Source organism: Euprymna scolopes, chromosome 17 (assembly GCF_053919585.1).
Source record: "Euprymna scolopes isolate OS-2025 chromosome 17, ASM5391958v1, whole genome shotgun sequence".
NCBI lineage: Eukaryota > Metazoa > Mollusca > Cephalopoda > Sepiida > Sepiolidae > Euprymna > Euprymna scolopes.
Window position 1 is genome coordinate 73,171,748 of NC_136498.1, and position 72,089 is coordinate 73,243,836.

A 72,089-nucleotide genomic window follows, 5' to 3' on the forward strand; every position below is an offset into this window, starting at 1 on the left:
TAACTCAGCGTTCACTAACAATTTAATAAAAGAAACACGTTCCGAGTGAACGCTGAGTTACGTCCGGTTATTTTAGAGTAAAAAAAATGGACCTTAAGTTCGTGTTTAATTTACTACAACGTTATAATAGAAAACTGAACAAGCCATGAAAAGTCATAAAAAATGATTTTAAAAAGTATTTTTTTTAATTATCTGATACAAAGTCTCTATTGGATGATATTAATAAGTAAAAAGTTTTAAAAAAGTGAAAATTGTAGAATTTATAAGGTAAGGCTCAGATTCCCAACGTCTGCCTATAATTTTAATAAAACAATCTTGTAATGAAAGCAACATTGAATTTTTATTTTTATAAAGTATAATTGTTTGCTTTTTTTTTTTCGAACAAATAAATAATTTAAATGCAACATTTTTCAAATTTGAAGGGTCAACAACAAATTAATAATGTAAATGAAACATTTTTCGAATTGAAGTAAAATGTGCCCTATTTTTTGACCCAGAAGTGCCACCTGGCGACAATTTAGTGAAACGCATAAAAAGGATGGCCGCCGTCCGCATACTACAGAAGTGCCGTAGTCGTATAATGATTTTTTTTTTTTCATTTAACATTCTTTCATTGTTTATTTAGCGTCCCAAATTATGCCTTGCAAAATATGCTTATTTTTGCTATGTTTATTCTGGTTATCTGCTCTACATCGGAGTTTTCGTTGCAAGAGGTTCAGATTTGATGGCTAAATGGCTATGTTTTGGTTGTAAAAATGAAAACTGTAGACGTTTACGAAAGTAATAGCTGCAATTATACAAATGAAACTCGAACCCAAATAATCATTAATATTTTTGATTTAAAATCAAATATGTGAATTATAAAGTCGAAGTGAACGTTAAAAACACATTTTCTTGCAGAAATATCCAAAAAAAGAATTACGAAACTGAAGAAGCTCCCTTCACGTCTTGCCATGAGCAACTATGGCGTCCAGAACGTGATATAACAGCTCGATCATTTTGTTTATTATTTTGGTATAGTTTTAACGAAAACAAATCAGTCATGTTTGGCTGTATCGGAAGGTTTTTCAAGCGGCACAACCGTAAAATGATATTCCTTGGAGTATTTGGTAGCGGTAAGTTGCAGAATATAGTTATTTCTCTAAACAAAACAAAACAATTATTTTTATTTACATAAAATCACCGATACCACACGTTAAAAAATATACACCGTTGGCCATTGGTATTTATGTAGAATACAGGCCGAGCTGAATTAATAGTGTTATTATTTAGAAAACCTTTAACATGGGGAGAAGAGGGCGTTTTGTTAACTATTACGTACTTTCATTTAACAATTTAGTAAACAAAACATGCCGTAAAAATTGAATTGAACTTGAAAATCCTATCTAAAAAGAAAAAAAAAAAAAAAAAACCAGCGCAGTTAGTTCGTATTTTGCCCTAAGTATCAAAATACTCAAATACCCGTTTGATCAAATTCAAGCAGCAAGCACATTGTTCATCTCTGAAGCCGAGTTGAAAAACGTGTTTAAATCGTTGCTATGCCATCTAGGAGGGGGTTGGCTTATTGCCGATCGTCTGAGGCGCCTCTAACGAGGAATGCCACCGGCAAACTTTGCACCCGCCTAAAGTACCCCCACTTCTCTTTTGGAAGGAGTATGAGGGGTTCCCTACTATAAACTAATTTGTTACAATATTATGCAGGTAAACGAATTGGGTTTATATTAAATCCACAGAGGTACGAAAAAGTGAGTAAAAAGTAAAAAATATAACAAATGGCAGATCTGTACGAGAGTGCACCCCCCCCCCTAAAAATGCGCGTTTTCACCTATTCTAATTTTTTTCTGATAGTTATCATAAATTACAGGCTTAATATCATATTAGCAGAAAAAAATTTGAAAAGCAAAAAAATGAATTTAATGACTTTTAAGAAAGAGAGAGATTCATTCACTTCCTCATTATAACGTTCTCCCTGGCTTATTGCCTATTTCTTTACCGACGTGTCACGTGACCGGTAAGGTTTCCTGGAATTCCCTTACAAGAAACGGTAAAAATAAATAAATAAATAAAACAAAAAATTTTGGCGTCAGGCAAATTATGGAAAATTTCAATTTCCCGTTCTTTGCAGTCATTTGGCCCCACTTCCTAAAACTAACAACTTTTAACATAAAAAGTGTTAAATAATTTTCAACCAATGAAAATATTTCTAAACCCCCAAAAGTTAACACATATATGTGAAAATAATAAGCTACTTCGAAGTTGAGAATTCGTATAAAGTGAGAAGAGACGGGTAGCTGAAATGATTCCGACTTTACTTACCCGTACTTTAACGAAGCCCTCACCCCACCCCCAGAGACTAACTCAACATCCAATCCTGACCTTTACTCCCCACCCCCTTCTCCTGGGATGGCAAGGTAAAAGGACCCAGTTACTCACTTACCCGCTTCATCTCCTGCACATATATATGTACTACAAGAACAAAGGTAACACGCACACACACACACAATGCTATACTGCCAAATACACAAATATACACATATTCACACGATGAACATTTTGACTTGTAACTTTGATTCACTTAAGTTTTTTTAGTTAAACACGCGTTGAACATGGACATTTTAACTATTGAATTGCTTAACTTTTCTATGCTTTTAGTTATATAAAATATATTGTTATCAACTTTCGTTTTTCTCAATTGCTCTTTCATAAAACTGTTTTAGGTAATGCTTGGTACTTGGTGACCCTTCTATTATTTCAATGTTTTATTTTATTATGCATGCCTGTTTGCATAAGTGATACACCATCCACTATGACTACGAAATTCTTACAGCTACATACCTAGAAAATGGGGCTATTTAAGCCTGACATAGTGATATGGGACAAGGAGAAAGTGGCAACCCTAGTTACAGTCAGCGTCCCTAATGATGCTGGCCTTAACAGAGCAGAGAGGGAGAAAATAACAAAATACCAAAGTCTTATGTACAACATGAAAAGAAACTGGAATCTTAAGAAGGTATCAATCAGACCAGTCATTATAGGAGCAACAGGGCTAATGAAAAGAATTTCAAAAACTATCCGGCGAATATACTTGGTGAACCAAGTGCAAGAGAAATACAAACAATAGCACTTAAAGGGACGGTTAGAATCTTAAAAAGATCTTTCGGTTGGAGTAACTAAACTAATGGGTGAATGTTTGGCATCCGGTACAATGTCTCATCCGTAGAAAAAACAAAGAGATAAGAAAAGTAAAACAATAGAGTGATATTTCTGCATTTACGAACCCACGATTTCCACAAAGTTACTCTGATGTGTCTGGCGGATGATGGGAATAACCGGAAACAGCTGACTAGTAGTTTTCTGGATATTAACACATTATTTTCCAATGTATTACTTTATGAATTCCAGTGGTCTTCACCATTCTTATACTGGGAAGGGTAAAGCAATTTGGGTTTTCTTTAATAAGGCTCGCCCGGCCGTTTCCGGTTATTCCCGTCATCTGCCGGGCACACCTAAGTAACTTTGTGGAAATCGCAGGTTCATAAATACAGAAGTATGAGGTGCCTTCAATAAGTTTCCAGACTTTTTCTCATATGAGCACTTTTATTGATAGTACACACATGAAACTCTAGTCCCTTTTGAAGTAATCTCCTCTGGCTGCAATGCACTTGTTGTACCGTTCCAACAACTTCTGGAAGATCCCATGGAAGTCCTCTTGTGTGAGCATGTCAGTGACTCTCATCACAGCCTCTTTCATCTAATCAATTGTCTCCTAACGACAATCTCTAAGGTTTTCCTTGAGCTTAGTCTTTTAATCAGTTCTATAAAAATTTATTTAAAACAAAACAAACTTTTTATAAAAATTTTTGTTTCAAGACATAATTCCTGTGTTTTCTCTTATAACTCATTAAAAGACATGTTTTTGTTCTTTTAATGCCACCTTGTTTCCATTCCTCATTTTTATTGATCATGCTGCCATATTTGAAATAAGCCGATGTACTAATTTAAAGTGTTGTTCCTTATTAATGTGCAATACTAAATTGATTTTAGTTACAATATATGCAACATATCATAATCTTTAAAAGAAATATACAATTTTTATTATTACATATTGCCTTTCCAAAAAACTAATGGTGGGTACCCGGCGTTGCCCGGGTGTTTGGAGGTGTGTGTGTGTGTTAAAAAAAGAACATTGGCCGGGTGTTTGGAGGTGTAAAAAAAAAAAAAAAAATTTTTAGTAGGAAGGTAGGATTGAACCCCGAAGCCTTGAAGCGAAGGTGGAAATGAAAGGGAAAAAAAGTCAGACACCTAACCATCTCGGCCACGAGGGAAGAGGAATTGATAAGCGTGTTAAAATAAGGTTTATAAAGTAAAATATACAGGTGCGAGGAAGTGGTGTGACGTTTGACCTAGTTTTGCGCTGCAAGCCTGTTACTGTTTCCCCCGCTTTTCACTTTTTGAAGACGCAGCAAGCTGGTAAAAGTCGGGCAAATTAAATAAGACAGGCGACCCCCGTTGTTAAGTTGTAGATATTATCATTTAGACGTGATATAACAAGTTTTAAGAATGAGCGACCCCCTCAAAAAGGCCGACGAAAAAAAGCTTTTGCAGGCATACACAAAAAGCGAACATACATGCATACATACACCCACACATTTTCGCTTTTATATTTATAGATGATCTGTTACCTACTCTTTACAAAAGAGTTACTTTTAATCCATTGTGACACTTCCTGTATATTGCAGGTTATCCAATAAATACAGGGACTGAAGAATCAAAAGTAAATGCAGATTTTCCGGTGCAGATGCATTTTGGAATTTTTTGCCATGTTCTCTCTATTGAGGTATCAGTTTGTCGATGATTACCATGGGAACTACAACTACCCATCATGTATTAAAGGAAATTTTTTATCACAGTTTGACTCCTCTATATCCGTCATGTTCTGTCTATAACCAAGTGCATTAACAAAGTTACCTCATGAAGAGTATGACTCTTCGCCATGCATCATCGAATTCAGGGCACTGTGAATTCTATGGGATGTTGGCTCAGCCCATCCTGGGTGAATACCGCTAAGTCATATATGGACAAGCATTCGTTACAGAGAGGATAACTACCTCTCTGTCTGGTTGAGTGATGCAAGCACAATCATGTTGACACACCGGTTCTTGCCAGATCACCGACGTTAAGCAACATTGAGCTTGGTCAGTTCCAGATGAGTGACCATTTGGGAAGGCAAGGCGCTGTATGTATCGTGAGGTAAAATACCAGGTTGAGAAACTGGTGCGGTCTATCCTTCTCTCTCGGGTAGATGGGCCTCTCTTAAGCCATGGTAGGTAACCCATCTAGTGATGGCATCACGATAAAGAATACCCTCGATAGCCCTGGTGAAGCATCAAGTATTCGGCTACGGACAAGATTTGAATTATACTGTAAACTCATGTAGTGAGTTCAATCTCGGCTGCAGCTGCATGCTATGTTTTTTACAGTGCAGGCATGTCGGTGGACAGCTGATTACCTGGACAATGACCATCAAGCAGGATTTGCTTAAACTCTCAAGTTCATAGGTGGTCAGTCTTTGGACAGTGAAATTATGATGGGCTAGCTGTCTTGTTTTATCTTGCTTAGTTTTGCATGGACCTCCATGATTGAAGATCTAGTGTAGGTTATGTAAGAAGCCAGCTCAACCTGACTAGGGCAAACACTGTCGCAACAACAACAACATTAGAATATAATGTTCCTGGCAGAGAAGATCAATAAAACGCCATTAAGATTGACAAGTGAAGTATCTGTCTGAACATGAAGTGTAATTAGGGTCGAAATATCTTGTACTCTCATATAGGCTGGTGGTGGGACACTTGATCGTCTTAGTCGTTAAATAAATCTATATGCTACTAAAACTGATGATTTCATCTTGTTCACTTGCTTGTCACTGCGTACACTTCATTCGTAGTATTTTAGATGGTAGGAGGAGGAGGAGTGAATGATGGGAATAAGGGACAAATAATAAGAAAAATTAGAAATTAATTAAATTAAAAACAAAGGGATTGGGAAGCAATTAAAATACAAACAAAAAAAAACAAATTATTGCAAAGAAAGAAATATATTTACCTTAAAATGGATGGTATCACAATCAATTTATTTTTTCCAAAATTATCGAAAGCTACTATTATTAGCCTGGGTGCCCGGCATTGCTCGGGTGTTTGGAGGTGTGTGTTGAGCAAAAAAAAAAAAAACAGTGGTAGTAGGCAGGCAGGCTCAAACCCATAACGCGAAGGCGGAAAAGAAAGTGAAAGAAAATCTAACCTCTTACCACTACTCCATGACTCGACTGGAAGTTCAGAACATTAACATTAGTCAGCAAAGTCAATCCAACCGATACAATGACTTGCAAAATGGTTCAGCAAAAATTCGGCTCCCTCCTTGTAGAAAACTGCTCAGTTGAGGGTGGAGGAATTAATGTTTTGGGACAATTTTTCGATATTTGTCGTCTGAGACGTCGAGCTTTAAAATGATACCGATCTTGTCAAAAGTTTTAGGCATACATACATACATATGTTTAAACAGACAAGTGAGATTTATATTATAGAAGATAGCAAAATCCTTTTTAAAGTAAATGGTTTCTTGTAAAAATTATGATTTCAAAATTAAGAAAATTTATATTTAATATATATAACAAATACTGACCCAATGGCTCATTTAGTCTATAATATAAATGATGTCCATATCTCTATCTATGGATGTAATTGAAAACAAAGCCCTATATCAAGATAGAAACAATTTTTTTTAATAAAATTTTATTTAATGGCAGTATTAATTTTGTACAACAGAATGTTACAATAATATTGTTTGATTTTCATTGGCACTGGGCATCCATTAATAGCAAACACAACATCTTAGTTTATTTTAGAAATTAAAACATAATAATAAAATGCTAATATGGGGTTCAGGGCTAGGAGGAAAGAGCTCATTTATTATCAGAGATGCATGTTAGTAGTTTTATAAACTGAAATGATGTATTACAAACTCATATTTTGTTTTATTGTTTTTTATCAAAAAAATAATTGAATATAATGAAAATGTTATTTGAAGCATAAAACTTTCATTTTCAAAATTCAACAATGTAAAGCCACGTGAAGCCATTCATGATGCAAATATTCTTTTTATTTAATCTTTTTTTTTACTTTGGTCTAAAATGTTTCTAGAATAAATCTCTTCTTCAGAGAGGGAGTGTTTCATATTAATAATACAAATATTATCATATTTTTAAGTGCAATCCTTTTTTTTTTTTTTTTTTTTTTTTTTTTTTTTTTTTTTACACTGGTTGTTGTCATGAAACGGTGTTATTTGAAACAGCACTTAATTGAGAACTTGAACAGCATATGCAGGGCTCTACAGACAAGCAAACAAGATACTTTTCATTCAGTTGTGAGCTTTGGAAGATTGTCGGTGATCGAAATACAATCGCCAAAAGATAAGCGTTCCATTATTTATAGTCTCCACTTTGAAAAATCACTCGCAAATGAGACTGTTTCATTCGCAATGTAGAGCCCTGATATGACGTACCAGGAGTGTGGTGAAAAAAAAAAAACTTTACTAAAAATGAAAATAATTTCAAAATATAGCTAGATATGCTCATAAAGGAGTTTTCATTTTTTAGAAACTTGATTGCATTTAGGGTGCTTGTTTCAGTTGTTCAATAATTTCTTTTATTATTTACTCACTAGGAGTTTTAACATAGGCCATCATAAAAAACTCTCTATGAAAACAAGTCTGGAGTCTGAGTGATAACAAGTCTCCCCAGATTTCCATTACTCACCACCTCTTTCAATAACCATTGCAAATTAGTTTGTATTATCGCACTAGCCATTTTTTACCATTGATTTCTTGTTAGTAGTAACCATAAGTCTTTACTGGAATTTGGGTGGCAATAAGCCTCCCAAAGGTCTCAGTCTTTTTTGCACTCCTCCAGTAGTATTTTCTCTCCTCAATCTTTCCATCTTCCTTGACCTTCCTCAATTATTTGATGTGGCATCAGTTTATGGTGACACATCTTTTTTTTTGGGGGGGGGAGGGGGCGCAAGGGGGGTTAACGTACGATTATACGATTTCAGTTTTCATGATTCTGTATGGTGTTTCTTTGTGTTTTACATCTGTAGCAGTTTTTATATGCCCAGCTTGCGCCTGTACCTCATGGTATGTCTCTGCATTCAAGCATTTTCCTTAATATTTCAGCCGTTTTTGTTATTGTTTTCCGTTGTATCTTCTCAGTCATCCCTCTAATTCCAATCTCTCCCATTCTCTTTTTCAAAGTTTTTCGGGATTGTTGCTATTATTATTATTTGTTATTTATTTTTTATGTTATTTTTAGGTGTGGTAATTGGGTATAAATATTTTCAAGCAAAAGTATCTGAAATCCAGGAAAAAGAAGCTGAAGCAAGCATTGTCTTTGCTCGGTAAGTATTTATCTACTCTATTTAGAAAATCTGATGCGTGAAATCGGCATATATAAGGCTCTTATTTTTTTTCTTTTTATTGAAAACCAGCATTGCACGCACGGAAGAAATGACTGCAAATTTGAAAGTTTGGACTAATTCATTATCATATATTTTCTTAGATTTCTGTTGTTTTTTTTTTAATTAATTTATTTTCAGGGTTCAGTGTAACTTTATCTTAAAATGTTTACATTTGATGATTTTCTCTTCTATAGTTAATGAACAATCTCTCCTTTATACAAGAGGCATCCTGAATGTAATGCCTCCTATTTTTTATTCCACCCAAATGGATCAGAGGGTGTTGCAAATTGCATTGTTATGATGACTGAACTTGTGCATTCATGACCTGAAAGTTCGTCTCTCTCTCTGTTGCAGATATTTAGGTAGTGAGACTCGAAAAAAAGCAACCCCTGTCATGGACATGTGTCAGAAGCAAAGATGCATCATTGAATTCCTGGTAAAAGTGCATTGAGAATGGAGGTTACTATGTAGGAAAAATGAATTCTAGAGCACAAAAGGTTGCTTGTTTTAATGGCACCACCCCCATCTTTGCAGCTCTTCAACTTTTTGAGTTAAAAAAAATAGGAGACTTTACTTTTGGAACTACTCTTGCATCTAGGCTTAATCTATATTTTTAATTTTATGAAACTAGTTGGCAAGAAGGTTTTTAGAAGCAGATAGATGTTGGTGAGACTTGTCGTCGTAGCTAACCTGCCAATGTAGAGAATTATTCCTATTAAATTTCACCTTCCTAGGTTTGAACACCTAGAAGTTGTTGATAGACCAACACCTCTAGAACTGAACTAACTCGATCCACTTCTAATTCTTGCAATCACACTAGCACCTGTTCCACCTTGTCCGTCAAAGATATCAAAGATGACAAAACATCTCGACAACCTCAGTAGCTTCAATATCCGGTTATACGAGGTGCCTTAAATACGTTTCCAGACTTTTTTCATATGAGCACTTTTATTGATAATATACTCATGAAACTTTAGTCCCCTTCGAAGTAATCTCCTCTGGCTGCAATGCTCTTGTTGTACCGTTCCAACAACTTCTGGAAGGTCCCATGGAAGTCCTCTTGTTTGAGCACGTCAATGACTCTTGTCACAGCCTCTTTCATCTCCTCAGTTGTCTCATAATGACAGCTTTAAGGTTTTACTTGAGCTTAAGGAATAACCAAAAGTCACAAGGAGCAAGGTCCGGACTATAGGAAGAGTGAGGAACTGTCTTGATGCCCATCTTGGTCAAGACAATGTCTTTGTGATCTTCTCTGAGCACTCTTGGGACAAACTTTGCACAAATCTTTCGCATCTTCAGTTCCTTGTGAATAATTGTGTATACAGCTCTCGCACTGACATCAAACTGTCTCTATAAACACATGACCGTACTTATCCATGAAATTCGTTATTTGGCCAATCAACTCTAATATTCTGACTTCCTTACTCCTTCCACCCCTCTCATCATCCCTCACAGACTCTCAGCGTGCCTTGAATCTCTTATGCCACACTGATGGGATATCTGCAAACTTTGAATGACTTTGCAAATTAACAAATATGTAATGTGAAAAATAAATATTTTTAAATGTCTTTTCTTGGTGCTTCTATATTATACAAACGAACATTATTATTGAATTTCAAGTGAAGCAAATGGTACCTATGTAATTGTCAGGTCTCAAATAGTAACATATCCAAAAATTACGTAAAACGATAAAGTAGAAAAATAATTATTAATGAAAAAAGAAATTTGTTACACTTACTAAAAAGAGATAGGATTACTTAATTCAAAATGTTGGACAAATTTTGTTCCCCATCTGGACTTTATCGAAAACTGTTTTTCATTAATAATTATTTTTCTACCTTATTGTTTTCCATAATTTTTGGATATGTTACTATTTGTGACATGACAATTACGTAGGTACCATTTGTTTAACTTGAAATTCAATATTTTTTTGTTATAATATAGAAGCACTGTCTTCTTTATTTAAAATTGTAATAAATTCTTTTTTTTTTTTTTTTTTTAACAAAAAATATTCTCCATTTTCTTACCATAAAAATAATTGTCAGTTAAATATTCGTTAAATCAATGCAATGAATGTCACTTTTTAAAGTGTATTCAAAATTGCACTGCTTCAGTTAATGGGATTGTCTAAGCTGATTTTGGCACTATTTGTCAATATAGACAATTGAACTTTTTATAGACCATTCTTTTATGGGCCTTTAGCAGGTGGAAATAGTTTTTTAAGGGCTCAAAAGTGGATCAAAATTGAAAAAATCGTTATGCATTTTGTACATTCATCATATTTTTTTTTTTAATTTTTAATCAGTTCATGTGCGTGTCATGTTGGTATAGTGGTAACGTCACCAGCTTTGAATGCTGCTGTTTTGCTTTTGGTTTTGATTCTAGCTGATGGCACCCAAAATACTTTTTGCTTTTGAAATCACAACTTTATAATAATATATACAAAATCCGAACAAATTAAAACATCATATTTAAGTGTATTTTACGCCTGGGCAAAGCCCCCCCCCCAAGTGTGTGTGTGTGTGTGTGTATATATATATATATATATATATAGTTTTAATCTTACTACTATATATTAGGTTCAATATAATAATCGATAGAGAACTATCTCTATAATAATAAATACGTAATCTGCATGAATTAACATATCATATTTAGGCGTATCTTATGACCAGGCAACGCCTAGCAGCCTGCTAGTATTATTACATATAAATAACCAATATTAAATAACAGCCCAAAACAAATAATATTAATAAAAGTTTATTATTTTTTGTGCTTATTTCATCTTTATTTCCTCTCTTTAGCATTTTGTCTGTTTTTATATCTTGTCTGCACGTTCTTTGAAAATTATTTTTTACCTTTTTTCCTTATAGAAAGCAACATCATTTTGACTGCAATCAACGTACATGCAATCGCACAGGTGAGTAACTTCAATGTACATGTATCTTCCCGAAAAATGTTTTAAAAATGAACAGGTAGCAATATCATAAGAAGCATACGATCCATATGCCAGTAAAGTAGTGTAGTGGTTACAGGGACAATCTGTGGGCATGACATGCCGGGTTCAAATTCTGTCGGAGCTATTACGTCACTTTTCTCTAACACCCTCATGAAAGGTATATTTATTACATTTCTCTTAGTCTACCTATTCCACCTTTTCTTGAAAACTACTGGGTCAATCTGGCTAAAATTTTGTACGGACCTTTATTATAAGGTGCAGTTATTATAAGTACTAGCATTTCAACCCGGCGTTGCCCGGGTGTTTGGAGGTGTATGTTGAGCAAAAAAAAAAAAAAAAGGGCGGTCAATTTTTAAAAATTTGCCCCCTATTATGACCCCTTAACATTTGTTTTGGGCTCAAATCAAGTTATTAAGTTAGATCCATGTCCAAGAAACCTATATCTAAAATTTCAAGCGTTTAGACCCAAAATTGTCAGAGGAGTGTGATAGAGTTCTCAAAGGTCAAATCGTTGAACTTTGACTCCCTTAACAGCCAAATTTCTGTCCGAAAACCGATCACAAAGATTTTCTCAAATCTCAGTACCCTGTATATCAAATTTTGAGTCTGTAGACTTAAAATTGACAGTTATTGTGTAGGGAAATGTACACAAACACACAGACACGTTCACTTTTATAGATATATAGATTATAATAGTATTTTAATTATTATAATATATATATATATATTATAATTATTATGTAATTATATTATTATATGTATTATAATCTCTATTCAACGTACAATTAGGAATAATAAAGATTAATAGGGATTAGTATTTAATGCAAAATTGAGTTCAAATTTAATCATATTCAAGCATCAATTTCGTACAAAGCACTTATTTTAAGTCAACGGGTTATAACTTTTGCACGCTTTTAACAGGCTGAAAAGTCTAGTGAATCCATGTATATCAAGCTATAGATTATATAGTAGGGTAAAATACACTCCCAAACCTTTGTTGTGCGATTATTTTAGAAGAAGAAAAACTCTGAAGTAACACTAGCCTGTCTTTATTTGTCATCCTAGATTTCTCGATGCAATTGGACTCTTGCAATGCCAGTTCAAGGGAGGTGAGGTTGGTGATTGTGTAATCCTTGCTTCAGTATGGATTTCTTACAAATACACTATTACAGAGGGTATCCATTGTCTCTTGAGACTAATAGATACCACTACCCATAAAATATAAAGGGATTATTTACATTAGTGTCATCTACTTAAAATTAAAATATAATTGCATCTTTGTCCATTTAGAATTGCAGTGCACTCAGTAAAACCTATTGAACATACATTTGTTTTTTTTGTTTTGTTTTTTTTTTTATTATTTTTTTTTATTACATTTTCATCCCAAACAAGGCACATTGCCACTTTGGTGTAGGGGGCTACTATCAGGGTCAGCAACTACTGGGGCACTATGTAGGGATTTGGGCAGCAAGATGTCGGTTCACGTTGCACTTGAACTTCTGCATGTCAGTACAGTTAGGGAAGCAGGATCCTGGAATGGAATTCCAGAGTCTAGCGGTTCTGGGGAAGAAACTACTGGAGTAGAAAGATCTTTTACATCTAGGGATCTCTACTGTGTGGGAGTGGGATTTAGCTGCCTGTCGGGTTTGTCGAGGGTGTCTGCATCGTGGGGGCACAAGTGTCTGCAGTTCGTCAGAGCATTCACCATTAAAATACTTGTAGAATAAACAGAGGGATGCAACGTTTCGTTGATGGGACAGAGGCTGAAGCTTAGATGCCAGTTCAGGGCCTATCAGATTGGCGACTCTCTTTTGAACCTTGTCTAGGAGCGAGAGACTAGTAGCAGACACACTAGCCCAGATGTGACAATAATACTCCATACATGGGCGAATGGTGGCCTTATAGAGATACAGAATACTTTCAGGTGTCAGTAGTTTTCTAGCACGGTAGAGAGAGCCTACCTTTTTCACAGTGGCCCTGGCAATGTTTTCAATATAATTGTTCCAGCTCATGTTTCCTGTGAACGTTAGGCCAAGCGGTTTGAAAGATGTACTCTCAGACAGGGAGTCACTGGCCATTGCTATTGGTGGTGGAGAAGGTTTCTTGTAGTTATTGAAGGAAACCAGTTTATTCTTGGCAGCATTGAATGTGACCATCCATTTATGTCCCCATTCCACTACAGATTGGAGGTCATCCTCTAGTGTTTTTGCCATTTCTTTAGATATGTGTTCATTTGTTTTCCTGTCATGCCTGTTATACCCATCTCAGAGGCAGTTTTGTCGGGGAGGTCATTAATAAATATCAGGAACAATAGAGGTCCAAGAATAGACCCCTGAGGTACTCCCGCATTTATATCACACTGTTTAGATGTTCGACCGTCGAGGACAACCTGGATTTTTCTCTTATCTAAGAAGGATTTAATGATGCTAAGTATTCTACCAATGATATCGTATGATTTAATTTTCCTGAGGAGACCCTTGTGCCATACCCTGTCAAAAGCCTTAGATATATCTAGAGCTATCGCTCTGCCCTCCCCCGCTTTGTCCAGTGAATGGTATATACGTTCAGAGATTACAGTATGTCAGCTGTGGAACGGGCTTGTCTAAATCCATATTGTTTGTCAGTCAGAAGTTTAGCATCTGTCTGTGTATATCTACAAATTACATATATCTATCATCTATATTGCATATATATTAGGTTGATGCAAAAATAATGTGTTTTTATATACGTCAAAAAATAATGTTTTTATATACGTCAAAAATAATGTGTTTTTATATACGTCAAAAAATAATGTGTTTTTATATACGTCAAAAAATAATGTGTTTTTATATACGTCAAAAATAATGTGTTTTTATATACGTCAAAAAATAATGTGTTTTTATATACGTCAAAAAATAATGTGTTTTTATATACGTCAAAAATAATGTGTTTTTATATACGTCAAAAAATAATGTGTTTTTATATACGTCAAAAAATAATGTGTTTTTATATACGTCAAAAAAACATTATTTTTGCACCAACCTAATATATAGGGTGGAACAATAAAATTGTCACCCTAGAAAAGACGACATGATTCCATTTCTGTTTGATGAAAACTGGTTTTCTTTTTTTGTTGCAGCCCATCTACTAGTTGGCCAGTATTGTACAAATACTAAGAGTGGTAGGAGCCTTCTATCATGTCTGAAAGTAACACAATGTTCGACGAGCGAGAATGGTCATGCGCCGCTGTACAACTCATGCTCTCTACCAATTGAACTTATGACAATAGGACCATTGCCAGCACCCTCAAAATGCGAATCTGGATGGTACAATGCTTGAGTGCACAGCTCAACAAAGTTTCCGGCCACGGTTATTGTCTTTAATGTGGTTTCAAGTGAGGGCCACATTATGCCACTTCGCATCTTCAAAATCGGCTTGAAAGTCAACACCAAAGTGTACCTGATTCCTTGGTGCAATCAGGTGGTCGCTGGCAGACCCTGGGTGTGAGAGGAGGACTCGGCGCTGGCCCACCATCCTAAAGAGAACTAAGCTTGTTTTTAGAAAGAGTGCTACAACTTTGTACCCTTCTCTTACTGCCCCCTTCCTCCCCCAAACTGAATTCACTGGACTACTTCGTTTGGTCATACGCCAAGAACATCACCAACATGACCTCCCACAACACCAAAGCCAGCCTGATCATCGCCATCCATCAGGTATTCACTGAGATCCTGCCAGTGCTTGTGAAAAAGGCATGCTCCCAGTTCTGGATCTGTATCGAGGCAGTGATTGAGGCTGAAGGCAGCTACATTGAATATATGTCAGTTCTACTACATAATCAAGTTACCTGAATTGATTTTTTCAATAAAAGTTTTAAAATAAAGCTTTAACGTTGTTTCCTTTATGGCTACTATTTTATCATTCCACCCTGTATGGATATGCATGTCTAGATATGAAAGGGGCCTTATCCATTTGTCCGTGTGCCAAACTGTCTCTATCAAATTACTATCAATTTTTGGTCTGTAGACTTGAAATTTGATATTTAGGGGATTTGGACGTGTGCAACAAATTCAGTTTGGTTTTTGGCTAGTACAAATAGCTGCTAAGGGTTCAAAATTGAAAAAACAAAAAAAGATCTTGGCAGGCATAAATCGATTAAATGTATTACTTCTATGCATGTGCAAATATACATTTATATGTTTGAGTTGGTTAATTTGATAAGCTTTAATATGCAAATCAGCTCTGCTCAGATCGTATCAAATAATATATTCTTCAAGTGTATCTTACTGAACTCAGGAATCTTTTTGGCAAACCTGGGAATCTGCATGGAATTTTGAATGAAATCCTTTATTTGATCTACAGGAGTAGCATGCTCTCATTCTCTCAGCCATGATCAGGTAGACATCTTATTTAATTTATAATTGTATCCTTAGTATCGTCTACACTGAAGATTAAACCTTCAACCTCCAGAAAAATATCACTTAGAACTGAATTTTAATTAGTACTTTATCTGTTACATCTAAGATCAGTAAGATACACCTGAAGAAGATCAGTTTACATTGGCTGAAACATTGTGAGAATAACAACCCAGATGAGAACAGTAGTTCAAATAAACCTAACAATAAAAATATAATGTACTTTTCGGTATAACATAAAAATTAAAGCATCCCCAATTAAGTATAAATTTAATGTTACTTAAGTTCCTAAAAAGTAGTTGAATTAGGCTTTGGTTGATTTTTTTTTTTTTTTTTTTTTTTTTTTTTTTTTTTTGCTGTTGGACGATCTCATTATTTAAAAATGGATGTGAAATGTGATGAAATACGTACAAATGAAAGCACACTGATATTATTATATTTTTTTTCAATTTTCTTTTTATTTTCAGCACTTTCTATGCTTCCCAATCTAAAGAGTGCAATCTTACAAACAATTGACACAGAAAGTCTCACACAACAATTGAAATCCAGGTAAGTTATCTTTATAACTAGCGGCGCTTCTTTGTTATGATAAAGTTTGAATATTGAATTTCAATTAAAAGCAATGGTACTCATTTATCATGTCACGATAATGAGCATATTCAAAAATAATGAAAAACGTTAAGATAGAAAATTAATTATTTATAAAAACAATTTTCGAAGACAATTGGCGAAAAGTGAGTTTTGTTAAATTGGCCTAAGATTTTCAAAGTTTTCAGAAAATAATTACCTCCCTTTTTATGATATCGCTGGTTTCTTTTTTTTTTTTTCTTTTTTTCTTTTTTTTTCTTTTTTTTTACGCAAATCTCAATTTTCGTTGTCTTTGAAAACTATTTTCATTAATAATTAATTTTCTACCTTGTTGTGTTTTGTAATTTTTGGATATGTTCATCAATTTTTGGATATGTTCATCAATCGGGAAAATCAGAAGATTTGGCAATCAGAAAAATTGATACCTATTTTCCGATGCCAAAACGATTCTTTTAATTGTCTTTTTATATTTGATTTTGTTTAAACCCAAATCTTCCATTGCTGGTAATAATGATAAAATAATAGATATTTATTGATTTTAAAATACCAGTAAAGCTAAAATCAATAGATCATCCTCCACAAGTGTATTTTGACATTTAGGAAAATATCTGCATATTTAACACGTTTTTACGAAAATCGGGGGAAATAACAATCTTATAGTTAAATAATTAGAGATTTATAAAGAATCGGAATCAGTAATTATATCGGAATCGGGAATTTAGCACAAAATCGGTAATTGTATCAGAATTGGTAAAAATATTGGAATCGTCCCATCACTAGTATTTTCATAAATACTGTGGTTGTTAATCAGCTGAAACTAGTATCCCCGTAGACACCTATCTCGTTCATGTGATCCTGCTTGTATGTGCCGATGTATAATGGTAACTTGAACAGGAGAAAGTTCATAGGCTTAATCAGATTTACCTACAGTATATCTGTAATAGCCTCCTCACCTTAATTTAAGAATTCTGGATTTTTTTCACTGCGTAAGAAAAAACAAAAAGTTACCCCTCCATTTGTAGGGTGAGTTGGAGCATAATGGGTCAACTCTCTAATTTTTATTTTCTCTCAACTCAAAATTCTTCCTATGTTTTCCTTCCTGTTGTTACCAACTTTGAAAAGTGTTACTTGCTCAATGTTTTTATAATAAAGTTGTAACAGGGCGCATATGTGTGCGTGTGAGAAAATATTAGCAGCAGCAACCATTAAAGCATGTATGCAAATTAGCAAGTGTGCGCGAGCTTGCGTCACACGAAAAGAATAAAAACGGACAGCATGTGGCTGAGGAGAGAGAAGTGAAGTCTATGTTGGGCAAAATGGACATGTGAAAACGAAGGTGAGAAAGTGCCGGCCAGGTTGGTGTGAAGTGGTGAGGAGACGGTCTTTTAAAAAGTGTGTGTGTGTGTGTGTGTGTGTGTGTGTGTGTGTGTGTGTGTGTGTGTGTGTGTGCAAAAAGACTATGAAAATATCATAAAATGCATTGTTTTGGAATAACTAAGAATGTAGCCATTTCAGTTGCACTAAAAAAAAGGTGCCAATTCGGATTTTTATTCCTTTCTTTTTTTATTATTTTTAGTGTCGACAGCATGTGGGTCTGAGAGGTTTGAACTGTAAGGACACAATTAAAAAGTAATGGCCAAGTTAAATTGTCTCTTCTCCTACTTGTGAAAAAAAAAGAACTTTAACTTGAAAATATGAACAAAAATTAAGATGAAACATTATTGATATAATTACCAAAAATCAATTACTTTCGAACTTGGTGTCTGCTGGTTCATCTTAAATTTTTATTGTTGAGGACACTGATTTGGCTCCGTATTGGCAAGAATAGTCAGTATTTAGAGGATATGGAATGCTAGGAAGGATTGTCTATGTGAAAGTATATGTTGCTTGAGAAAATGTGTGTTTCTGACATGATTGATATTCTATATTTCGTTGAGTTATTAATATAGTACAATGTTCTGTATTTGTCCTGTTAAAGTCTTATAGTTGTGGTAGCTGTAAATATAAAGCTCTCCAAGTACCTATTGTTTTTAATGTAGCATGATGAAACTTCATATCACCTTTTCTCTTGAGAAAATAGGTTTTTATCGACGATGCACAATAGTAACTCATTATGCTTCACCACCTAAAGAATACCTTATTTACATTTTAAATTATTTTCAAAGCAGAACAAAGAAGCTAAATTCGATGAGTAAAAAAAGCTATCCCCCCCTCCCTCCAAATAGTTTCTACAGCATTGTTATTATCATAGACCTGGTAGAATACTAGCAGTCATATTATCATAGACCTGGTAGAATACTAGCAGTCATATTATCATAGACCTGGTAGAATACTAGCAGTCATATTATCATAGACCTGGTAGAGTACTAGCAGTCATATTATCATAGACCTGGTAGAGTACTAGCAGTCATATTATCATAGACCTGGTAGAATACTAGCAGTCATATTATCATAGACCTGGTAGAATACTAGCAGTAATATAAATTTAGTCATTAGTTTTGGTTGTATGAAATAAAAACATTCCTTAAAAGTTATTAAATGATTTTCTGGTTGTTAAGGTACTACTACAGTTTACAGGCCATGTTGAAAGAAATCCATTTGGAGGGGGGGGGAGCTTTGTTAACTATTCTGTACTTGTGCTTATTGATTTAATAAACAAAAGATACCATAAATATTAACTTGAAAATCTTATCTAAAAAACATAGCATCGTCCGTAAACTGTAGAAGTACCAAAAAACAAAAACATTCTTTAAAATAAATTGTTTTTAGTAAAAAACTATTCTGGTTATGTTAAAGATTAGGTACTGAAATTTGATTACGATTGTTGCTTTGCAGACAGGAAGGTTGTATCAAGACAGAAAGATTCCCTTCTCATTATCTTCATCTCATATAGGCATACTAATTAAGAGAGGGACAAACATGATGTTATATAGATTTTTTTTCGATTTTTTAGGTTATTACAAAATATATATTTACCTTTTTTTTCCATTTCCAGTTCAAATAACAAACTTCAAATATGGGAAGAACTTAAATTATTGAGTAAGTATTTTTTTTTTTAATTTCATACTCATTTTGTCTTCCTGTGGAATTATTAAACAAAATAACTAGTTTAACAACATTTACCATATTTTCAAATACTTGACGTACACCACAATCTGAGACAACCAAAAGAAAACATTTGGGCTTGAGACGAGTTTCTTGTACTTCCAGATAAATTTATAAACAAAAGACACATGCACGCTTGCCTTTAGAGTTTTCTTACAAAACATTTTGTTTTTTCAAACTTTAAAGATTTATAAAAAAAAAAATAATTTAAAAAATTTGAATGTATTAAACAAAATGTATAAACAAATGGAACAAATTTTGTAAAAACCATATGCGAAGGTATATATATATATATATATATTATATTTCTTATAGTCTGTCCATTCAATTTTTTTCTCTGAAACTACTGAGCCGATCTGGCTAAAAGTTTGTATTTATCTTTGTTATGATATCTTTGTTGTTATGACAAGGTGCGACAAAATAAGTGTTATGATATCCATTTGATGCACAGTTAGGTATTAATAGGAATCAGTATTTAATGTAAAAATTAGCACAAATTGAATAATATTCAACCATCAATTTGGCATAAAGCATTCATTCTAGGTCAATGAGCTATAATTTTTGCCCGTTTTTAACTGGTAAAAAGTCTAGTGTTGTTTATAATTCAATAAGTTTTAAATAAATGAATTGTTCATAGATGTGAATTAAAGTAGAGAGAATAGAAAATGAAGTCTATGTATTTAAATATAATCCAATGGTAGAAGCTGCTCAGTGAAATACATAAATAAAACCAACACAATTACAAAAATTTATAAATAATTTCATTAAGGTCCGAATTCAAAAGAAACATTGAATTAAAACTTTTTAAAGCTTTCAAATTTATGCAAACTAGTAATTCTTTACTTTTAAGGATAAAAATGTATTTTATTACATTCTTGTTTTGAACATTTGAAGAAATAATGTAAATTTTATTTTACATCAGTTAATTTTTGTCTTGACAAACTATCTAGATATGCGAGCATTTAGTATGCTACAAAAATCTGGTCTTGCTTGTTACCATGCACACTGAATGATGTCACAAAAGGCAAATAACTTTAATAAATTCAAATATATTTATTTGAAACTGGATGACCTCACAAGATAAAGTTACCAAATCCTTCATTCTTTATAATGTCATCAGTTTTCAAGTAAGATACTTATAAAAACATGATTATAAACTGATATCAAAGTTGAGAAATTATATATCAAACTAGATGTCCTGACCCAGAGTTGCCCAGAATTATTTTTTTAATTGTTTGCTTTTGCATTACCTGTGAAAAATAAGTAAAAAAATTATTGTTTATAGGAAGTCTTTCTGACATTTTACAAAATGTTGAAAGTTGGATTATATTTTGAATGAATGTATTATATTTAACTCTAAAAAAGTTAATATTTTAGTCTGTGAAAAACATTTTTGAAGGAGTAAAACATGTTTATCTGTACACTCTTTTTCTCAGTAACAACTTGATAAAAATATAAAATAGCTTGCATATTAAAAAACTAGAAATTTATTGCAAAGAAAGGAAAGACATGCATATTTGTGCATATGTCATTCCAAAAAAGAAAAAAGTTGCAAAATACTCACAGTTCACAACTTTACAATAACAGATTTTCTTTTTTTCTTCTTTTTTTCGTTTTTTTTAGAAGAGGAAATTTTCTTGTGTGTGCTTTTGTTTAAGTTTACTCATAGGTTCTTTTTAATAGGTGATAATTTTTTGAAGAGTTTTTTTTTTTTTTGTTAACGATATTTCCAGACCAAAAACAAAACTTCTGTGAAAAAAATTCTTAATACTTGGACAAATATCGGGTTCTTGCAGACTTGGACAATATCGAGTTCATGCCTTTCTTCTCTCTTTTTTTTTTTTTTTTTTTTGTTCTTTTTTTCTCGGGTAATAATTACTTGAGACTCTGAAAATGAAAACTATTTATATCTTAACCTAATTCTAATAATATTATTTTTACATAATTTTTCCTCTCTTTTATTAGTATAGAAATAAGAATTTCTGGACTACAGATGTTAAATTAAATAGACAAAACTTATTAATTTCAATGACAATTAAATATTTAGTCATTCAGGCTAAAATAGAAAACATTTGGCATTATTCTCCAATATTTTAAATAAATTTTGGATATATTTGGATTCAGTTTTTCAAATATAACCTACGTTAAAACGATATTTTGCCAAAAGTTTTCTTCTCAATACAATAATTAATATCTGAGGCATCCAAATATAACTTTTAAACAATGATTTTTAGTCATACATCTTTTTTTAACTCTTGGATATTTTCCAAGGAATAAATTTAAAGAGTCTTCAACTTCTCAATAAATGTCTACAGCCCGTAAATAACTTAAAATTGATAAATTTACATATAACACTAAGGAATCGGTGTCTCAACTATTTCTCTATATTTTAAAAGTTAATTTTAAATAAAGTATATTTAAATTTCTTCTTGACATTCTTACTAGAAAAGAATAATTTTACATAGACACAATTTTCATAACAGAAGAAAACGATCTACGCAGATGAAAAATTAAAAGCCGAGAAATCGAATCCCATCTTTCATCTGAAGAAAAGTTGTTCAGTTGTTGTCTATCTGTTTGTTTACATTTTCAAACTATCATGTGACTCAAATCAACCAATTAAATAGTGACTCAAAGGTTCAAAAGTGAACAAAATAGACTGTTTGCCAATTATTTTGAAATTAAATTCAATAAAAATTTTAATCCATTAAAGAATAAATTTTACAAACTTTTACTTTATACTTAGTTTTATATTTTAAATAATTAAAAAATAAATTCTGAAACTTGATATATTAAAGTTTACTCATCTGCCAAGGTCCTAAATGTCATGAAGAAAAAAAATTACTGTTTGAATATGAAATTAACTTCTGTAGCAGTTAAATAACTGAGATTTATTTCCTTTTATACGTACATGTAATTTCTTGTGTAGTGATTGGTATGTGGTTTAGTTGGATAACACAGGCATATCCAAACTTGTGTAGTGATACACAATCAGAACAGCATTACACATGCCGAAACTTGTATAGTAATGCATTGGGAACCTAGCACACACGCTCACCCTTTCAGCTATTTCGCCCAGCTGTATTTGCCATGCATAAACAGTTTTAGAGAAGAAGCCAACTTGACAAGATGTTAGATTCCTCGCCTCTTGCCATGAATTTGTGTGCAGGTGATATCCAAATTTTTATTTGAGATTAAAGACATGGACTCTATTAATGCTGGCTGAATGTCTTGCTGTCTTATGCTTCAAAACAGTTGGTCTACTTTACAATGAACAGACAACTTTACATCACCTGATACTCACATGATTTATTTTACAGCCGCATCAAGTTGTGGATACAATGTGCTTTTAAAAATCTGATTTTATATTATTTGAATCATTTAAATTACTCGTCTGTTCTCATCTTGTGTGTTATTCGCACAATGTTTTGACTGATGTGACCTTTGACCTTCTTCAGGTGTATCTTATCAAAGTCAGAAATCTTTCTGTTGACTCTGAAATCTATACAGAATTCCAAACAGAACCATGGGGGTAGCATGTTCAGTCATGACCAGGTGAAAGTCTTAAGTAATTCACAATTGTATTCTTTGTATCACTCTGCACCGAGAATTGAACCTTCAGCTCCTAGAAAAATATCACAACCGAATCCATCAGTACTTTATCTGTTACACCACAGGTCATTGCGGACAATTCTTGTATGAAACATAAGTTTGATTTTCTTAATCTGTTTTTATCTTTAGGTCTGTGAAAGATTATTTAAATTTCTCACCCCCACCTCTTTTTTCTGTTTTTTTTTGGGGGGGGGGGGGATCACTCCAGACAAGGCACGAAACCATGAAACCACTTGATGTAAGAGCTAAAAAAAAATAGTACTTCAAGGTCAAAACTTGCCAGCGATAACTGTTAGATGGAATAGATTCTTATGTATTTCTTAGTAACACTTCCTTTGGACACTACTGTCTTCACTTTCCTTTTCATTATTTTTTATATGATGTTTTACTTTCTTTTGTTATCTTTGGTTAACTACACCTTGGATGTTACTCCCGGAATACAAAGGCATTTGACTGTTCTTTCCATAATTTTTTTGTTGTCTTTTTTGCAGGTTTCACACGTACTATATGCAGTGTATATATATGTAGTATGCTGGTACTGTTGTTAAGAGTTCAGTTAAATATTGTTGGTGCCTATATTTACAGAGACAAATTTTCACCTAAGGTTAATGGAATGGTAAGTTGAGATTTTTCCTTTTTTTTTTTTTTAAACTTAAACCTCATTTTCTCTCTCTTCCTCTCTTAGAAGCATGTATCCTGATATAACAAAGAACTATATATTTATGTTGGGTACAAATGTACCATCGTTTAGTCATTGCTGAGAAAATATAAAAGGATTGCATTATAAACAAAAAAAAAGTTTCTAAAAATTTCTAAAGGAATATTTGTTGCTTTCAAAAAAAATTATTTTTAATTGGAATATTTTTAAGCACACAGTTTTCAGATTATAACCAAAATTTATATATTTTATTAATTCAGTTTTCTATTTAAATTTAACGCAAAAGTCCCCTCCCCCGAATTTTCATCTTATCTTTACCCAAAAAATCCCCTCCCCCGAATTTTCATCTTATCTTTACCCAAAAAATCGTCTTTACAAACATCTTTTCAGAATTTCAATCATTGGGTTACATAGTAAAATGAATCTCAACCTAAAGTTTTAACAATTTGATTTAAAATAAAATATTTTTATTACATGAAACTTTCGTGTTTAATTAATAGTAGCCTAAATATTTAAATATTAAAAGAAAATAATAATAAAAGTTATAAAAATAATGATATAAAGATAAATAAAAAGGGGATATGAGGAATGTGTTGCTGATTATTTTAATAATGAAATTAATCAATGGTGATATGTAAAATAAAAAAAATATAAACTTTTGAGAAACTTATTTAATGCAGAAGAATAATGTCCAATAATCAGATGAAATATTTGGATGACTGTTCTCATCTTGGATGTTATTATCACATCATTTTGGACGATATAACTTCCAACCTTTTTCAGATGTTGTTGGGTTGCAAGTACCGCATGGCGTAACGGATAAAGTACTAAGTTATGTCTGATGAAACAAGAATATGCTACCCCAGTGGATTAAAGTATTCTGTTCAAAATTCTGTGCAGATTCCGGAGTTCAACAAAATATATCTGAAGACAATCTGAGATTATATCGGCTGAAACATTGTGGAAATAACATTCAAGATGAGAACAGTAGTTTGAATAATGCAAATAATACAAATGGTCGATTCGCATCTCAGAATTTCAGAAACATCAGATAAATTGTTTAGAAAAATGGGGAATAACATTTTGAAGTCAAAGTAGTTTCAGATAAGAAAAAAAAAAATTTAACTTATTTTTTTAATCTCTAAAGTTTACAAAATATAAATGAATAGCTTTAATTAAAAAAAAAAAAAGATGCTCTTTGCCTTAAAATCTGACCTTGTACCTTACTCCACTTTTGTGGAGAGACAAATAGGGACAAGATATCTGCAATGTTTTTTTAATTCTTAAAATAAATATGTAAATCAAAACAACACAGAATAGTTTTGAGTAATATCCATCTGCTTACAGGTTCAATATGTTCAATACAGCACAATCATTTGGCATATTCTCATTAGATTACTGAAGTTAAGCAACATTGAACCTGGTTAGTACCAGGTGAGTGACCATTTGGGAATATATGCAGTATGTAGGAGGATGTTGACACCTCTGCAAGAACTGCAAAAACCCAACATCATTATCTCCCCTGATCGTGATATGCATGCTACTGGGTACCATTTATGAATTTCACATTCCCATGACACTTTCTCCTTTAGAGAAAGTCTGTTCAACCCATCTAGGTTAAGAGCAACTGCTTACAGGTTCAATCATAAATAAAAGCAAATGAGTATCAACTCATATCCGTCCTTTTTGTATTTGCTCATTCTGAAGTGCCTGAAATCTAATCTGTTCAAATTGTTTAATGTAAATACCTTAAAAAATTTTAATACATGAACATTTACTTAAAAAATTTTAAAACTTGAAATGGTTTTCTATTGAACAGTTTAAATGCTTCCAACTTATTTTGTTCTCTTTTGTTTCAACTATGAACAAAGCATTAAAATGGCTAAATTGTTTACAAATAAACCAAAATGTATTTTGGTCGATTTAATTTCCTAATAAAATTATTTGTATAAATGTGATTTAAAAAAAATCATGTCAGTACTTTATGCTATTGTATTTTTAATAAATAATAAAATAAATAATAATAATAATGTGTAAGCTACTTAGCGGCAAGAAACACAATTGTAGCAGTAATATAAATAACTTATTTTCTCTTGTGAATCAATGTTCCTGCTAGCCAATTTGATCACACACTGACCAATCAGCTTGCATGGCACATTGATTCCATCTGTCTCCTGAAGGAACTACTTCAGTTTTTTGGGGAATCATGATTGGTTAGCAATGAGGAAAAATGTTTCCCTCTCTCTTCTGTCCCTGTCTACTGGACACTCAAGTATCAACTATCTTTGCCTGAAGATAACTGCTGAGAGACCTTCAACAACCTAAACATCTTCTTATCTTTCTTTTCTTCACTTGGATACTGTTCAACTTTCTTCAACCTATATCATAATTGAATAAATCTTTTTGTCGTTGTTATGAAATGGCTTTTTTTTTTCTTTTGTGTGATGATTTTCATTACATACGACTAATACATAGTAGTTTGTGAACTCAAACTGCCATAATTGTATATAATGATTTCAACAATTTATTTATGTTTGTAAGCTTTTATAGATAATTATTGCAAACATTCTAGAACAATTCTGGCTTTGTACTTAACTCTAACCACAATCTGACTGTTGTGTTTTTCCTTGTGGGTGACGTTTTTTTTTTTTTTTTTTTTTTTTTACACACTAATAAAGTATAGTAATTGGCCTTAACACCTCACTGATAAGGCCAGCTCTTTAACAATCATGTGGGAAGTGTTATAAAGAGTTATGAAAGTGTGATTTCAAAGTTTCTGAAACTATTTTCTATTTGCCGTTGTCAATTTACAACTTTTCTTTTTCTTTTTTTGACAGGGATCTCACTATTCTAACGACCCCCAAAACATTCAAGGTCAATACTTGGCTAATTTAGAGCATCTTCTTGGGCAAGGTAATCTTTGCAATAAAACATTGAATTTGCAAATTATTCGGACTACTATTCTCATCTTATTTAAAAAAAATTTTTTTTGCACCATGTTTCAAATGATTTAACCTTCAACTTTCTTCAGACACATCTTTTGGAACTGAAATCTTTCAAACTGAACCCTTCATTTAATCCATGTGGACCCATAACACAACAGATAAAGGTATTAAGTAACAATCAGTTTTAAGTGACAGTCTTCCAGAGGTTGAAGGTTTAATCTTCACTACAAGTGAAACTAAATAAAAAAATTATCAAAATTACCCCACATTTTGGCACTCATGTAGAGAGCAGCACTGATGCAAAGGAAATCTTTTCACCACCATCGCTCTGATACCCACTTGTCCTCAATTGAAATGAATGGCGTTCATTTTGAGAAAGCACCTGCTTTGACAATCTTCTGGAACTAACCTTCACTCTTGACCTGAAATGAAAGATTTACTTCAAATTCATTGCTAAAGTTGCTGGAAAAGTAATTGGATCATTCTACCACTCCAGAAGGATAACTCCCTCTCAACGCAGTCGTCTACCTGTATAAGAGCCAAATATGCTCTAAGATGGATTACTATTTCCATATCTGAGAAGGAGTTGCCCAGAGCACTTTTTCCTGACTTGACAAAGTACAAAACCAACTTCAAAATCTAGTGGATGATGTCCTTTTATCTTCCCAACTAGTTCTTTCTCACAGACAAGGTATTGCAACTCTATCTCTGCTCTATTATTATTTTTTATGGCAGATGCTCGATTGACCTTCAATCTATGGTCCATACCACTTGCTGTAAAACATTCTCAACAAACACTCGTCTATTTTTTGTTAATGTTATTTTTTGTTAATGTTATGCAACCATTGTCAACAATTTCCTCTTTCTCTTGATCTGTGCCTAAAACTAAATGGAAATTCCATGAGCAAAGTTTCTTTCCTAGAACTATGTCTCTATGGGATACAATACTGCTGGGCTGCTTCCCAGCTGACTATAAAATGGTTGTTTCAAGTCCAATGTAAACAAGTTCTTTTTTTTTCTTTCCTATTTAACTCTGTTTTCACATTTTGCTAATCTTAAATCACCACTTGATCTGTGCATGTGATAAAGCATCGATTCAAGGCAATTTCTCTGTTAAAGTGTTTTTTGTTTTTTTTAATTTTAAATTTAAGAATTTTTTATATTAACATTTCTTAAATGATCTTTTTTTTAACTAAGGTTTAAAGGATCTTGTTGAACATGTACAGAGCGCAGTGGTGAACGTTATTGGAAAGTGAGTAGAAGATGATTTTTATTTCTTTTCATATTCTGTAACTTTGCATAATCTAATGGGGATTCAGTATCTGTCTGAAACCGAACTATACTATTACTTCTATTAATGTACTATTGTACTATCTTTTAATACTGAATCAATCACTACCATTTCAGACTAATTGTATTTTTCAAGGTTCAATTCAGGTATAAAAGAAAAGCCTCCACACCGAAAAAAAAAAAAGATTTAGCAAAAGCAAAAAAAGTTGTTGCAACACTTAATTTTCTTTGAAAAAGAAAAAAATTATTTTTTGCAGTTGTTTCCATGTTTTCATCATAAGTAAAAATATATATATTTATTTGCCAATTTTATCGTTTATTTGAAACTTTTCTTAAAAAAAATTTTCTTGAACAAAAAATACTTTTCTTGAAACTGAAAAAAAAATGTGCTTTCTTTCACAGTTTTCGTTGTAAAAAAAATATTTATTTGAAAACTTTTCTTGAAAAAATTTTTTTTATTTACTTCTCTTGAAAAAACAATTTTTTTTCGCATATTTATACTTGCAATATTTTCTTGTTTTACAGTTTTGTTTATGTTTTGACTTTCTTGTCTCTACTTTTTCTTGCTGCTTATGTAACCAGTCAGAAAATGCAGACTCGAAGTAGGGTCAGGTTCTGAATAAGTAGCAGATTTTTATGTCAGTTGATTGAGTTTTTTTGTTTTTTTTTTCTTAGAGAGATGTGTTAACACAATTTTATAAGATTCAGTTTATCTGTCAGTTTGCCCTGCAAAGCTGGAATAGTATTTCCATGACTTAATATGCTCTTTGTTTTTTCTTTTAGATATGTTCACACATCTCTATAGGAGACTCTGTTTGTCTATTGGATAATCAGCCTGTTCTGCATAAATTTGAAATATATTTTTTTATTCTATGATGCATAGTTTGAATGTGCAATGAAGGAGTTACCGAGAGAAGGCATCATTTGTCTGCCAGAAAAAATTTTCATGGCAACACACATTATATGTTGCCATAGAAAAACTGAGGTTGATTTACCTGAATAGCATGGATGCACTGTTGTACGGTATGATCATGTTGATACACTAGTTCCCACTGGATCACTGAAGTTAAGCAACATTTAACCTGGTCAATACTAAATGGGTAGCCATTTAGGGCTTCCAGGTGCTCTATGTGCTCTCCTCTTATCTCGGCATTGTTTCCAGTCATCCTGGACTTCTCTTTGCCACTGGACTCAAGCAATGCCGATTCAGAGGAGGTGTGGTTGGAGTTTGCGCAACCTTTGCCTCACAATTACATGTGCAGCTGTTCCTACAGAGGTATCCTTTGTCTTTTGAGATTGAACGGATGGATGCACTATTCAAAAATGGTTGCAAGAGTAATGTGATTTACTGACGTATGTAAATTTAATTCAAACACTCGGATTGAGTATGATAAAACAGTGTTTTGAAAAAATAGTGAAAACAAGCAAGAAATTGAGACAAGCGACCATGTCTATTTTTCTTCTTTTTTAACTTTAGAATGAACGCAGCTTCTGAATACCATTCTTTTGGATGGTCAGATTCTTATTTTCACCTTAGTTGTTATTTTCACAATGTAACTTCGGACCTTTTTCAGATACATATTTCCAAGCTTGGGAATCTTATTGTTGATTCTTGTTTGTGATTATCCAGGCTTTCTTTGATTTAGCAATTTTATCACTTAGTTTAGAATTGTTTTTATTTGTCCAACATGACGTGCTTCGAAAGATTTGTTTTCACCTGTTTTCTTTGCACTTATCTTTTGTAGAATATCATTGAAAGAAAAACTCAGTTCTTCAAAGGTTCTTAACATTATTCACGAAATCCGAATGGCTGTAGAATGTAATCCTGAATCGGGATCAACTGGATCAAGTTGTAAAAAATTGTGTACATTCATCCTTCCACCAGAAGAAAAACCAGATATAGTTAGTATAATTCCGTTTTTATTGTTAACTAGCCTCATACAAACTTTTATAATTAAAAGTATTCATGGTATTTGATTTATTTTTTGTTAATATTGTTATTTTTTGATAATATCATATTGTTTTATGTTAATATCCTGCCATCTTTTGTTAATATTGTGTTATTTTTTAATATTGCGGTATTTTTTGTTACTATTGTGTTATTTTTTGTGTGTTCTTTTTAACAGTGAAATGCTGAAATTAAATTTGTAGTCTTATAATACATTGATCAACTAAGAATTATAAACTGCCCATGATCGTTGGGTCACAATCTTTGGCTTGTTGGCTAAGATGAAAGTGTAGTATCTCTTTTTGATACTACATTTCGTTTTTATCCTCTGACATTGAAGAGGAGAAATCTGTCAGTCGGTTTTAATTTTATCCCAATCTAAAGTGCCCTTTTTGGGGAGCTGGATTTTCCTCACATTAAAAGTTAACCTTGCGTTTAACTCTGTCATAATGAGGAGGCAAGTTAATAGGGATTCGTTGGGTGACAACCGCCATAATTATTTATTACGCTTTGATTTCATTTAAAAATTCATAAACTGTGACATACCTGTATTATATACACCGCCCACTGTCACTATGCAGTTCCTATAGCTAGATACTTAGAAAACTGAGCTGTTAAATCTGACATAGTGATATGGGACAAGGAGAGAGTAGCAACCATAGTGGAAGTTAATGTCCCAAATGATGTTGGCTAAACGAAACTAAGAAGGAGAAGATAACTAAATACCAAGGTCTTATATACAGCATGAAAAGAAACTGGAATCTTAAGATCTCCATCATTCCAGTAGTCATAAGGGCGGCTTGGATGATGAAAAAGATTTCCAAAAACTACCTGGCAAAAAAAATATCTGGTAAACAGAGTGCAAGAGAGACCTAAACAATAGTGCTTAAAGGGATGGTTAGAATTTTAAAAAGGTCTTTCAGTTGGAGTCTCTGAAATCACAGGTAAATGTCTGGCATATGGTAGGATGCCCCACCCTCAAAAAAAAAAACTGGTAAAAAGAAAAAAAGTAAAAATATTCTTCTTGCATAACTAAAATAATAAGTCTACTTACTTTTATATTATTCTTATGGATGATGTAGAAAGAAAGAGACCTATAATTTTGCTATCTAATTTACATATGTGCTTATGGTGTGTATGAACACTATCTAAATTAAATTTCAAATTAAAGAAATGAGGAAGCATTGCTGAAAAATGTTATTATTTCTCTGTTTAATCCTACTATTAATATGTAAATATCCTGAATTTTCAGATCAGTTAGGTTTCAAGGACACTAGAAATAAGTAAATATGAAAGAAACAAATTCAGGTTTACACTGGTTTCTTCCAGTTGACCTACATATACTAAACAAATGATAAACTTGAGTTGTTTTGCTTTTTGTCACAACCTCGATTTTGAATATAGGGAAAGATTTATTTAAAAATTAGCAGGGATACCCAAACTTACCATTTGTGAAATACACTTGATATATTTTAATTCATTTGTGAAATACACTTGATATATTTTAATTCATTTGTGAAATACACTTGATATATTTTAATTCATTTGTGAAATACACTTGATATATTTTAATTCATTTGTGAAATACACTTGATATATTTTAATTCATTTGTGAAATACACTTGATATATTTTAATTCATTTGTGAAATACACTTGATATATTTTAATTCATTTGTGAAATACACTTGATATATTTTAATTCATTTGTGAAATACACTTGATATATTTTAATTCATTTGTGAAATACACTTGATATATTTTAATTCATTTGTGAAATACACTTGATATATTTTAATTCATTTGTGAAATACACTTGATATATTTTAATTCATTTGTGAAATACACTTGATATATTTTAATTCATTTGTGAAATACACTTGATATATTTTAATTCATTTGTGAAATACACTTGATATATTTTAATTCATTTGTGAAATACACTTGATATATTTTAATTCATTTGTGAAATACACTTAATATATTTTAATTCATCCATATTTTGTATTTCTTATTACAGTGCACATTCTCTATTGAGTATTTATATATATATATATATATATATATATATAGTACTGATCTCAAAAGTTTTTAAAAAATTGACTTAGGTGCCATTAGCTAAAATCGAAACTAAAACATCTAGTGCTCCAACTGCATTCAGAACCATTTGAGCTAACCTGATAGATAGTTATAAAATTAAACCACTTTTAGCTATTATTAGTTTATGCATAAAAGTAATTGAAATATGTCGGAAAGTTAAAATGAACATTTTGTATTTCAACTTGCAGACATCTGTACGCGTTATTCATCCATACAAAGATTTTACTCATTATAAACCATCCTTGGTGTATGATTACCACCATTTTCTGTTAATTTCAGTGTCATGTGACCAGTAGTTTAAGAATTTATCAGTTAAATATTTACACACAGATTGGCACATATACATACATCTACTGTTAATATAAAAAGATGAGGTAATAAGTTTTTTTTTTTTTATTTGTGCGTTTTTATTTTTTTTTATATATAAAATTTTTCAATAAACAAATCGTTTCTGAATTTTTGAGATGAGGATTGGTTATTCGTATTATTTGGATTCATCAAACTACTGTTCTCATCTTGAGTGTGATTTTCATAACGTTTCGGTCGATATAATCTTCAACTTTCAGGTGTATCTTGTTGAACTCAGGAATGTTTCTGTTGAACTCTGGAATTTGGATGGAATTTCAAGCAGAGCATTTTATTTATTTCACGAAGACCCATGGCGCAGTGGTTAGAGTACTTGAAAAAATCAATTGTAAAAAGTGATATTCTCCTGAAGGTTGAAGGTTCAATCCTCAGTGTGGGCAACTGAAAAATACAATTGTGAATTACTTAGGACCTCTATTCAATCATGGCTGACAGAACAAGAGCATGCTACTCCCATGAAGTAAATAAAGGGTTCCGCTCATCCAAATTCCCAAGTTTGACAAGATACATCTGAACAAGGTCAAAGGTTACATCGAATGAAACGTTGTGAAAATCACACTCAAGATGAGAACAGTAGTCTGATGAATCCAAATAATACAAACAAATCGTTGTTGCTATTTGTTAAGACAAAATATTTTATTTTTGTATTTTTTTTTTCTTTTTTTTTTTTGTACACTTTTAATGTCCTAACTCCTTGTTTTCAGATTATTTTATTGCCTACAATTATTAGTGCTTATTTTTCGGATCACTGAAACCTAATTCATCCAAATTTTCAAATTATTTTGTACTAAAAATGTCTACATATTTATTTTTGTTTTTCATTATTATCGCAACATATCAAAATCATAAAAGAAAGAATTAATTTAATAGATTATTTAATAATTGATTATAGTAAGTCATCAATAAATGTTATCTATTTCTTTTCTCAGGATTCTTTTTTTTTATCCACCAGTTGAATTATTTCTTTTGAAAAACTTTTTTACTTTTGTCTAATTTAGGATGTAAGTAATAATGTTTATGAAGAAAAACTACTAGACAAAATGATGGCAGAGACGAGAGATGTTCTCGATAGGTGAGTGCAGATAATCTTTCCTTTGACAGGTATAAGTTTTTGTATTGCATAACGATTTTAGCCTACCATTCTTCTCCATCTCTCTTGAACACTAACCCAGTCAATCATCCTGGTCAGTATTTCTTTCAGAAGCAGACTTTTATAGTTGTATTACATATTAGGGACTACGTTGATGACGATTACATCAACTAGTTTGAATTTTGACAAGAGTCACACAGTGTACATGATAACCCAGATCTGTAAAACATATCATTGCCAGGGTTAAATGAAAGATCAGGGACGTAAATTTGAGCCAGGTAGCAGAGGTCAAACACCGTAGACAAAACAGGCAGATGATGAAGAATAATGTCACGTTGTAACAGAACATGGACGCAAATATCGTGCCATGTGTGAAATGACGTCACTGTAAGGAAAAAGAAAAAGGCTATGAAAAGAACATGTGCACAGACTGGAAGACATTTGAAAGGTCAGAGTAGGAGCACGATCACATTTTATCTGTGAAAGTACCAAGAAATAAATGCTGTTCTTATAAAAAAAAAAATAAAAGGAGTCAATTTATTACTTGTCCTATGTTCCTTGCAATGAATTCTGCTACGGGTTGGATCCCAGGTGTCTCTATGTTAACACATGCGTAAATGTGGGTAACATTACAACATTTTTGAGTAGGGAGAAAACTAAGGTTTTCAAATCAGTCTCTTTGTGGAAGCTGTGCGACCAAGACACTGCCAATAATGTAGAAATGATCTAGGGTGAATGTTACTTCGATGTCTGACCATCTGTGTTACTTTTTTCTTTTAATTTAAAAAGTAAATCGTTATTTTCATTGCAAGTGCATATCTGAACTCCAATCTATGGTTTCCTCTTGCCAAACTTTCACAGAAAAAAAAGACTTGACTAGCTACAACCACTACCAAGTTTCTCCCACTCTAACTGTGCCTAAATCTAAACGCAGATTTCACAAACATCTTCTTTCCTAGAACTACTCGCCTGTGGAACACAGTTCCATTGGCCTGCTTCCCGGCTGAGTACAGTATGGTAGATTTCAAGCCTAATGTAAACAAGTTTTTGTTGAACTGTTCCCTTAAATAGTCAAATTGTCCCCAACTTACACCATTAACAATTACTACACTACCACTTTACATTTATTAACCCTTATCCTCAAGTGGCCTTCGGGCCTTGATAAGTGGTGACTTCCCTTGTAAAAAAAAATTTTTTAAATTAAACAATTGGCCAAGATTACAATACATAAAAGCAAACAAACTGATTTACCTTGTCATCATTTCCAGTAGCGCTTCGCAAAAAATTAGGAGGTACGTTAGCTAACTATAACCGAAACAGCATCAGACAAGGTAATAAAAGATCGACGTATAAAACACCCACATTTGTATGTATAAAGAACATTTGTTTTTGTCATTGAAACTGATGATTGAAATAGATGAGCCAAGTAACGTAAAATTGTCTACGGTCTTTCCTGAACACTAGCCGTACTGGTCATACTGGTTTATTATTATTACTGAAAGCATTTGTGGTGTAGAATTTAGGTTTAAATAAGTGACACTAAGACTGCCATCTGTAAATATGTTAGCTGCAAATAAGGGGGAGGGGGCTCAAAGACACAACCAGCAGCATAATAAGAAGGGAAGTACTAACGAGAAAAACAGTCTGAAAAGGAACAAGTGTCAAAGATATAGGATGTTGACTACGGATATGTATTGAAGTGCACTTTAGCCTTGGTGGGCCATCAACTAGAAATGGTGGTCCCTATCATCTCACTGGTTTGGTATCAAGAAGGACATCTGGCTTTATAAGAATTTGCCTCAAATAATGAAATGACTTCTAAAGAGAATTGATCGTGTATGGAGACTTGGGTAGAGGTTAGTTTGGAAGTTGATTTCTAAAAGTCGTTTAATACATGGACATTAAACTGAATACGATGATGGTTGTTGTTTTTCTTTTTTTTTGTTATTATTACACTAAACTCCTGTTTTAAGCTAGGAATGCATTTTAACAGAATTTTGCATTTTTTAATCCAAAAGAAGCATAGTTTTGCTTGAATCGCTAGAACCTTTCATAGATGTGAGTTTTCAACATTTTGGTCGAAGTCCAATCCATTTTATTTTTTTTTTTTTCTTTTTCAAATAAATAGAAGCTGATTTTCCCTCTTATGAAAGTTCTCCCTGAAAACTGAAAATGTTAATTTTGACATGAAGATTAAACCTTCAAATGATTCATGATGGGGTTAGGGGAGTTAGATGACTTTTTGTTTCAGGAACGAATGACTTCCTGTTTCTTTCCCTCGTATATGCATACACATATATGCACTCAGTGTCTTTCTCTTAATTTTAACCTAGTTGTTTAGGAAGCTGGGGTTTTTTTTTTCTTATTTTGCTGTCATCTCCACACCTCCCCTCCACACGCACATAATGTTGGGAAATCATCTAATTTCAGTTTTTTGTGCCATTGGCACAAAAAACACTCCTGAAAAGCTTATAAATAACTAGTTGTACTTACCCAGTGTTGCCGAGGCCATTTTTTATTGTTTGCTTTATCAAATTATTTTTTTATTGGTTTTTAATGATCAGATTTATCCTAAGATGGAGTACTGCTCCCCAGAGTACTATTTCATGCCTTTTCACATTTTGAAGATCACAAAGTAATTAAATTCTCTTTTTCTTTTTAAACTGTAAACAAAAAGTTAAAAAATGACCAAATCGTTTATAATGTAAACTAAATGTATTATGATGAATTTTATTTTATAATCAAATTATTTTTTAAAATAGGATTTAAAATATGTTTTATTTAATGTGATTGCATTTTTTATTTCAATAAATATTCAGTAAATAATCATAATGTGTAAGTTTTGAAACCAGAGAAGTGGTCACACAGTTTTATTATTATAGATAATAGGATTTTCCATAATTAATTTTTTTTTTTTCTTTATTAAAAAAAAATGCTTCTTGGGAAATTCAACCTATAAACATTAAAACTTTTTTTTTACATTTTTAATGTAAATTTAAAACTTTGAAAAAAAATTGCTGAAAATATGACCAACAAAAAAAATATTTTGTATTCCAATATTTTCTTGTTTCAGTGATGATTTTCATTCTGTCTTCTGCACTTGTCTTGATGTTGGTTTCCGACATTTAATGGATAGACTGGCAGACAACTTCACGTTACCTCAAACATTCCGACCTGACCGAGCAAACTTGAGGTGAGATTTACTTTAAAAATCAAATTCTATTATAAAAATCCTTATATATTAATTATGTTTAGAAATTCTAACTAAAAATATTTTAAAATAGCTGAATTTACCTGCTCACTATCACCTTGCAATTTCATTTCTATTCACTACTTGAAATCATTGAAACAAAACTAATCGATATGAAAAAGAAGACAAAACAATTGCTATTGCTGCCTCAAACTTAATCTCTATCATTCACACACATACACATTACTAAAGATGCATTACATTTTTGAAGTATCAAAAAAGACTATTCTTAAGAACTAAATAAAATCTTAATTCAACTTTTAAAATGGTTCTCTCTCTTCTGACATTAACATTATCCAATGTGGCTGTTTACTTTAATGCATTCAAAACAAAGCTTCTCTCTTTCCACCACCAATGCTCTGATCCCCACTTGGCCTCAATTGAAATGAATGGCTGCTAGCTAGATAAAGGCCTCTGATGCCAGAGAAATGGTTGGATCATTCTCTCCTCTCTCGGACGTAATTTAATAATCAAAACCTGATATAATTTAATAATCAAAACAAGAAATTAACAAAATTAATTCTTTGAAGTGATTTACTTTTAACAAATATTACATATTTTTTTAGCAACAACAACGAGTTTAGAATTGATATATTGATAAAGGTTATTTTGTTATTAAAACAATCTGTAGAAAAAATGCTTCTGTAAATGAGATGTACTACAACTATTTATTAAGCATTTCATAAATAGTATTTAAGCCATATTTCACATAACATAGTAATTTAAGATGGTGAGATCCATTTTTATTGTAGCATAATTGTGTCAGAATATAGATAGATCTTTTTTCTTTTTTTTCTTTTTTTTTTTTTTAGTCATGTAAATATTTTTTGATTCATTCATGCAAATTTTTTATTTGGATTTATTCATGCAACATTTTTTTTTTTTTAATTCATTCATGCTATTTTGCAGGGTGAGATTTATTCATGCTATTTTTAATTTTTGGATTGATTTGTGCAAATATTTTTTACTCTGACTTTAGTGAACCTGAAATACCCATGGCAAAGTTCATTCCTATTATCAACAAGCTGACATTTCGTCTCTGCTCAGAACCACCCAACCCTTTCTTCCAAGTAAGTTCATTTCTTATGTTTAATAGCTTATTTAAATTTACACCATGGTTATGTTTATTTATTGTTCATTTAATTTGTTTCTTTTTTTTTTTTTTACCAAAATTTAATAAGTTATCATTTATAAATTGATAACTTTTGTTTATTTTTTTAAGTTATTATTATAGTTACATTTTAATAGAGTATGTTTCTATTTGTACTGGTTGGTGTTTGGATTGAAAAGAATGTTGAAAGTAAAGTTAAGAAAATTTTCTGGCTCACATCTGTTTTTAACACCCGACTGACCTTTTCAGGAGGACTTTGGCATACCCTCACTATTTGTCCACCTAAGTTGACCGGTCTTCTAGTATATTGTTCAAGCGCCAGTTCTTTGGGAACTTTTAATTGAGACAAGTTTACCTAATCAAAATTTGTATTGCATTTTCTGCTTTCTTATGATCGGTTTGATGATGAAAGCCTTTGTTTCACCTAAAAAAAAATGTAGGCTTTAATTATGAGCCCCAATATGGGGTTGTGTCAGTTTGAGTGCACCTCAATTCTTTGTGGTCTTTCTAAGCATTGGGTTTTTAAAACCTCCGTTCAGTCTCAAAAGACAAAGGATACCCCCTGTACACAGGAAGAATTATAGGTAGGTTGAGAGATAATAACTGGTTTCTGTGCAAGAAGTGTAAGACGATGGTTACTGATGAGAATTGAGATATGTGGATCAAATATATTTGCATTGTGAAGATATTGAGGTTGCCAAGAATTTTATCTTGATGATACACTTGGAGGACGGGAGAGGGAGGAGAGTAGATGCTAGTGTGATTGCAAGAATTAGCAGTGGATGGAGTAAGTTCAAAGAAATTTTGCCATTGCTAAACAGTAGAGCATTATTACTGTCGACCAACAAGAGGAATCTAATCAAACATATGTATGTAGTATGATGATGTGAGTGAAAACGGGTCAGTGAGGATTGTGAATATCAGTTGCAAAAAAAAATATGAAACTGATACAATAGATGTGTAAAGATTGGCACAGATGACTTGAGAGGAAGAATAAATCTGGACTGTACAAAACAGGACTCTTTGATGCTATGGTGACGAAAGAATGTATGAGACTTCTTGAATTAGAAGATGTAGAACAGTTGAGGTTCAGTTCACAGGAGAAGGCCAAAAAGAATATGTGAGGAGATGATATGAATGGACTGGAGTGAAAGAGGGATAAATAAAGACTTTTCCAGAGATAGGTTAGTTTTAGAAGTTAATTTCTAAAAATCATCCAATCAATGCATGCTAGCATGTAAAATGGATGTTAAACTGAATATGATGATTATTTTTAATTTATTGTAGTTACATTTTAGTCATGATGATATGTTTCCATTTGTACTGATTGTTGTTCCGATTGTTGTTGTTGTTTCCATTTGTACTGATTGTTGTTCCGATTGTTGTTGTTGTTTCCATTTGTACTGATTGTTGTTCCGATTGTTGTTGTTGTTTCCATTTGTACTGATTGTTGTTCCGATTGTTGTTGTTGTTTCCATTTGTACTGATTGTTGTTCCGATTGTTGTTGTTGTTTCCATTTGTACTGATTGTTGTTCCGATTGTTGTTGTTGTTTCCATTTGTACTGATTGTTGTTCCGATTGTTGTTGTTGTTTCCATTTGTACTGATTGTTGTTCCGATTGTTGTTGTTGTTTCCATTTGTACTGATTGTTGTTCCGATTTTTGTTGTTGTTTCCATTTGTACTGATTGTTGTTCCGATTGTTGTTGTTGTTTCCATTTGTACTGATTGTTGTTCCGATTGTTGTTGTTGTTTCCATTTGTACTGATTGTTGTTCCGATTGTTGTTGTTGTTGTTTCCATTTGTACTGATTGTTGTTCCGATTTTTGTTGTTGTTTCCATTTGTACTGATTGTTGTTCCGATTTTTGTTGTTGTTGTTTCCATTTGTACTGATTGTTGTTCTGATTGTTGTTCCGATTGTTGTTTCCATTTGTACTGATTGTTGTTCCGATTTTTGTTGTTGTTGTTGTTTCCATTTGTACTGATTGTTGTTCCGATTTTTGTTGTTGTTGTTTCCATTTGTACTGATTGTTGTTCCGATTTTTGTTGTTGTTGTTTCCATTTGTACTGATTGTTGTTCCGATTTTTATTGTTGTTGTTTCCATTTATACTGATTGTTGTTCCGATTTTTGTTGTTGTTGTTTCCATTTGTACTGATTGTTGTTCCGATTGTTGTTGTTGTTTCCATTTGTACTGATTGTTGTAACGATTGTTGTTGTTGTTGTTGTTTCCATTTGTACTGATTGTTGTTCCGATTGTTGTTTCCATTTGTACTGATTGTTGTTCCGATTTTTGTTGTTTCCATTTGTACTGATTGTTGTTCCGATTGTTGTTGTTTCCATTTGTACTGATTGTTGTTCCGATTGTTGTTGTTTCCATTTGTACTGATTGTTGTTCCGATTTTTGTTGTTGTTGTTTCCATTTGTACTGATTGTTGTTCCGATTGTTGTTGTTGTTGTTGTTTCCATTTGTACTGATTGTTGTTCCGATTGTTGTTGTTTCCATTTGTACTGATTGTTGTTCCGGTTGTTGTTGTTGTTGTTTCCATTTATACTGATTGTTGTTCCGATTTTTTTGTTGTTGTTTCCATTTGTACTGATTGTTGTTCCGATTTTTATTGTTGTTGTTTCCATTTATACTGATTGTTGTTCCGATTTTTGTTGTTGTTGTTTCCATTTGTACTGATTGTTGTTCCGATTGTTGTTGTTTCCATTTGTACTGATTGTTGTAACGATTGTTGTTGTTGTTGTTGTTTCCATTTGTACTGATTGTTGTTCCGATTTTTATTGTTGTTGTTTCCATTTATACTGATTGTTGTTCCGATTTTTGTTGTTGTTGTTTCCATTTGTACTGATTGTTGTTCCGATTTTTGTTGTTTCCATTTGTACTGATTGTTGTTCCGATTTTTGTTGTTGTTGTTTCCATTTGTACTGATTGTTGTTCCGATTTTTATTGTTGTTGTTTCCATTTATACTGATTGTTGTTCCGATTTTTGTTGTTGTTGTTTCCATTTGTACTGATTGTTGTTCCGATTGTTGTTGTTGTTTCCATTTGTACTGATTGTTGTAACGATTGTTGTTGTTGTTGTTGTTTCCATTTGTACTGATTGTTGTTCCGATTGTTGTTTCCATTTGTACTGATTGTTGTTCCGATTTTTGTTGTTTCCATTTGTACTGATTGTTGTTCCGATTTTTGTTGTTTCCATTTGTACTGATTGTTGTTCCGATTTTTGTTGTTGTTGTTTCCATTTGTACTGATTGTTGTTCCGATTGTTGTTGTTGTTGTTTCCATTTGTACTGATTGTTGTTCCGATTGTTGTTGTTTCCATTTGTACTGATTGTTGTTCCGGTTGTTGTTGTTGTTGTTTCCATTTATACTGATTGTTGTTCCGATTTTTGTTGTTGTTGTTTCCATTTGTACTGATTGTTGTTCCGATTGTTGTTGTTGTTTCCATTTGTACTGATTGTTGTTCCGATTTTTATTGTTGTTGTTTCCATTTATACTGATTGTTGTTCCGATTTTTGTTGTTGTTGTTTCCATTTGTACTGATTGTTGTTCCGATTGTTGTTGTTGTTTCCATTTGTACTGATTGTTGTAACGATTGTTGTTGTTGTTGTTGTTTCCATTTGTACTGATTGTTGTTCCGATTGTTGTTTCCATTTGTACTGATTGTTGTTCCGATTGTTGTTTCCATTTGTACTGATTGTTGTTCCGATTGTTGTTGTTTCCATTTGTACTGATTGTTGTTCCGATTTTTGTTGTTTCCATTTGTACTGATTGTTGTTCCGATTTTTGTTGTTGTTGTTTCCATTTGTACTGATTGTTGTTCCGATTGTTGTTGTTGTTGTTGTTTCCATTTGTACTGATTGTTGTTCCGATTGTTGTTGTTGTTTCCATTTGTACTGATTGTTGTAACGATTGTTGTTGTTGTTGTTGTTTCCATTTGTACTGATTGTTGTTCCGATTGTTGTTTCCATTTGTACTGATTGTTGTTCCGATTTTTGTTGTTTCCATTTGTACTGATTGTTGTTCCGATTGTTGTTGTTTCCATTTGTACTGATTGTTGTTCCGATTTTTGTTGTTTCCATTTGTACTGATTGTTGTTCCGATTTTTGTTGTTTCCATTTGTACTGATTGTTGTTCCGATTTTTGTTGTTTCCATTTGTACTGATTGTTGTTCCGATTTTTGTTGTTGTTGTTTCCATTTGTACTGATTGTTGTTCCGATTGTTGTTTCCATTTGTACTGATTGTTGTTCCGATTGTTGTTTCCATTTGTACTGATTGTTGTTCCGATTGTTGTTGTTTCCATTTGTACTGATTGTTGTTCCGATTTTTGTTGTTTCCATTTGTACTGATTGTTGTTCCGATTTTTGTTGTTGTTGTTTCCATTTGTACTGATTGTTGTTCCGATTGTTGTTGTTGTTGTTGTTTCCATTTGTACTGATTGTTGTTCCGATTGTTGTTGTTGTTTCCATTTGTACTGATTGTTGTAACGATTGTTGTTGTTGTTTCCATTTGTACTGATTGTTGTTCCGATTGTTGTTTCCATTTGTACTGATTGTTGTTCCGATTTTTGTTGTTTCCATTTGTACTGATTGTTGTTCCGATTGTTGTTGTTTCCATTTGTACTGATTGTTGTTCCGATTTTTGTTGTTTCCATTTGTACTGATTGTTGTTCCGATTGTTGTTGTTTCCATTTGTACTGATTGTTGTTCCGATTTTTGTTGTTTCCATTTGTACTGATTGTTGTTCCGATTTTTGTTGTTTCCATTTGTACTGATTGTTGTTCCGATTTTTGTTGTTTTTGTTTCCATTTGTACTGATTGTTGTTCCGATTGTTGTTGTTGTTGTTGTTTCCATTTGTACTGATTGTTGTTCCGATTGTTGTTGTTGTTTCCATTTGTACTGATTGTTGTAACGATTGTTGTTGTTGTTGTTGTTTCCATTTGTACTGATTGTTGTTCCGATTGTTGTTTCCATTTGTACTGATTGTTGTTCCGATTTTTGTTGTTTCCATTTGTACTGATTGTTGTTCCGATTGTTGTTGTTTCCATTTGTACTGATTGTTGTTCCGATTTTTGTTGTTTCCATTTGTACTGATTGTTGTTCCGATTTTTGTTGTTGTTGTTTCCATTTGTACTGATTGTTGTTCCGATTGTTGTTGTTGTTGTTGTTTCCATTTGTACTGATTGTTGTTCCGATTGTTGTTGTTGTTTCCATTTGTACTGATTGTTGTTCCGATTTTTGTTGTTGTTTCCATTTGTACTGATTGTTGTTCCGATTGTTGTTGTTTCCATTTGTACTGATTGTTGTTCCGATTGTTGTTGTTTCCATTTGTACTGATTGTTGTTCCGATTTTTGTTGTTGTTGTTTCTATTTGTACTGATTGTTGTTCCGATTGTTGTTTCCATTTGTACTGATTGGTGTTCCGATTGGAAAGAATGTTGGAATGAAAGTTAAGAGAATTTTCTGTCTCTGGCATTTTATTACCCTGTTTTGTTTTTTGATACTTGACTGATCTGCTTGAAAGAACTTTATTCTCCTACTTACAACTTCCTTCACTGTTTCACACTAAGATAACTAACGCTAGTGTATTCGCCGTCAGTTCTTTTATTGGGATTTTGAGACAAGTTTTATAATCCACTAGCCAATCACAATTCATGTTGTATTTTCTGATTTCTTATGATTGGTCAAACAATAAAAGCCTTTGTTTTAACAAAAAAGCTGGGCTTTAATTATGAACTATAGCCTATGTCTTATTTCGAAATTTAAAATTATCTTAGTGACAAATACTTATATTCACCTTATATGATAAAGTGTATTCTTGTGACTTTATTTAATCTGTTGCAACAATGTTGAAGTACACTGCATATCCATTGAAAGATCAGATAATTGAGCGAGCGTTGTTATGCAGCATCATGATAGTTGATACTGACTCTTGCGGAGGAGGAGGAGGAGTCCAATATGCTAGAAGGTTAGACCTAAGCTCAGGTGTGGTTTTCAGACACCAGCACACTAGGATAAGTGCACTCTTGCCTATAAAAATGCTTGAGCTGCCTTGTTAGCATTCCCCCGTAGGGGTGCCCTAGTTGATTGGCAATGAAGCAACCTCTTCTCAATGAGACAATAAAACCCGGGAGGGCAGACCTACTAGGATTGAACAGAACAATACCTCTGTCCAACAGCAACAAAACCATCAACCTTTATTATTTAATTGCTTAAAATTTGTCACAATGGATGAAATCAGAAGCTTTGGAGAAATCAACCAACATGTTTGAAGTTCTTAGCTTTTTACATGCTTTATTATTGGGCAAATGGTCAACTGTTGAAATTTAAAATATTTTCATTTGTTCATTGGTCAATGTGATTTTCATTTGTATATCATTTTTTTTTTTTTTTTTTTGCTTTATTTTTTGTATTTTTCTTAAAGCTGAAGTATCATGTTTGCATGTTTATAAATTTTTTTGTGGTATTCAATTTCATTGTTCAAATGTAAAAATGGATGAAAGGTGTTTATGTACTGTTTTTACTTTATTTAGAAACAAAAGTAAATTTCGGAAATTATAATTCATCTTTCAGGAATTACTTTTGATGGAACCAATGAAAGACTTGGCTGCTAATGTCTACGAAGCATTTACTCAGGAGAAAGAACCTCCTCCACCAACTGGTTTCTTTTTATCAAATCTTTTCTTCAAGGCATCTGATTGCCAGACGGTAAATTAAGTGAGAGCTATTCAAAAACTGATTTGTAAATTATAAAAACTTTTGAGATTCGGTTCAGGTCAACATTTTTCTATTTATGAGTCTCTCGATCAGAATGAAGAACAAAAAAAAAAAACAATTTTAATCAGTTTGTACTGATTTTGAACAACGTTTGATACGTCATAATGAACTCTTGAAAAATATCCGTTTTGGACAAAATTATGACTCGAAATTCAACACATGATTTTTTTTTTTTTTTTAATATTTACAATAAATTTAAGAATGTGATTTTTTTATTTTTTGCTTCAAAGAAGGAAAATTAAATTTTAAAATAAAAAGAAAATTAAAAAAACAAACAATTTTTATGTTTTATATAAAGGGCAGTTGTCTATGTATATGTCTGTTTAAAAACTAAAAATGACAAAAAGACAAAGTTGGTATTCTTTTATCAGTGTTTTTATCCAAATGAATATCTAAAACTTGGAAATAATTAGTCATTCTTTGACCGTAAACTGTTGCAAACTTTGTCAGGGAGTTTGGTTTTCAAGCCAAATTATCTACTAGCTAATGGGAAGTAACTCAGATTTTTTACTCACAGAGTTAATTCCCTTATGTGAACTTTTTTTTTTTTTTTTTTCGAAGTGTGCATGTATGTCCACCAAAGAAAGAAATTTGCTGGGCAAGAGAAAAGAGAGCGGGAAAAGTGAATGGTAGAAGAGAGAAGTAAAGAGAAGTTTTAATAAGAATATTTTACAATTTTTCCCAGGGCAACGTCAGTAGCACTGCTAGTTATTTTTCATAGTCAATTTTCATCTATAAATATGAAAGCAAAAATGTGTGTGTGTATTTATGTACACTTTTTGCCTTGCCAAACTTTCACAAGAAACACTCGTCTAGCTGTACACACTATCAATAATTCCCACCACTCTTTATCTGTACCTAAACCTAAATGTAGATTCCATGAACAAAGCTTCTTTCTTAGAACTGCACGCCTGTGGAATTGTCTTCCGTTTTCCTGCTTTCCGGCTGACTACAATATGGTTGTGTTCAAGTCTAACGTAAATAAGTTCTTGATGAGCCGTTCTATATAAGTTATCAAATTTACCAAATTTTCATTACTAATGATTACTATATTATCCAATGTCTACTGTACACTCTTTAACCCTTATCCTTGAGTGGCCTCTTGGCCTTGATAAGTGGTGATGCCTATGTAAAAAAAAAAAAAAAAAAAAAAATGTCCGCAAAAGGCTTTTTTCCGGGGGCTGCTCGCTCGGCTCGCTACTTCTTAAAACTTTTTATATGACCTCCAAATCGTAATATCTATGACTTAACAACGGGGAGTCGCCTGTCTATTTAATTTGCCTTACTTTGAAACGTTAAATATTCCTCATTTTTGGATCGCCGCGTCTTGCTTTTGTTTTTCAGTATAATAATTTTAAAAAAAAAAGCGAAACTCGATTCGAATATCTAAATGTCAATGTCGGCTTCGCCGTCATGTCAGACAATCGCTTTATTACTCCTCCCCAATAATAAACAGGGGAGCCGCTTTTCCTTCCTTCCTTCCTTCCTCCCTAACCCAAAAAAACAATCATTAAAAACTGTCCCGCACTAAAAATATTCACTGCTGAATAGCCATTGCTTACTTTGTCGTAATGCTCCCGCGATGACCTCATTAAGACCCCACCTGTCAATCAAACCTCTTTCACTTACTCTTTTTTGATTTTTAAATCACTTTTTAAACGCTCCTGTCGCCGTAGCGCAGGTGTTCAGGCTCAGCCTAATGGCCTCAAGGCTTTGGGTTCGAGCCTACCTACCACCAACTTCCTGCTCTTTTTTTTTATTCCATTTTTAAAATCACTATCGTTAAGTTTCCTTTTTGTTCTAATTTACTCCCTTCCCCCTCAAACACACGCACCTACAAACACCCGGGCAATGCCGGGTACCCCTTGCTAGTCTAAATATGTAAAAGGCAAAATGTGTCTGTGTGTGTATTTGTATGTCTCGCAAAAACTTTTGACAGAGGCCACGGATTTTCGCCAGACAGGTATCATTTTCAAGCTTGAACCTTCGGCCGACAAATATGGAAAAATTGGCTAAAAACATTCATTTCTTCACCTTTAACCGGGCACTTTTTTACAGGGAGGGTAACAAAAAATACTTCCTTCATGACAAGATAACAATATACGCATGTGCCAATGACGTCGTGGATTGAATTAGTTTAAATATTATAAAAACTGACCCAATTTCAGCGACCCTTTCTTCGCTCAATTGGTTAAAGAGCAGCGTCATTATCTAAAGGTTGCGAGTTCGAATCGTGATGTAGGATATCTTCTTTTTTTTTTTTTTTTTTCCCCCGATTTTTTTTTTTTTCTTTTCCCCGATTTTTTTTTTTTTTTTCCCCGATTTTTTTTTTTTTTTTTCCCCGATTTTTTTTTTTTTTTTTTCCCCGATTTTTTTTTAACAAGTTTTAACATCGTCCGTTTCACACACACCTCGATTTTTTTTCAATTATTGAAACGGTTCGTTCTTTCTTTTTCCATCACATATGCTGTTTTTTCAGATTTTCTAAACAAATTTATCGTTTTTTTTTTGTTTTAATTTGCACACACACATACCTCGATTTATTTCTTTTTGTTTAACATTGTTTTTTTTTTAATATTGAAACATTTTGTTTTGATTTGCCCCCTCCCCAACACACGCTAGTTACTTATATAAAAGGCGAAATGTTTGTGTGTGTGTGTTTGTATATCTTGCAAAAACTTTCCACACAGGCCACAAATTTTCGCCAGATTGGTATCATTTTGAAGCTCGAACCTTCCAACGACAAATATCGAAAAATCTGCTAAAAACATTCATTCCTTCATCCTCAACTGGACTGTTTTCTGCAGGGAGGTTAGCAAAAAACTTATTCCTCCATGACGAGATAGCTTCCATGCATGCGTAAACACGTGCAAAAGACGTTGTCCCTTGAATTCGTTTAAATATTATAAAAACCGACCTACATTCGCCCACACGTTCATAGGTTAAGGTGACAGTGTCGTTATCTTAAGATTGCAGGTTCGATCCGAGTTATCAGATAAATTTTTTTTTTCCGATTTTTAAACTTTTAATATTGAAACAGAGTTATATATGCTTTTTTTTTGGTTTTTTTTTCTGTTTTTTTTTATTTGTTTTTGTTTTTCCGAACATGTTCATTTTTCATTTATTTTTTGTTTTTCCAATTTTTTAAAGAAGTTTTACGTCCGTTTGCTGTTTTTTTGTTTTGGTTTTTCTGATTTTTTTTAAGAAGTTTAAACGGTTATTACTTCGCTTATTCTTTACCCCCCCCCCTACACACACACACACACCTCCAAACACACGGGCAATGCCGGGTACCCCCACTAGTTACTTATAAATTATTATTAATATTTAACAGTTAGAAAGACCAGATGAGTGTGAAATTGTTTTTGATAAATAATTGCTATTTATTAAAAATAAAATTGAAATCTTTTTTTTTTTTTTTTTTTTTTTTTAAATTTTCGAATAAAACATTCATCTTCAGGCAAATGAGCAGTTTATTCTTTTGCTTTTTTTTTGTTTTTTTTTTTAAACTGTCCAATTTTTGAAGATGAATATTTTACTATTCAAAAATAAAAAAAATAAAAGAATTCAATCTTATTTTTGACTAGCCTGGGTGCCTGGCATTGCCCGGATGTTTGGAGGTGTAAAAAAAAAAAAAAAAAAAAAAAAAAAAAAAAAGTGGTAGTAGGCAGGCAGGCTTGAACCTGTGATGTGAAGACAGAAAAGAAAGTGAAAGAAAATCTGACGTCTTACCACTACTCCGGAAGTCTGAAGTGTTCAAATTTAACGTAGTCAATCAAAAGATGACTTGCAGAAATAGCGTTGCTTTTAAGCAAATTAGACACAAGGTCGTTTTTAATGTGGGGGGAAAACCTGCTCCCCCAAAGAAGAGGCACTCTGGCAGTATCCAAATAAATAGTAATAGGACCAATGATACAGAACAGATATTACCTGGCCCAAAGGCTAGGCAGTTGTGTTCAGTCAACTGTTGGGCAGTTGTGTTCAGTCAACTGTTGGGCAGCCATAAGTGTGTGTTCGTACATTAACTACCTAACTATGAAAGCGTACGCATTTAGGCCATTATGACTGTTAACCAGAGTAAGATAACTATTTTAATACATTGCATATGATAGATATGTTCTTGCAAAAGGCACTGAGATCTGCCTTTTATCAGTTAACTCATGCTTATTAGTATTTATTATTAGATCCCTAAACATGGTCCCACTGGGCACTATGCTGGTTAACTGAAGAACTGTATGGTCCTCCTCGTCGTGCGGGTGAGAAATAACTATTACTTTTACAGTACTAATAGTTTATGAATATTTTATCAAGAAAATATTGTGTATGGAGATTCTAGTATTCAAAACTACTTTATAAATGTTATATTTTTAGATATGAAGAATTGGAAAATATATGAAGAATTGGAAAAAAAAAACACTGATGATAAAGATTTGCAATGATAAATCATCTACTTGAAGAATTTCAGAAAATACCAATGCTAGAGTTCTTTTCTGTGGACGAACAAATGATCCCCTTCAAATGAAACAATATGTGCCCAAAAAGCCACATAAATGGGGCTACAAAACTTTTGTTTTAGCAAACACTACTGGTATTGTGTATGACTTTTCCTTATACAGGAAAGATTGATCCAGAAGTGCCTGACCTTGGTCCTAGCTCAAATTCTGTGTTGCAACTGGCAGAATGCATTCCCAAAATGTTAAGTTGCATTGTGACAATTGATTTACATCACTGAAACTGATTATCATCTTGCCTCACGACAGATTTGGGTGTGTAGTACTATACAAGGTAAAAGACTCCAATGACTGTCATTCAAAAGTGAAAAACAATTTTCTGTATCAGGTCATGAATCTTTTGAGGAGTTTGAGATTCAAAGTAAAAATGCTACCATAACTACTGTAAAGTATACGATAATCGAGCAGTGTGTGTAGCATCATCCTATGCAACTTCATTTCTAGTTGAGAAATGTAAACAATTCAACAAAAGAAAAAAAAACTATGAAAATATAGATATTCCTAACATAGTGCACCTGTATAGTAAGCACATGTGTGGAGTAGATATTCATGATCAAATGATGATCTACTATACAATGGCTTTCTACTCAAGGAAGTATTATCTTCCTTTAGTGTTTCACATGATAGATATGTGTGCAATAAACAGCTGGCATCTCTACAGACATTCATAGGACAAAATAAACGTCAAGAGGCATCAACAAAATTCTCTAAGTGAATTTAAGGTGAGACTGTCTTTCAACATCTTTGATGTTTAGTGGAAAAAAATCCAATTAAAAAATGAAGATGGCTCTCTTCTTCAAGTGTCAGTCAAGAATATTTTTGAAAGAAAAATTGTGGACATGCAACCAAGTCTCTTCCAGAGCAGGATGTGAGGACAGATGGCATTAATTATCTACCAGAAGTGGCTGACAAAAAGGGCAATTTTCCACAATGTAAAGGAAAATTTTCATGTTCTGTATTAAATGTAAAGTCCTTTCACAGCACAAATGTGTTGTGAAAGGAACTATGATTGTTTTGTTAGATTTCATCTGGAATTATTTTCTAATCCAAGGGTCTCCAAACTACAGCCTGCAGGCCAGATTTGGTCTGCCAAAGTCTGTAATTGTAATGGTTTTATTTTTGTTCCAAAAATAATTAAAAAGGACGAGGTCTTAGAGAATGATTTTCACTAAACATCAAAGCTAATGAGCAAAACAATATAAAACACGTCCAGGTCATTTTATTTATTTTGGCCGCATAACTCTAAAAAGGTCAGCAATATGGCCTCCTGTTTTAAAAGTTTGGAGATCCCTGTTCTAATAGATGTTATTTATGTTGAATAACAAAACACAAATAATTTTTACTTAAAAAGAAATGTTAGTCAATATTGTAAACCGTAGTAATTTCCTATTGTGCCTCATGCTCAAGTGGTTCGGTTTCATTTTCTCTGTTATATTATAGTGGGGGTGCCCGGTGTTGCCCGGGTGTTTGGAGGTTTATCATTAGAAAAAAAAAAGTGTTAGTAGGCAGGTAGGCTCGAACCTGTGACGCGAAGGCGGAAAAAAAAGTGAAAGAAAACCTGATATCTTACCGCTATGCTATGACGCCACAGGAAGTGAAGAGCATTCAAATTTAGCGATGTCAATCATAAAGTTCTCAACTCAATGATAATTAAGTTAAGAATCATAGGAGTCGGCAAAGAAATGAACGTAGCCAAGTGCTGTATCTTTGCTCCTATTAGGTTCGCTTTATTTATACGAAAAAGACCAAAAAACACGTGAAAGGAAGGAATAGAGGGAATTTTTTAAAAGTCAATGTAAATAAATGTAGAGACGACGTCCATTCGCAAATCGTACATATTATAATCTAGGGAGCACATAAAAAGTTCTAAAAAATAGTAACATGGTCGAGACCCCCCCCCCCCCCGAAAAAAGCCTTTCTTGGATGTACAAAAACGCGTGCAGCCATTTTGCCTTTTATATATATAGATGACGGGTACAACCATACAGTCTTCTTTCATTATTATTGTGATTAATAAAACTTTTTGTAAAAATTGTGTTCAGATCGTTTGCTTACACCTTCTTGATTAGAAAAAAATAGCAAAATTTTTTAAAAAGTTTCTCAAAATAATTTGGGCATTTAAGGGTTAAAGCACAATTGCACCATAATACTTGATTTTTTCCTTTTAAACTTAAATTGAAGCCATTATCACAGCACAAACAGTAAGGCCAGGCATATAAAATCAACAGTAGATTCTTTGATATGACAGGAGTGTGTTTGAAATGAATTTTTCTGTTTAGAGCACAGTTAAAGCATTATACTTGACTTTTGTATTTTAAACTTTAATTCAAGTCATTATATAAAAAAAAAAATTATAAAATCAACAGTAGGTTCTCTACAGTGCAATATAGACTACAATGTATTGTGGACTAAGTCACTGTGGGGAGGCATCTGAATCTTCCTCCCAGTACACCGTTGTGTGTTCCCAACTAGGTAATCAATCGATTTGATTGAAAAATGGGCAATTTCACCAATTTTGATGAAAATAAAAACATGGGAGTGTGAAACATTTATTGATCATCATTCAATTCCGAGCAACGTCAGGTCTCCTTGCTAGTTTATACCTAAAAGTAAAGAAAGGCAGTAGCGTGAATAAGAACTTTATTTTATGTTATGTATAGTGTTACATTTAATTTATTATTTTTTTTATTTTATCAGTTGTAATAAATCTGCAACTTTTTATTCATTTTCTTGTATTTGTAGTTCTTGTGTACTTCTGTTCACAACCTCTACAAACTACACGAGGTAAATAACCAAATATCAACAGTTTGTGAACTCGTTGGTTATAACTGTCACAATTACGCAAATCTGTAATGAAAAATCCAGTGCAAAAACCACACCTCGGTGAAAAGAAAAAAATGAAAATATATATTTTAAAAAAAGTTGTTTTATTATTCAAATTGTTGCAAAAAAACGTTTAATATTTTTATGAGTTTTTACCAAACGACATCACACAAAGCATCAGTAGCAGTGGAGAGCTGATGGTGGCTCAGTGGTTAACAATGTGGGCTGGCCACCTTGTTCATTCCATAGAAACACTTTCATTTAAAAACGTTGGTAACCTTCATGTGGTCCCTCCTATAAATACTCGATATCCTTCTAGAAAGCAAAAACTTAATAGAAAGATACCAATATCTTCAATAGTTAATTTCTGGATGGTCGAATGGTGACCACTGACAAAGGTCAGCATCTAATATTTCCAGGCAAGGGTAAAGGAATTGGAAGAAAAGAGAAGGGGAGGCAGTCACAGCCAGAAATAATTAGTTGGAATAATTGGAAACGAATGCCAACATACAAAAAAAATCATCATCATGAATAATTAGAAAAAAAATAAACAATCATCAGCAGCAAACTTGAAGTATTAGTATTTTTTGTATCAAATATAATTTTTTTTTTTTTGGGGGGGGGGGGGTTATTTTTACCACAAAAGAAAATCGTGCAAAAAAAGTTTTTTTCAATAATTTAAAGCACAAACGAGAGCAACTCCTCGTTTGATCCAATGACTTTGATCCTCCATGCTTGGAACCTCAACCATGAAGACAAAGTTAGTCGAATGTCCAGTCGTAGACAATGTACCTGAAAGATGAAGAACAGTCAATAGAATTTCATTCTTTTAGATTCAACAAAAAAAATGGAAAAGGAAAATATTTTTATTAATATTAAAAGAACAAGACGTTTGATTGATTGATTGATTGGTTTTACGGCATATCAACCTATGTGGTCATTTAATGCCGGAGTCCTTTTTTTTTTTCTTTTTTTTTTTTTAACTATTTTTTTATTGGGGGGGGGGACTTTTTCAGCCTTTCCTCCCTTTTTTTATAAAATTGAACTAAGAAATTAAATGTTGTATTTATACATGGATGTGTATATTTGGGTGACTTTAAATTTCCTTAAATTTTCTTATATAAATTTACTTTCCTTAAGTATGCTAGAATATTTGCTGAGTTGACCTTTTCAAAAAGGTCTTCCATATTGCTTTCTGTATAATATAATTTTCTAGTTGGGGCAAGGTCATCACACCCAACTAGGATATGTTTTACTGTGAGTGTCTCCTGGCATGGGATGCACTCTGGCGCCGATTCTCCATTTAGTATATAAGAATGAGTAAAGTTGGTGTGTCCTATGCGCAGCCGAGTCAGTATCACATCTTCTCGGTGTGATCTCTTGATGTCCGGACATCGTTCCTTAAGTTCAGGTTTGATTGAGTATAATTTGCTGCCCTCTTGCTGACTCCACCGCAGTTGCCATTTTTCCTGTATGTATGCTTTTATCTGGGGTCTAAGATCAGTATGTGGAATCTTAAAATTGTCAGTTGGAAGGTGAGAATATCTTTTTGCAGCTGTATCTGCCCTGTCATTGCCTTTGATCCCCACATGGCTGGGGATCCAGACAAGAATAATGTTTTTAGTAGTTGAAAGGATATTGATTTTTTCCATTAATTTTGTTGTTAGTGGATTTTCTTGTTTTTGATTTTGTATAGATAATAGGACTGATAGAGAATCTGTGAGAATGATGAAGTTTTTGGTGGTTTCCTCTGAAATTGTTGAGTGCTAGATCGATAGCTATAGTCTCTGCAGTGAATATAGATGCTTCATTTTGAAGATTTCTCTTCATTGTGGTTTTATGGTACGTTGCTACACATCCAGTGTGATTGTTGCTTTTAGACCTGTGTAAATAAAGGTGTAGTCTGAATATCGTAATTTTAAATGTTGAAGTTCGTCGTGGTATTCAATAGGGTTTGTGGTAGATTTGGACTTTTTGTTTAGGTTCAGTTTTATTTCTACTTGTTTCATGGTCCATGGGGGTGTTTTAGGCAGTATGAAGTTGTGAATGCTGGAGATTGGAATTTTCAATTCTTCAATGCTTTCCTTCATTCGGAGCCCGAAAGTTTTGATAGTTTTTTCTCTCATGTTGAAGAGTTCTTCATATTTAGGATAGAAGGTACATTGGTATGCAGGGTTGTTTGGGCAAGACTTCAGTTTGAGTAAATATTGAAGGGCTAACTTTTCTCGCCTTAGATCTAGTGGGGGTTCATGTGCTTCCGTGTATAGACTGTTCACGGGGGAGGTTCTGTATGCTCCTAGGGCCAATCTTAGGCCAGTATGGTGAATAGGGTCTAGGCTTTTTATATATGATGTTCGGGTTGATCCATATATGAAACAACCGTAGTCTAGTTTTGAGCGGACTAGTGCTCTGTAAAGTTTAAGGAGTGTTTCCCTGTCTGCACCCCAATCGGTATGTGCTACCACTCTCAAAAGATTTACAGCTTTGCTACATTTTTCTTTTCAGATAGTGTATGTTCGGGATGAATGTTAACTTTTTGTCAAATAAAATCCCTAAGAATTTGTACTGGTGAGTAACGGGTATGGGCGTTCCTTCCATGGTTAGGACAGGATCATTATGCATGTTCTTTAGTTTGCAGAAATGCATGCATTTCGTTTTTCTTTTGGAGAATCTAAATCCATTCTCTTCCGTCCATCTCATTACTTTGTTTAAGCACAATTGAAGCTTCCTTTCTATTATAGATATATATCTAGATCTACAGCATATTAGGAAGTCATCCACATATAGGGAGCAATCTACCCCAGGGTTAAGGTTTTTTACAATGTTGTTAATTCGGATACTGAACAGGGTCACTGACAGTATACTCCCTTGAGGTACTCCATTCTCTTGTTCCTTCAAGTCCGAGAGAGCTGTGCCAACCTTTATTCTGAACCGTCTATTTTTTAAAAATTTTTCAATAAAAATTGGCATTCAGCCTTTTAGTTCAAGCGCCTTCAGATCCCTTGTAACACCATGTCAAAAAACACTGCTGTTAAATGTTCCTTCCTTACAAAGGCTTCTCTGATGAAGGTTTCAAGTCTGACTATGTGGTCTATTGAACTTCGGTTTTTCCTGAATCCTGTTTGAAATTCTGTAATAAGATTCTCTGTTTCCAGGAACCAGATTAGTCTTTTGTTTATAATCCTTTCCATGGTCTTACAAATGCAGCTTGTTAGAGTTATTGGCCTGAAATTCAATGGATCTGAGACGTTACTTGATTGGGATTGGATGTTTGAGTTTTCAGATTTGGGGATTGGTATTATTGTGGCCTCTTTCCAGGTCTCAGGTACATTTCCACTGGACCATATAATATTGAAAATTTCAAGTAGGTATTTCATTGAAGTTTCTGGAAGTTTTTTGAGGATTTCATATGGAATTTCATCGGGCCCTGTAGCTGTGTCATGGGATTTGGTTAGCGATTCTTTTAATTCAGGCAAGGTAAGAAGTTGGTTGTATTTTTCGGTATTTTGTGATTTAAATAGAATTTTCTTCTTCTCTTCCTTTTCTCTAATCTTTTTGAATTCCTCTGTTTGTCTGTCACATGATGAAATTTTTGATAAATTATCTGCCAGGTTATTGGAAATGTCTTTTTGATCGGTGTATATTTTGTTGCCTTTAGAGATGTGGGATATTGGTGTACTATTACACTTTCCTTCTATTTTCCTCATCATGTTCCAAACTGTTTTTGCCTTGGTATTCACATTAATTTTGGATATATAATTTCTCCATGTTGTTCTTTTGGATTCCTTTATGATTCGTCTGGCTTTTGCTCTGTTGTTTTTGAAGAAATCCAGATTTTCGCTTGTTGGGCACTTTTCGTATTTTCTCAAGGCAGCTCGTCGAGCTCTGATGGCTTTTCTGCATTCTTTTGTGAACCAAGGTTTGTTGTGATTGTTGGTTTTGGTTGTTTTCGGTATGGTATTATTTGCTATGTTTGTGAGTGTTTTAATGAAGTAATTCAAATGGTCATCTTCATCTTTCTTTTCGATAATTAATTGGTTTTTGCACTGTTCCTGGAAGTCTTCCCAATCCGCTTTATGTAGGTTCCATTTGGGTGTTTTTTGTTCAGTACTAGTACTTAGACTTTCCAGGATGATTGGGAAATGATCACTCCCACAGGTGTCATTGTGTACTTTCCAATCATAGTCCATATATATGGAAGGATCACATAAGGTAAGGTCAATGGCGGTGAAAGTACCTGTTGCTGGGTACATATAGGTGTAGTTTTGATTATTAAGGAGGCATAGATTATTTTTATTTATTATGTTTTCTATTTCTTTTCCTTTTTTATTTGTTTCTTTACTTCCCCATATTACATTGTGACTGTTGAGATCTCCTAGTAGAAAAAAGGGTTTAGGGAGTTGTTTTATTAATTGAGTTATCTCAGTTTCGTTGATTGTATCTTTTGGAGGGATGTAGATTGAGCAAAGTGTTATAGTTCTATGTAGAGTCACTGAAACTGCAATTGCTTGCAAGTTTGTGTTTATATTTATTTGTCTTTGAGGGACTTCATTCTTCACGAGTATTGATGTGCCTCCAGAAGTTCTGTCCGTATCTTTATTTATGTAGTTGTAAGATGTGTAGCGTTTTATGTTGATGGTATTATTTTCTTTCAGAAAGGTCTCCTGTAGACAGACAAGTGCTGGGCTCATATTTGTTATTAATAATGTGAGTTCACTTTGGTTTGCTTTTATCCCTCTGATATTCCATTGTAATATTTTGTTCAACATTTGGAATTGTGTTCAACTTCCATCGTCTCCAAGCCCTCAAATCTATTTTCTGTCGGAGTCCCTGTTCGAGATATAGATTGGGATCTTTCTTTTCCTGTTTTTGTTTGTTTTTTGTCTGGGGGGATTTTTGATTCTTTTCTGGCTTGTGATGTGTTTGATGGTTGCTCGGTTGTTTTTGTAGAAATGGTTTGTGGTTTTGTTTCTTTTTGTGGTTCAGTAGTGTCTTTACTTAATATTATCCTTGGATTGGTTGCAGACATTGCACCATTCATTTTCCTCATTTCTTCTAATAGTTCTTTCATTTCCTTTATTAGTTTGCTTAGGACATCAATTTTCTTGTCAGTTGTATCCGTTACATGTATATGACCATTTGGATTGTTGATTGGAGTAGTTTTTCTAGTTGCATCTGCATATGTTTTAGTTTCAATGATTTTCCTGGCCTCTGGGTAGGATATATTCTTTATATGTTTTAGTTTGGTCACTTCTTTTTCTCTTTTCCATATTTCGCAATATCTAGAGCCAGCGCCATGATTTCCAAGGCAGTTGGCACACTTGAAATTTTTTCTGCAGTCAATGTGTGGGCCGCTTTCTCCACATCTTCCACACACTGGTAATCGTGTGCACCGATCTTGATGGTGTCCAAACTTCTGGCACTTAAAGCATTGGAGGGGGTTTGGAATATAAATTTCTACATTTATTTTCATATATCCAACTTTCACTTCTTTGGGTATGGTGAGGGAATCAAAAGTTAGTATATATGTATTGGTATCGATTTTCTCACTGTTTTTTTTTGATTTGAACTCTACGAACATCTAACACATTGTGTTTCTGTAAGTTTGTCTTGATTTCCTCCAAGGGACAAAGTGCAAGTTCGTGGCTTTTTACTACTCCTTTGCAGGTATTTAGGGTTGGATGTCTGTAGCATTTGACTTTGATGTTTTCAAATAATTTTAGTTTCAATATTTCTTTAGTTTGTTCTTCGTTATGGGGTTCTATTAGTAGGCTGCCGTTAAATTGTTTTTTAATAGACTTTGGTTTTAGAGTTTTAAAATTTTTTTCAATTTTAAAAGGTGATAGTTTGCTCAAAGGAGTTTCCTCCATTGATTCTATTACTACGAATGTTGAGTTCCTTGGTTTTATTGTCTCTTCCTCAGAGCTACTGATGTCAGAGACATCAGAGTGGGTTCTCTTTGGGTGGTTGGGTGGTTTTTGGGAGGAATAAGCCATATATTTTGTTTTCTTTTTTTGTCATCTTTGTTCCCCACCCACCTCGGAGTCCTATTTGGGAAGAGCCTGGGGGGAAACCCATTCGCCCAGCCTCCACAGGGATACAATGATATAACCGACTTTGGTGGTATCATAATGATTATCTGTTCTCTCTTGATATTGCTATGGGATCTGTAGCAATCCTGAGGGGTTTACAGCCTCGTCATCGATATTCACACCTAATCGATTGACCCTCAGCCACCGCTTTCCATCATATATTAGGGAGTAGGGTTATTTGTGGGAGAGGGGGGATGTGTTGTGTTAGTAGTGAGTTTTGGAATGGGCAATATATGGTGGGGCTTGGCGTGACTGGCCGATTGGTCGGATCGGGCCTCTCCGACCGCCCGTCTAATCGAAGTAAGGGCCAAAGTAATGTGTTGCGGTGCCCAAACTTCTATGTATCCTAGTTTAGGTTCACTCAATCACCAGGATCACGTCCTAAGACATTACGGGTAGCAACCCACGGCTAACTGGTTGCCCCATTGAGGGATTTTTACCCTCTGCAGGGGGGCAGTCGGTTTGTTCTCATGCCCTACCGACGGGGCAAAAAAAAAAAAAAAATAAATAAATAAATAGATAAATAAATAATTTAATATAATATATTTGTTTTCTTTTTCTTTCTTTTTTGTTGTTTCTTTTCCTTTTTAAAATCTGTTTCTATTTAACCCATAGTTGGGACCCTAACAGGTGCTACCACTCCGGGTCAGGGTGGACCTGGAAGCAATGGCAATTAAGAGGTGGCTCCACACTCCCCAAGCCCGTAAGCCGGACCTCACCATCGGATGTAGTTTAAGGTCATATCCAGGACCGGGAGTAAGGTAGGAAAAAATAAAATAAAAAGGGGAGGGAGATAGGCTGTTGTTTTTGTTTTTGGTTTTGCAGAACATAATTAAGTTTTACAAAAAAGATCAGAAAACAAAAAAAAAACGTCAATGTAGGTGCATTTCGTCTCAGGAAGCCACAGGGCAGCCTGATCTGGTAGCACCAGAGAACAAGATGGCTTGTGAAGGATGAGGATATGTGTTGCATGGAGAGAAATGATATATGAGTCATACAATGGATGTGTAATGTTAGTCTTAAAGACAGGTTCACCTGGATTAAATTTGTACAGTTTCGGAAGAAAAAAACATAAAATATGTTTCATTAAATACTTTGCAAGCAAAATCCGATTCCGTATTTTGCTAATTCCTACCCTCTGATGAGAAGTAAGGTATTTCTTTCGAAACTTCACAGATTAAGGACAATCCACTTCTTTTGTGGATCATTTTTGAAAATTAAATGTTTTTAGCTCTTGTTAAAGTTTTTTAACATGTTTTATTAAGTTTTTCTTCTTCTTCTTCTTCTTCTTCTTCTTCTTCTTCTATATATATATATGAGGATTGCTACTTCTTGACAGAAGTTTGCAATCTCTTCGGTTAAGTGTTGTGTGGCTGTGTGCATGTAGATGACTTTTTAATCCAACTTTAGTCCTATATGAAAGTACACATATGTGACATAAAAACTTTTCTTCTTGTAAAGGTGATCGCAAGTCGTGTCAGGCTACTTTTAAATTTGCAGATTAAACCACAAATATGACAACTTAGCATTGCTGGGTGTGCTGTAAAGACCTTCTCATAAAACTGTCGTTCCTGTCTTTGATTGTGTGATTTCAGATGATTTACAAAACCAGCTTTCGACAAAAGGTATCTGCCACATACAGTGCATTTCAGTTCCTGTTGTAATTTTTTATTTTATTTCTGTTTCTGTATAAGTTTAAAAATGTGCAGACAAACAAAAATGAAAAAAAAAAAAAATGACTTCACTGCAATGCAGAGTAGATACAGATAAATAAATAAACTAACCAGCACGAGTGAGCGTTTTATAGACAGGGCATTGGTAGATCCCTTTTTGTGGTGGGATTCTCTGGTTTTCTGGGATCAACCAAAAGGCAGCCATTTCAGTAAACAGTTCTTTTGGTCGGCTTTCAGTAAGACAATGCTTTTCATTGCACCAACGAGCCCCCTCAATAAAAAGGCCGTTGATGTAACATCCGTTTTCAGGGTGAGCGGTTATCTCGCTCACATTGACATCAAGAACCTAAAAAGAAAAGTTGACAAAAGACACATTCTACTTCTGTTCATTTAATATCAATTTTCACTTTTCCCAGGAATAAATGTTTTATGATCTTATGCAAGCACACTTGTAACTTACCTGAATAGCGTATGTGTGTGTGTGTGTGTGTTTTGTTGGGTTCTGTCACTTGATAAGAAAAAAAATGTCGACTTGCAATTGCTTCTGCACTTTACGATCACACATGAGTAATGCGAACTCTCGCCGTTTCCATGCATATGAGACTATACCAGACACATAAGAATAAACTGTGGAGAGAATGGGAGATTGAGTTGGAAGAAGGCATGCGACAGGTAATTAGAAAAACCATGAGCAAAAAAGAGCACACAACCTTATTGAAACTGACTTTTAAACCATTTCACATTGTTCAAAAGCTCAACAATCTCCAAATTTTACTTTGAGTGTGTTGCGGGCCAGGATATAAATACCCTAACTCGCTACAAAAGAAAATAATGGAATGAAGGAAAAAGGAAATGTGTGTTCATCTCACGTTCGGGTCACTATCGTTTGTTCGCGCGTGGGAAGAGAAGTGAGTGATGTAGTGGAAAATGGGAATGATAGTCCAGCGTGTAGACAAAGAAAAGGATAGAGGGTTGATATCAGTTAAACTGCATGCCATGTTAGCAGTCAGCTATGCGAAGGTATTCTCAGGGGCAAATTGTATATATAGAGAGAGAAAGAGTAAAAAGGTCAATCCAGTTCATGGAGAAAGAAAGCATATAAAGTGTACGTACTGTTTGTTAGCTTTTTGCCCCACATGGTAGCAAGTGGCGTGAGGCATACCTGCTGAAATGGCAGCGGCTGGTCTGTAGACCACTCACCTCAGAAGCTGATCCGAAAAGAAAGATGCTGCTTATTGCTCTTGCTTTTATAATTGTTTCCGGTAGTCTTTTGCATATGTGTGGATTTCCTTTGAAAGGGGAAGTGACGTTGTCCATGTGTGCGTATGTGTGTACGTTAGCGTATGTGTGTATACACGTGAATGTGAGTGTATATACGCGAACGTGAATATATGTACGTGTGTGGATGTGTGCGCGTATGTATATGACAAGCAATATAGCTTGAGATATGAACGCGTGTTTTTGTGTGAGACTAGAAAAGGCTCGCGCAAGTGGTCTTGTCCAAGCACGTGCTTCCAAGTTTTCCTTGACCTGCCAACGTTCCTGCGATGTAGGACATTTATGCTCCTGCAATATCTTATCCAGGAGAATAAACATTTTACATGATTATACTAGCATCATCGATTACTCCTTATGAAAACTTATATGCTCAGAATTCCTACTCCTCTTCCTTCTCCCATCACCTGATTGGCTTCCCTTCTCTACTCGAGTATTCTCTCACAACCAAATTGTTTTGTCCTTTTTTCCACCTCCTTTTCCCTTTCCCCACTCTTCCCAAATAATACATACTAACAATGTAAGTTAATCACTTTTAAGTCAACGACAGACCTGATAAGTTTGTCTCGTCTGATGAGGCCCACACTAGGCTGAAATAAATTTATAATACGATTGGACTAGATTTGTGTTAGATTTTTTCCTTTTACATGCAGACACACGTTTTGTGAAATATTATCTAATCTGTATGCATATCAATCCTTTTATATGTACACATATATGCATTATACCTTTATACATACAGATGCACACACACACACATATATATATATATATATATATATATATATATATATATATAAATATGCATGGGTATCGATCTTCTGTTTCGTAAAACATTTTTTCACTAATATTAACAATTAGTATAAATATTCCGAAAAATTGAGTCATAGGAAAGCCTTCAAAAATATCTTAGTGACTGACCCCTGAAGATTGAACATTTTTTATGATCTACAGACCCACTCCCAAACCCACGGTTCGAATTCTTGTAATGCAGAGCCAACCCTCTTTTCCTTAGTAGGGAAAAACATGCATGTTTTCAGCACCCGAAGAAGGTCGCAGGTTGCAGCGACCGAAACGTTGTGCTAATAACACCCAAGGAGAGAATAATAGTCTGATTAATCAAAATAACACAAGCATTCACATTTTTGGTTAAAAAATATTTAATAATATTTGTGTGTATATATATATATGCATATATATATGTACGTACACACTTATATATGTGTGTGAGTGTACATAATGCATTCATATATATATATATATATGCATATCTATCCACACACACACACACACACACACACACACACACACACACTCACATACATAGTAGTAAGAGATCGATCACTTGATGAGTTATTTGCAAATCATGATTAATCAGAACAATTAAAATGGATGTTTTTCATACATAATTTCATTCCAAAACTAACAAATATTTTAACCTGTATAGTGTAAAATCTGACAAATATTTTAGTATACATAGTGTAGTATCTGTTTGGATGCTACACTTAAGTTAATTTGTCCTTTGTCAATATAGTAGAAACCCTTCTATACTAAAGCAATTTTTATTTTTGCCTACTTCCCTTTTGGGGAGCTGGTTTTCCCTTACATTAAAAATGACCTTGTGTCACATTTTGATTTCGTGGAGAAGCAAATAAATATCAATATTTTTACATGCATTTTGTGTGATATAATACAGGTGTTGGACAAATGAATGGAAACTCATTGTAAATTATGAAATCAATTTTAAAACACCTCTTAAAATTGAAAAATACTAAAATGTTGGTTTCAGTTTGTTTGTTTTTTATTCATGGTTATTGTTGTCCTAAAATAATTGGTTAAGTTTTTTTTTTTTTAAATTTCAGATAGTGCAAAAAGAAAAATTAAAATAGCAGATCTATCAGATTTTCAAAGGAAGGAAATTGTTGGTGTTTGTATGACAAGTGCTATTGTAACAGAAACAGCTGAGATGGTGGCTGTATTGAGAGAAACTGTCTTGGAGATGATGACAGCTATGAAAATAAAAAAAAAAAAAAGAAAAGGAAAAACATCCTCCTTTAAACAAAATTTTGGAAGATAACCAAAATCACCTGAAAGAGACCGTAGAACCTTAACTAAAAAAAAAAAACAACACATTTTCTAAAAATATGTCTAAGGGAGATAACTCTTGCTGACTTCAAAATGAAGAGAAAATATATATATATATATTTTTTTTGTATTTTCTGTATTTTTTAGTTTTTTACTTCTAAGGATTATGAAGACAGAGCACAAAACCATGGCACCCAAAATTACAGCAGAGATTAACAATTATCTAAATAATCCCGTTTTAACAAAAACTGTTCACCAAGAGCATCACAAGGCTGGATTTCATGGGAGGCCTGCCACCAGAAACCACTGCTTATGCTTATTTTCCATTATTTTGTCCAACCCTTGTATATCAGTACGAAGCCTTAGGGACACAACCGTTGATTAATGCAGCTTTAGTATAATAGTGTAACATAGCGCAGACGCACGTATTCAAATGCATGTGAAATCATGTCATTGGTAGGGAAAAATAAATACTTTAAAAAGGAGATTATGTTAGAGACAACAATAACGTTCGAGATCATGTGAGGGTCATGAATGACGTTCAAGGGACGTCACAGTGGTAACGAGACAACAAGAAAATAAATGTTGTTGTACAACAAAAAAGTGAATTGAAGTTCTTTTCTATTCTTTGTTTGCTTTGTGACTGAGATTACAACGTGTTGGTTCTCAAACAACATTTCAATATGATGACAACCTCCTGTCTAATAAGACAATGGTATTCTGCATCTAATCTATTACACTGCAGCATCTGCTGTGACTATACAGTTCGAAGCTGGAATTGGCTCTCCAGATGCAAGCCTGGGCGAGTAAGGAGACCTAGGTTTGCCAGTTACCATCATCCCTCTATAGGCGTTACAGACAAAATCCGATGGAAGGCAAGCCAATACGGTCAGAGCCAGCACAGCTGCAGGAATTGTCAGAAAAGTGTTGGGACTCCATACTGGATCTTTTGTTGGGGTTAACTCCCTTAGCCTTTGCCTTTCCCAAGGCATCCACAAGGCAGTGGAGCTATTTGCTCATATCTGGTGAAAATTTGAAAACGTTTCCAATTTTGACAAAATTAACAAAGATCCTCATTGTACTTATGGTTGTATCAAAATGAAAGCGTTACAATAGTTAGATGTATAAACTCTGTGATTTTTACATAATGAAATTTTCGTAATTACAAGTCAGTAGGAACTTTGTTAGTAAAATATAAAGTTTTTACCTGAAATCCAAACGAAATCGTATCAATTGAGATCAATTCTTTACGGGCATAATTTTGCAAAGTTCCTGTTAGAAAAGCTTGAGGGAAGAAAAATCCAGATATCCAGTACACCTGCAGAATAAAAGATCTTGTCAATATATATTTTATTATAACATTAATAGATTCATTGAAAATGTTACTGTTGTATCGTTTTACGATACTAACGACCCCACCCCCACCCCCGCCGCAAAGTGTTAGGAAATTTTAAAAAAACTGGAAAAAAAGTATAGTGAAAGAGAAAGGAAATAAGTTTACAAACAGAATAAAGGTATATGAAGCTGTTCACAAAGGAACACAAAAAAAGTTGAAATAGGATTGTTAATCAAGGTGATTGGAATAAACAATGTCATTAGGTTTATAGTTAGTTTACAGTCAGTTTTAGGATATAGATAAATGACTTACATATGGCATTCCATTTTCAATCCAGTTGTTAATGAAGTCCACTCGAGCCAATAAATCTTGCACCCAGGAAGCCAATGGTTTTAAGGATGGATAAGCCTTGAAAAGAAGATTTAAATGTTTGATTCATTTCATTGAATTATTCAATTCATAGTAACGTTTGTTTTCTAATTTTATTCATTCCACATAAATAATGCAGTTTACTTTCAGCAGCCTAGTAACTCTCGCTTCCATTGTTTTATCCTTTAGTCCTCACATTCCATAAGCGATGTTCCTGACAAAGAGGAAAGAATTGCTGTTTTCTGGATCAGAATCTACCCATCAAACATTTATCGTTGGCTAGTTTTTGATCTTGAAGTATTTTTTTTGTTTGTTTGTTTTTTAGCTCCTTACATTAAATGGCTTCATGTTTTGTCTGGAGCGATTTCCATTATATATATATATATAAAAAAAAAAAAGAAGACATAGAGATAATGGACGCCTAGGTTTAACAGTAAGGCAAAGAATTTGTACGTGTAGATGGAACTTAAAAAAGATTTTAATACAGTACATGTTGAGATTGAGGGGATGGGGGGGGGGGCTAAATATTTGTTTACTCCATCGCCCAATATTTCCTTGATCTGCTCACACTACAATTTACAATTCGTCAAGTGAGTGATAGATGCATAGCCTGTTTTTCTGTAAACATGTACTCCACAGCTGCATGTTTAGTGCTGCATACTTTTGGTGCATGCAAGTAGCAAATTTGCCGCAGCTGAGAGATGTTTGGCCAAGAAAAGGGAGAAGTTAGGATTAGGGTCGGTTTCTCTTTTTCATAGAAGCCGATGTAGCGTGTCCATCTTTGTTCTATCGTTATTTTTATGACAAGCGCTCAATCAAGATTCTATGTTCCACCCCTGTAGAACATTCACAACAGGCACTCATCTAGTTACAACAACTGCCAAAAATTTCCTGTGCCTAAAACTAAATATAAATTCCATGATCAAAATTTCTCTCCTAGAACTGCCTATCTGTGGAATACACTACTGCAAGACTGCTTCCCAGCTGACTATAACATGGGCAAGTTTCTGTTGAGTTGAGCCATCCTCGTAAATAAACAAACACTACCTAAGTTCTATTATTACTCATAATCACAGTGTTGTCTCCCCGACCACGTAATACTCATTAACGGTTACCCTCGAGTGGCCTTTGGGTCTTGGTAAGTGGTGCCCCCCCCCCCGCTTCCCCTCAGTAAAAAGAAAAAATATTTTAATGCTGTAAACTTTAAAATCAATAAACTGGTTTCCAATATCAAAGATTCTGAGCAGCTAACATGATCTTTGCTTGAAAATGGGACACCGTTCCAAATCTGCCTTGATTCAATCTGTACACAGACACTTTCATTCCATAGATGTGATTTGGTTGTTGATAATTTTCTTTTTGTACATAAAGATCAATCTTCAGGTTTTTTGCGAATTGTGAATACATTGAACTAGTTGTATTGATAGACCTTTTTTATGTAAACTAATTAGCGGTTAACTTTAAATTTTTATAGGTGAAGTTTTGAGAGGTGATTGAATTACAAATGCTCCATATGATTATGCTTCATTTGTTTCATAATATTATGTAAACAAGGCACCAAGTTGTTGCATGTTTAGTGCATACTAGCAGGTCGCCTGGCATTGCCCAGTCGTAAAATACACTTAAATATGATATTTTGATTAATGCAGATTTTGTATTTATTATTATAGTAGCGGGGGTACCCAGGGTGTGTTGAGTAAAAAAACAAAAAGTGGTAGTAGGCAAGCAGGCAGGCAGGTTTGAACCCATAACACGAAGGAGGAAAAGAAAAAAAAAAACGTGACATCTTAGCCGGTCTCCATGGCGCGACCAAAAGTCGCAAACGTTGAAATTAAGCTTAGTCAATCGAAAAGGGAACGATGACTTGTAAAAATGGTGACACAAAAACCGACCCCTCGTTGTAAAAAACTGGCCAGTTGAGGGTGAAAGGATTAATGTTTTTGGCCATTTTTTTTTATATTTGTCGTTCGAAGGATCGAGCTTGCAAACAATACCAGTCTGGTCAGGTTCTGACACATCTGTCAGAAGTTTTTTGGTGGACATACAAACACACACATTTTGTCTTTTACATAATAGACTAGCGGGGGTACCCAGCGTTGCCTAGGTGTTTGAAGGTGTAAAAGAAAAAACAAAGTGTTAGTAGGGAGGGAAGCTCAAACCCATGATAAACCCGAATGCGGAAAAGAAAGTGAAAGAAAATGTGAGATCTTACCGCTACGCTACAAGGCCACAGGAAGTGAAAAGCATTGAAATTTAGCGATGTCAATCAAAAAGTTGACTTGCAGAAATGAACGTTGGCTGAAGGCCAGTTAAGCTTTCTGCTGTTTCATTTATTTGTTTCCCCACGATGTCGGGGAAACTAGGGTCCCCCTGAAAAAGAGGGAACTCTCAAATGAATAGCAATTGTCTGATATGGAGGGTTTCCCCCACATTGATCAAAGCTAATTGCTTTCAAGACGTCCAGGCACGCCTTTGCATCCATGAGTTTCGTTTTATTTATATGAAAAACACAAATAAACATGTGAGAGGATGGAATAGCGGGAATTTTATAAAAGTCGATCAAAATAAATCTAGAGACGACGTCCCTTCGCAAATTGTAGATATTATGATCTAGAGAGTATATGAAAAGTTGTAAAAAATAGTAACCCTCTCGAGACCCCCTCCTCCAAAAAAAGCCTTTGCTGGACATACAAAAACGCATGTGTCACTTTTGCTTTTTATATATATAGAAGATTACATTGGATCCAATATATAGCAACGATTTAAAAAGTTTAAAAAAAATGACTCATGCACCACCACCGAGAATTGAAACCAAAACGTTTAGCGTATGATTTATTTTTTCCTCTGCCATTAATGACTGAGCTATGAAGACATCTCTGCTGCAAGGCTAAAAATTAAAACATGAACCAATAGCTATTACGTTATGCATGCATATTTGTAATGCCGGTGTTCGACCTTCATCTGGCAAATTTCATTGTTTTTAAATTTTCACACTTTTGTACCGATTTTCCCGAGCTAAACCCCAAATATAAAGTTTTGCATGTATATATGAAGTTTCATGTCTGTAGACCAAAAAGACCAAAAACTCTAGGAGGAGTTTGGTAGGCAAATTTTTTTTAAACAATTATATATATACATAAATATATATGGAAAGAGTTTTGTGCTTACTATAAACTTTTTACACAAATATTAATCATGTTTAATATCTGCATGATGAATATAATTACACGTAATAGTTAACTAAGGATAATCATCCCATAAGAAAACCGTAAAGCTAATAGGAAATTAATTAAAATTAATGTTTAAAAGAATATGTAAATTAGCTAGATCTTTTTCAGATGAATGCAATTTCACGAACCATATATAACAAATAAATAAACACGACTCATATATAACAAATAAAAAGAAAAAAGGTCCGCCTTTTTTCTTTTTGGCCTTCGGGCCAAGATCTTTTTTTCAGTTTTCAAAGTGTAGTGTCTGTTCTGGTGGATACTGCAATCAAATACCATATGTGGGGGCAACCCCACATATCAGACCATTGCTCTTGGGCAATCAGTTTTGGTCAATGTAGGGGAAACCCTTCATACCAATTATCATTATCACTCTCCAGTTCCCTCTCAGAGGGAACTGCCCCCCCCCCTCCCCCTCACTCTCCACATTATAAAATGGCTTTGAGCCTAATTTGCTCAGTGGGGAAGCAAATGAATAACTAAATAAAAAGAAAAAAGATTTGCCTTTTTTCTTCTTGGCCTTTGGGCCAAGATCTTTTTTCAGTTATCAAAGTGTAGTATCTGTTCCGGCAGATACTGCAATCAAAGACCATATGTCAGGGCAACCCCACATATCAGACCATTGCTCTTGCAGATAATTGTAAAGAATTTGAAGTATAAGACTTTTACCAAAATGACTGGATTCGAGATTAAATTAATTCAAAAGAGTTGATATGTATGTTATGAAATAGAACAACCAAACCAAACGTCTAACATTCACTCATGGCTGATGGGTCAGATCAAGACTACCATTCCACAAGTTCCTATCAGACAGCAGCACTTTTGCAATATTTTATGTGTGTAAGGATAATTTGACTTTCTCATTTTCTTTTCATGTAAAAAAATGAGACCTTGTCTGTCTATTTGTTTGTGTGAGGAACAATCTCTACCAAACTACTCTGTCAATTTTTGGTCTACAGACTTGAAACTTGAGATATATAGAGAGTTCGAATCTGTGGAACAAATTAAATTTTTTTTTTTAATTCAATTTGATTTGTAGCTGCTAAAAGGTCAAAATTGAAAAATTGGAACTTAGCAGATGTAAATCGACTTAATGCATATCCAATACACATGTGCAAATATACAGTTATTCATGTTAATTTTTAAACTGCTGATATACATATGTCCTCAGCTCATATGGTAGTGACTAACACAGAAAAGCTAAATACGTTGGTTTTGATTCTAGCTGATGACACCCAAGTCATATATTTTTTAAACTTTTGAAATCACTTCTATATATTGGGTACAATGTAATAATCAACAGAGAATTGGCTCTATAATAATAAATACACAATCTGCAGAAAGTAAAATATTATATTTAAGCATGTTTTATGATTGAGGAACACAGAGTGGCCTGCTACTTAATCAATAAATTGTTGCATAGCAGGGGTATATAGCAGGGGTATATAGTGGGGTGTATCCATAATACACAGTTATCTATATGACAGGTATATCTTTATATGTGCATGTCTAGCTGTGCTGTATATATAATGGAGTTTATATATATGTGTGATTGTCTAGTGTATGTGTACACATATTTATAAGTGTATGCACAGTTTAACAAACAGTTCAACAAACAGTTAAAAACACCAGAAATAAGGCACAAGAACTGTTCTTTTTAAACAAGGGACAGACAACATCTTTCTGGGGGGTTACATCAGGTCAAAAGGGGGACATACCTTCATTCATTGGTTGGTCTCGATTGACGGGTCTGTAAAATCTACAATGAAGATTCATTCCAAGGAACGACAATCGACATTTGAGTTATATTTTCATGCAACTTTTATTTCCTGATGTTCCCCGACTTTAGAGTTGCACACAGTTTCTTTATTTCTACATTTTTGCTATTTCCTGCACCTGATAGTTTCCAAAGCATACAGAGACCATTATTACCGTCTGCTATCTAACCTGCCTTCTTGTCTGTCCAACTCAACATCTCTGCCTATGTGTCTATCTTACAATCTTCCCTCTCTGCTCGTTATCTGACGTCACCATTAACTCATCTTTGTTTTTCGTTTTGATCTATTATCCTACCTTTTTGTTTATGCTAAAAAAATTCCCAAGTTATTATATAAATTTTTAACAGAAATATTTTATCTTTTTAAAATACCTAATTCGTTGTGATTACATTCTTTTTTGCTATCCAAACATTTTTTTATTCAGAAACATTCACAATCGCCTATGATTAGGTACCCGGCGTTTTCCGGGAGACCAACAATAACAAAATAAGTGCAATAAGAAATATTAAAAATAGTTAAAGTTTATCTAACTTACCTTGAGTGCCCACATAGCTGGCACAGAGTTGTTGTATAGGCTGTTTGCTAGAGCTTCAAGTTGTTGTGACATAACAACCAAACCTTTTAAGGCTTTTAATAAATCCTGCAAACTTTGGTGGCACGTTTTCAGCAATCGGTTATACCTACAAAATTTAAATCAACATATACACATTAATACATGGATACTCTTCTCTCTAATCAGCTGATAACCCATTTTAGAGATTCCAACCGAGATATCTTTTTAGGATCCTGTTGTAATATTTTTGATATAATGAGAGAGAGTAGATATTTACATGTTGCTCACCTCAGCATGATGTGACACAAGGTCAGAAAGTAGGGATGTCCAACCAGCACCTCTAAAGAAGGGTCATTCTGCCCTAGAAAAAATTGCCTGGGTATCCCTATTGGCATTCCCCAGTAGGGACGCTTCAGGCAACAAGCGATAGACTTGTTCCACCCAAAAGCTGGGTGGCAAGGCCTGGGAGAGTAATCTACCCAGGTGGCGTACCACAGTTTGATAGGTACTGGACCAGTTTCTAGCCCTGCACGTGTCGGGCTGATTGTCAAGAACGGATTCTTCATTGTTACTTTCAACCCAAGTCTCCAAGCAACCAAAGCAGGAAGGAAAATTATCCTCCAACATTAAAAATAATGGGAGAGTATGAGTAAAGAAAATTGGAAGGTTCTACTTATAGATACTGACGATAGGAAATGACCAATCAAATGGAGCCACATTCTACTAGCAACCAATCAGAAACTTTTTCCATAAAAATATTGAATCTTTTAGCATTCTCACATAATTTTTTCTGTGTCTTCACGAGAAAGATCTTTTCTCTTTATCTGCAAAATTTTAAAATCCAAGACTTATATAGAACAGCTACCTACCGAAAACTCTTCTTCATTTCCAGGGTTGTACAGAATCGGAAACTCTTCTATTTTAAACATGGCTTTCTATTCAAAAGAGAGAGAGCTTTTTAGGATCCTAACTATTCCTTTAAGTGCGATTGTTAGGACCTCATTCGCTAAATAATTGTTTAGGTTCTTTTTCATGAGGCCAGTTGCTCCTAAAATTACTGGAATGACTGAAGTCTTTCTAAAGTTATAGTTTCTTTTCCTGTTTGATATGTATGAGTGTATGCCTTTTTTTTTCCAAGTTATATTAATAGATTATTTTTAAAATATGTTTATTAAAAACATTTATTAAAAACAAATAAAAGTTCTTTCATAGAAGATAATTATAATTAAAGTAAAACTTTAGTTACAGACAAAAGAATTCTTGTTTTATTGCAATTCAATTTGGAAAAAAATAAAACTCTTTATCTGAAAATACATCTTTTAAACTCCTCAGCCTAACGTTCACAGGAAACATGAGTTGGAAAAATTACATTGAGAGCATTGCCAGGACCGCTGCGAAAAAGGTAGGTTCTCTCTACCGTGCTAGAAAGCTATTAACGCCCGAAAGTATCCTGTACCTCTATAAGGCCACTATTCGCCCATGTATGAAGTATTGTTGTCATATTTGGGCTGGTGCATCTGCTACTAGTCTCTCCCTCCTAGACAAGGTTCAAAAGAGAATCGCCAACCTGATAGGTCCTGAACTGTCATCTAAGCTTCAGCCTCTGTCCCATCGACGAAATGTAGCATCTCTCTGCCTGTTCTACAAGTACTTTAACGGTGA

At 33.6% G+C, this 72,089-nt stretch overlaps 2 protein-coding genes across 2 annotated transcripts in view; one reads left to right on the top strand and one right to left on the bottom strand.

The window, feature by feature from the left end:
* The first annotated feature begins 558 nt into the window (after positions 1-558).
* Positions 559-44,977, top strand: LOC145296793 (peroxisomal biogenesis factor 3-like). Its single transcript, XM_080142860.1, has 13 exons — positions 559-1,115; positions 8,363-8,447; positions 11,381-11,427; positions 16,325-16,406; positions 19,441-19,484; positions 23,654-23,778; positions 26,658-26,733; positions 27,963-28,017; positions 29,801-29,957; positions 33,466-33,539; positions 36,631-36,750; positions 37,787-37,877; positions 44,499-44,977. Exons 1-13 carry the CDS (start codon positions 1,043-1,045, stop codon positions 44,640-44,642), a joined length of 1,173 nt encoding a protein of 390 aa, XP_079998986.1. The 5' UTR covers positions 559-1,042; the 3' UTR covers positions 44,643-44,977.
* A 7,144-nt stretch (positions 44,978-52,121) lies between these two features.
* The window catches only part of LOC145296792 (dynein axonemal heavy chain 1-like), a 350,721-nt gene continuing 330,753 nt past the window's right edge, over positions 52,122-72,089 (bottom strand). Inside the window, exons 76-80 of the mRNA XM_080142859.1 lie at positions 70,410-70,554; positions 64,810-64,905; positions 64,369-64,479; positions 59,913-60,147; positions 52,122-52,828 (exon numbers count right to left, since the gene is read on the bottom strand). Of these exons, the coding sequence (XP_079998985.1) occupies positions 52,707-52,828; positions 59,913-60,147; positions 64,369-64,479; positions 64,810-64,905; positions 70,410-70,554 (709 nt within the window). The 3' untranslated portion in view covers positions 52,122-52,706. The remainder of the gene's footprint in view (positions 52,829-59,912; positions 60,148-64,368; positions 64,480-64,809; positions 64,906-70,409; positions 70,555-72,089) is intronic.

Excerpts from the sequence above, each read along its gene's own strand:
- LOC145296793 (XM_080142860.1), top strand. The coding sequence starts at position 1,043 with ATGTTTGGCTGTATCGGAAGGTTTTTCAAGCGGCACAACCGTAAAATG. Across the intron at positions 23,779-26,657 it reads CACCTAAGGTTAATGGAATG|GGATCTCACTATTCTAACGA; the intron begins GTAAGTTGAGAT and ends TTTTTTTGACAG. Across the intron at positions 37,878-44,498 it reads CACCCAACCCTTTCTTCCAA|GAATTACTTTTGATGGAACC; the intron begins GTAAGTTCATTT and ends TTCATCTTTCAG.